This window comes from Dendropsophus ebraccatus, chromosome 6, assembly GCF_027789765.1.
Source record: "Dendropsophus ebraccatus isolate aDenEbr1 chromosome 6, aDenEbr1.pat, whole genome shotgun sequence".
In the NCBI taxonomy this organism is placed as follows: domain Eukaryota; kingdom Metazoa; phylum Chordata; class Amphibia; order Anura; family Hylidae; genus Dendropsophus; species Dendropsophus ebraccatus.
The window spans coordinates 68241194-68313282 of NC_091459.1; the positions used below are offsets into that span (position 1 = coordinate 68241194).

Genomic DNA, 72089 nt, shown 5'->3' on the forward strand with positions numbered 1-72089 from the left:
ACATGGAGTCTATAACACGGGCGGAGACGCACGCCCGCATCAGTCCGCCGGTGGGTGCCAGCTGCGGAATGCACAAAGGGTTATCCTTTGCCATTCCGCAGTGTGCACGTACCCTAAATCTGTAAGTGTACCCTGAGGTACTCTCACAGAGTTTGTAGAATTTCACTCCATACCGTCATCTCTTATTGGGACGGTACTGGCGGAAAAGACGTGTCTGGGGGGGCAGCGTACGCTATGCTACCCCCAGACACGTCACTGGATGATGAGGATGATGAGGATGAATGGAGGAAAGAAGGACCCCCCCATTCATCCTCACTGGCTGTTTCGGTGTCGGAGGCAATAATAACGTATCCCTCTGACGCCGAAAACACCCTGGGGGCCATCTTTATACGGGGATTGGTATATGGGGTATGTAGTGGTGTAGTGTCAAACTTTATTCAATGTAGTGTGTTGTAATGTAGTGTTTTTTACGTGTGTTTTTTTACAGTAAGTATATAAAAAAAAAAACTACGCCAACAAAGGAGTTGCTGATAAATGCCGCACTTATGTGCGACACTTATAAGCAGACCGTGGCAGTAGAATATAAAAAAAACACCCTACGCCAAAAAGGAGGAGTTGCTGATTAGCAGCGCACTTTCGTGCGATGCTGATCAACACTCAGCGGCGATAGGGTGCGGAAAATAGAAAAAAAAAAATTGAAAAAAAACCCAAAACTTTTTCTACATTCTGAACATCCCTGTAGCTGCTGATAAGTGTATTACACATATCAGCCGCTAGAGGGCAGCAGAGCGCAAAATACGGAAAAAGCCGACACTGGAGCCGAAAATAGCCGAGAGAAGCCGAACGTGACGTCACGGAGGAAGCCGAAGACCCGAACGAACACGAGGTCGCCGCGAACCCGGAAGACGCAGATCAGGAGCCCGGGACAGGTGAGTAATGTACAAATACCTGCTCTGGACCCCTCGGCTACCTAGCCGAGGGGTCCAGGGCAGGTATTTACTATTTTGTGGGACTCTGATCACCGTGCCACCGGCCCGATCGTCGTGAACGGCCGGCCGGTACCGGACAGCCGTTCACGGCGATCGGGCCGGTGGCACGGTGACCACCATTTTTACAGTCCTCGGACAGCACCTACCGCCATTTTTTTCTGGGTCATCGGGTCACCGATGACCCGGAAAGGTTCCGATCGCCGCTATTGGCTGATCTGAATTGATCAGCCTATAGCGGCGATCGTAAGCACGGGGGGTGTTAACCACCCCCCCGTGCCGTGAAGCTAAGATGGCCTGCTATGATTTATAGCAGGCCATCTTCCCCGATCGCTGTGTGCGAACACGCAGCGATCGGGGAAACATCGGGCGTAAATTTACGCCCTGATGCGCCAAGTACCAAGGCGCGAGGGCGTAAGTTTACGCCCGATGTCGTTAAGGGGTTAATGGCAAATGATGGCCGTTATTTCATATGTTCATTGTTTCATAGTTTTAAAATATCTTCAACTATTCGCAAATAAATGACAACTATCCACTCAAATTCAACAGTGTGAGAACATAACCTTTCTGTGTTTTCAATCCACTCCTGGTTTTGGTTACAAAATACTGAGCAAAAATACTGTGTGGGAACATACTATAGCCTTAGGTTGGTGCATTTTGGCTCCAAAAATGTAAATTAATGTATCCTTTCCAGGCATGATGGTAACTGTAGTCTTGCAATAGCTGGAGGGCTGCAGGTTTGACATCTGTGATCTACATGTTGCGCCACATTTGCCACTAGGCACTCGTGGCCCGATGCCTAGGGCGGCCCCCTGCGGGGGGGGGGGGGGGGGGGGGTGGCACCTTGAGGGGGTAAAAATTTTTTTTTTACCCCATGGTCTCCAGTGAGTGGGCGGGGCCATGAACGTCAGGGTTAAGCCATGGTCGCCGTGGGAGATGGTGTGGAGCGTTGACGGCTCTTCCTTCACTGATGGAGCAGGCAGCACAGCTCACAGCTTCCCTGCTCCTCCCTGCTCCCTGCAAGTAGCTGCCCTGGAAGAGAGGACAGACCGCCCCCTCCTGCCTGGTCTGAAGGAGACCACCACCATCTGCCATGGCCTAGGTAAGGAAAATGCAGGGGGTTGCAGGTGACAGGGGGTGGGGCCAAAGTTGCAGAGGCGGAGTCTCGCAGGGCTGGGGGCATCCACTAGGCCTAAACAGTATCTGGGTATCTGGGTGGGATCTTTATTATGAAATATACAGTGTCCCCTCTCCCCTGCACCATGGCCTAGCAAGCAGTATTGTGAGGGGGGAGGGGATCCTGTACCCCTTCCCATGTACTTTTCAGGGTCCAGGCACTGAACAGTACATTGGGGGGGGGGGGGGGGGGGGTCTTCAGCAGAAAGCAGCATCTCAGATCTAAGGGAAGGAAGCTGAATGGATAATAACAATTATGGAATGAATTGTTAGTCTCAGCATGGGCAGCAATATATGAAAAGTTATGTTTGAGTAGAATAACCCTTTAAGGACTGCATATTATGTTGACATTTCCACTGTACTATTAGCTAAAACAACACAAAAATATTGAGCTGTTTGGCTAATGGAGCCTAACAAGAAACAGAGGATTCATCTCATTTCGTCTTTCTCACTCGTGACTTGCAAAAAGATGTCAGTGACTAGTGGTCCATCAGTCACTTGGTAGAAAAAGCAAGGAACGGCGGGGGGAACACTTCCCTGATGAATTCATAACTATGAGTCTGCGCTATTGTTTGTTTTTCTCCATTAGACAAAGAGCACAATATATGTTGTACCAGTATTATAGTGAACGAGTCTCTGTAATGTGACAGATCCGCAATAAAGAACTTTATCTGATGAGGCAATGACATGCCTTTTAAATTGATCCTTCACATCATACTGGTTCATATGAACTGCGGAATCAACCTAAATTCTCTTTTCTGCCCAAAAATTTTTGACATGATCTAAAGGCCCTAAACATATCTAATCATTACATGATGGTTCAGTTGTTGAATTATGAATAAATGCTGACAGCTGATGAGTACAAAGGCTCCATGTCAGTGCAGCCCTGCCCACATGATTATCAAGAGTGCTTCACAGTGGGGTCGGAGCTCTGTGACATTGGCAGTGGCAGGAAAGCAAGGAAGGTAAGTATTGTTTTTTTTTAATTTATAGCACCTGCCTGAGCACAAATGGAAAACAACATACTCCGCAGGACCCCCAATTTATTCCTGTACAAAATATGGTAAAATATGCTGTATTACACAAGTGTACTCTTGTCCACATGCTCAAGTTCCCTAGTGGGACCAAAACAATCTAATAAAGACTAGAATTTCCAAATGTATACCAATTGATGGCATCTATCCTACATAGACTCCCATTGTAAAAACATATATAGCAGGGGTACTCAACAACTTTTAGTGAAGGTCCACTTACCGGAGTCTATTGTTAGGTGAAGGTCCGAGCTGAACATCAGTAGGAAACGTGTTTTAATAACTTTTCACAAACGTTGTAGAACTATTTACAAACAGAGTTGATGCTTCTTAGTGGGAGAACTGGCATTTTTTCTCTCTCACCAGTCCTTTGAAATTAGGTACAAAGGGGGTGACTGCCATTCGAACAGATTGATGCAAATGCTCATCTGTGATCTGAGTGCGGTACTTGTTCTTCACCAGATTCATTGTGGAGAATGCAGATTTGCATGTATATGTAGAACCAAACATAGTAAGAACACTGACTGCAATTTTTTGTAGCAGGGGGTATTTAGCTGGGATAACAAGTTTTGTCCAGAATGTAATTGAGTCACAGTCATTAAACTGAGCTTTCAGAGCTGCATCTTCTTGCAGATCAATTATTTCAATCTGTAGAGTAGCTGAACTTGCCCATGTAAAAGAATCATGGGCCTCAGCAGCAAACTGGCCAACATTTTTAACCAGATAAGGATTTTTAATGCACAGCAATATTTCCTGTCCAATTGTGAAATCTTGGAATCTACTTTGAAAATTGTCAATAAGATTCTGCATAAAGCCCCCATGGTTACAGAAAACACTTTCTTTGGTGTTTGCTTCTTGGATATGTTCCTTAAGCTTTGGAAAATGAAGCAAGGTCTCTTGCATATCACAATAGAAAAGCTGTAATTTCCTCTGAAAAGCCCTCACTGCTTCCATCAGGTCGAATATAGTTTGATTTTTGCCCTGCAGTTTTACATTTAAATCATTTAAATGGCCCGTAATATCAGCTAGAAAAGCAACAATTTCCATGCTGTCTTTGTTACGGAGAAATGTCAAATATTCTTTTGCTTTTTCAGTCTTCTGTTCAGCTAAAAATGTCTCCAGCTCATTCCGAATGCTCCAGAAGCGTTCTAAGACTTTTCCCTTACTAAGCCATCGGACATTGTTGTGGACAAGTAGATCACTAAATGCAGCATTGACCTCAGAGAGAAAATCTTTAAGCAGACGATGCTGAAGTGCTGAAGGAGCCCGGAGAAAATTAATCAACTTCATAACATTTTCCATAATATTTGCATATTTTTCCCCCAAATTGGCACACAAGATAGACTGGTGTATAATACAGTGATAGGAGATCAAGCTAGGATTGAGTACTTTGAGGCGGGCCACCAGCCCTTTCTCTTTTCCTATCATAGCAGGAGCTCCATCGGTTGCAACTGAAATCACAGAATCCAAGTTGATGCCCCTGTCTTTCAGGATTTTTGTTATTGCTTCAAAGATATCTTCCCCTCTTGTATGGGTGTGAAGTGCAGTCATGCCAAGCAGATCCTCACAAAAAACATTTTGTGTCTTATCATAAAACCTTACAAATACCATGAGCTGGGCATTATCAGTGGCATCACAGGATTCATCCACAGCTAAGGAAATACAATCTGCCATTTTAACTTTAAGCTGAAGCTGCGAGAGCAGATCTTCCGAAATTATTTCAGTTTGGCGTGCTGCCGTAGAATCAGATAAGGGAATTTGTTTTATTTTCCCCTGAAATTCTTCTCTCTGTTTGCCTTCAAACATGGTGCCTACAACTTCGACCATACATTCCTTAACTACCTCTGCATCCGAAAATGGTTTCTTGTGTTTACCTAAAATCCAAGCAACCCTCAGTGATGCTTCTGTCGTTTTTTCCTGTTGGGATAGAGAGCTGACAAGCCGCTTTGTAGATGCTTCATATGAAGCAGTCAAGGAACTAATTTTTTTTGCCCGTATCTCCGAATTTAGAGGGTAATTCTGTTCAAAACTTCTATGTTTTGTTTCATAATGTCTTTTTACATTACTACTCTTTATCAGGGCCACTGTTTCATTGCATATTAAACACAGTGGCTTTGGCTGAGCTGCATTCGTGAGAATAAAACAGTATTTATCTGTCCATTCAGATTTAAAATCTCGATTTTCTGAATCTACTTTTCTTTTTTTTAAAGCACTAGCCATGGCTTATTACATGTTGCAGGGGCTTGACTTTGCTAGCCAATTATGGACCTCTAGCCTACCAAGCCACAAATAGGGGTGACTGAGCAAAATTGTCCGTCTGACAACACTGTGCTATGCTGCAATTTCCTCTGACCACACTGTGCTATGCTGCAGTTTATTCTGACAACACTGTGCTATTCTGCTGCTCTGCTGATAGATATGGCCTAAAAAAAATAATTGATTATTATTTTTAACTTTAGTTTCTCTCACACAACCAATCTCATCCCCGGCTTGCTTCACTGACACTTCATACTCATCAATCCCAGTATAAAATGGCACCTTCTCGTTATGCCTGTGTAGCTCTCCCAGCCATTGCCTTCCTGTCTGATTGGTGCAGGAGGCAAGAAGTTACAACATCCCTCCTCCTCTGCTGCATTAGCTCCAATGGCTGTAGCCAGGGCCGGCTCCAGGTTTTTATGGGCCCTAGGGCAACAGAGCCTCAGTGGGCCCCCTTGGAGCAAATCATGTGGCGACAGTAAAACAGCAGGTACCACAGAGACCCCAATATTTTATTTAGCTCCTCATGCAAATATTATTCCCATCATACCAGTAGTGACAAAATGCCAGACACTATGACCAATATTAGTTATAAAGTATGAAAAGAGTAATATTTCTATACAAATCACCATCAACTGAAACTGAACAAATCCAGCATACCAAAACCTATATATTGTCAATAATACCAGTAAACAAGAGGGAATATCATCATCATGCATATTACCAGTCCACCCCTGTTATTGTTCAAATAACTGTATACTGAGAACAATGTTACCCATGACATCAGTATACATTTTTAGTATCGAACAAATGCTAGCCCCACTCCAGCTCAGACCAGGAAGCGGCAGCGGGATAGGGGAATGGGGCAGTGCAATCCTGGACCCGGCGCTGGAATCAGGGAGGTTAGGGCCGGCGGCCTCTATATCCACCCCTGCTTGCCATACACAAAAAATAACCCTGGCCCGGAGTACCTCTTTAAGTCTACTGTCATTATTAGGGGGTCTCAGTACAGACTGGGGAGGGCAAGAGCCTCTTCTGAGGGTGCGTTTACACAGAAAGATTTATCTGACAGATTTTGGAAGCCAAAGCCAGGAATGGATTTGAAAAGAGGATAGATCCAAGTCTTTCCTTTATGACCTGATCCCTGTTTATAGTCTGTTCCTGGTTTTGGCTTCACAGATCTGTCAGATAAATCTGTCTGTGTAAATGCACCATTAGGGTCTATTTACACAGTAAGATTATCTGACAAAGATTTAAAGCCAAAGCCAAAAATGGATTTGAAAAGAGGAGAAATCTCAGGCTTTCCTTTGTAACCTGATCTCTGTTTATAGTTTGTTTCTGGCTTTGGCTTCAAATCTTTGGCAGATAATCTGTCAGATAATCTTTCTGTGTAAATGGACCCTAAGATCTCTTAATAATGACAGTAGACATCTGCTTGTTAGTTAAAGTGTCTTTATTTATTTAATTCATTTGACTTTACAGTTTGAAATAAAGAAGATGGGACTACTATGGAGAGAAGGGTTTTTGCTTTTTTTAAATATAATAAAAAGGTTAACAAGGGTTCTCTAGGAAGTTTTATTTCAATAAAGAGCTTTTTAAAGTTGTTGTGTTTTTTTTTCTTACTTATTTTTGGCTTAAAAGTGGTTCATTACTAAACTGGGGTTTAGCGTTAGCCAGTAAAATGGCTAACACTAACCCCCACTTATTACCCTGGTACCCACCGCCACCAGGGGTACCGGGAAGAACCAGATACCGTCAACCCTGGAGTGTCAGAAACTGACGATCCAGGAATAGACGTCAGCAGGCTGGTATTGTTAGGCTGGCAATGACCAAAATAAATGGCCCTTGCCACCCTGATAGTGTCAGACTGCTGCTGCTTGGTTTTGTATCTGTCTGGTTATGGAAAAAGGGGAACCCATGCATTAATTTAATAAATAAATAAATAAATAATAATAAATAAATAAAAATGGGTGGGGTACCCCCTATTTTCTATAACCAGCCAGATACAAAACAAAAGCAGCAGCAGCCTGACACTATCAGGATGGTAAGGGACACTTATTTGGCTGTTGCCAGCTTGATAGTGTCAGGCTGCTGCTTGGTTTTGTATCTGGCTGGTTATGGAAAAAGGGGGGACCCCATGCATTAGTTTAATAAATAAATAATTTAAAAAAATTGCGTGGGGTCCCCCCTATTTTCCATAACCAGCCAGATACAAAACCAAGCAGCAGCAGCCTGACACTATCAGGGTGGCAAGGGCCATTTATTTTGGCCGTTGCCAGCCTAATAATACCAGCCTGCTGCCGCCCAGTCCTGGATTGTCAGTTCCTGACACTCCAGGCCTGACGGTATCTGGCTCTTCCCAGTACCCCTGGTGGCTGTGGGTACCGGGGTAATAAGTGGGGGGTTAGTGTTAGCCATTCTACTGGCTAACGCTAAGCCCCAGCTTAGTAATGGACGCCATCTATTAGATAGCTTTCACTACTAAGCCAAAAATAAGTAAGAAAAAAAACACAACTTTAAAAAGCTCTTTATTGAAATAAAACTCCCCAGAGAACCCTTGTTAACCTTTTTATTATATATAAAAAAGCAATAGTCTTCTTTCCGAAGTAGTCCCGTCTTCTTCTTTAACCTGTAAAGTAGATAAATAAATAATGACACTTTCACTTACTGTTAGTATTAAGGGGTCTCAGCAGAGGCTCTTGCCCTTCCCAGCCTGTACTGAGGCCCCCTAATACTAACAGCAGACAATTACATACCCCCCTTCTCTCCCCCCTCAAGAATACTCACCAGCAGGGAGCTCTGTCCTGGCTGCTTGCTGAAGGCTCGAGTGACAACTGCGCGCGCCGCTGTGGAGGGAGCGAGTGACGTCACGCAGGAGCGCGGCGTCAGCTACGCGACCAGCCAGGGGAGAGGATCCGGAGCCTAGAGGGAGTCTCCGGGGGGGGGGGGCGGGGGAGGGATGCGAGTCTCCGGGGGGGGACTAGTGGATGCTAGTCCCCGGGGGGGGGGGGGGGGGCGGTGGAGGGATGCGAGAGGGGGCGGGATGCTAACAGCGGCCCGATATTAGTGGCCGGGTGCCTGAACGCTGCACCTGCGTTCTGTGCTGGGGCGGACAAGTGCCGAGGGGGCCCTCGACACTTGCCCGAGCCCTGGGGTCCGGACAGCTGGCCTCCGCGGTCCGCTAGTTGAGGACCCCTGATATATAGCATGGTATAATTTTTTACTGCAACCAGAGCACCTATGGGAATGTTTACTGTACATGCCAGGAGAATTACTGCCACATATGACAAATGGGCCCTGCTAAAGGGGTTATCCAGTGCTACAAAAACATGGCCACTTTTCCCCCTACTGTTGTCTCTAGTTCAGGTGCAGTTTGCAATTAAGCTCCATTTATGAAGGTTATTAGTCTTGTGCTGGTCAAAAACAAAGAGACTAAACACTGAGTGAATAGAGTGTCACAGCTCTCTGTGCCTGCCAATTACATGACTGCCTTCTCTGTGAGCGCTTAGATGACCTGGGAAACACTGGACTTCCTGTGTTTAGATTCTTAAAAATAATAGTCAGAGTCAGAACACAGGAAGTGCCATGTTTTCCATGATAACTGGAAAAGAAAATAATGAATGTAAATTACAAACTTGCTTTATATCACATTTACTGTTAATTTTTGAATTTATAACTGCCAGTTACACTCTAAACTTACAGTTGAATTTACTACAAAATTTAGAGATTAAAGGGAATTTGTTAGGTCTGTACCAAATACAGAGCTGCACACATGGGTAGATAGATAATAGGGAAATAAAAGTTATAAAATAGCATTTTTCCTTGGAAGCTGAAGTGGCACAGAGATGATGCTAAGCCACCACATGCACAGCTCCTCTGCATCGCTCCCTCCCTTCCTTGGCTAATTAATGAATACAAAAAACAGCCATGAGCATAGATTCTGAATCACTACAAAGTTTATTTATCACAATTATAATGATGACATGATAAAAAATAATATAAAAATATCACTAAAAAGTATTTAAAAACAACCAGATACAATACATATAAAATAGACAACAACATAGGCTAAATGGGTGGTCAATGTAAAGAGTATGTCCCAATGGTATGTCCTCCCTCAAAGTAAACCTGCTATCCCAGCAATTTTATGGCTCAAGACACACCGGAGGTAATCATAAATCGTATCAACACTCACCCATTTCTCCTATGAGGGTCACAGCTGTTGTTGTCTATTTTATATGTATTGTATCTGGTTGTTTTTAAATACTTTTTAGTGATATTTTTATATTATTTTTTATCATGTCATCATTATAATTGTGATAAATAAACTTTGTAGTGATTCAGAATCTATGCCCATGGCTGTTTTTTGTATTCATCTTTATGGTGGGTTTTTCTGGTAATTGAGTAGAGTGACACCCATAGCTATAACTAATTAGTAAGCTGTACTGTGATTAAGGGTGATTAAGTCCCTCTACCGTGAACCTTTCTGTATATACTTGGCTAATTAATGTTTAGGGCTAGAGTCCTATACAATTAGTTAAGACAGGGAGGGTATAGGAGTAAGGTGGCATTCATGCTTTGGCTCAGCATCGCTTCTGTGGCACTTCAGCTTCCAAGGAAAAACACATTTTTATAACTCTGCAAATGGCCATCAGCAAAGACAAAGGCATCATTTGTTTTATCTCACTATGACCTATCTGCCTGTGTCTGCAGTTCTCTATCTGGTACAGACCTAACAGATTCCCTTCAAATTGCAAAACAAGTTCCTCACTGCACTGCAGAACCAGGAATGCTGCCAACTAAGGAAAGGTGATATTTTTTACCCTCCCTTTCAACAGTGCACTTTGTGTGCATAACAGCTTACCTAACACATTGATATGCCCTGTAAATTCCACCAGAATCTTATCTTGTAGGGTTTTCCTACAATCCTTAGTTTCATTTACAGCTAGAACAGCTACCTATCACCCAATCATTATCCGACCTCAGACTAACTGGCTGAGCAGGCAGTTCTGCATGCCAGACCCAGGAGTGCTTCACAGTAAAACAGGAGCTCTGTGATATTGGCTTTATAGCACCTATCTTAGCTGACTTCATTTCTCCAAAGATGTAAATTTCATATGGCTTTTATATGAAGATTGGATAATATTTAGAAGTTGCACACTCTGATAAGTTTTGTAAAAGTAAACAAAAAAAAGATTTTTAATGTTAATTACTTTTTATTTTGAAAACTAGAAATCACAAACTTAAAATAATATTAGGCTATGTTCACACTACGTATTTTTTTGAACAAGAATGGCCGTTGGAAATAAAACAACGTCCATTCTTGTCATAAAATGGTGAGCGTACTGTACTGTCTCCTGGCTGCTATTTAGCCCTGATTTAAGCAAAATTGTGGTGAAAATGCAATGATTTTGTGCAAATTATAGCTAAACAGCAGCCAGGAGACAGTACAGTATGGGAAATACCTCTGATCAACTAAAAATCCTCCCCTGTCTCCCTACAGGGCAGGACACTTCTAGGCTGCTTTATCCAATGTGATCCTTATCTCTCTCTGGCGCCCCCCCTGGTCTCTGCACCCGGGCAGCTGCCCAGCCCCCCCCTCGCTACGCCCCTGGTTTATGCCTCGTTTTTTCTCCAGGTCCGATTGGCAGTGCCGGCTCTGATCCTCTCTGCCATATAGCATCATTTACTTGTGTTACTGCATCATTTTTGTGAATACGCTGCACTACTGCAATGAGGCTCAAACATGTGTGAACATAGCCCTAATTTTACTGCAGACCTTTGCACAATCAGTGAAATCAGTGCAGCAGCTTCTTCTGGCTGGTCAGAGATGGTGAATCACTCAGGGGACTGGGGGATCCAGCCAAGCCTCCTGGGACATCACGCCCTGCCCCCTGTCTGCATCATCAGCCTGATCTCAGCAAACACACACAATGTGAGAAGATTTGTCTCCTAAGGGGGGAGAGCAGAAGGAGCAGGAGACAATGTGAATTGGCACAGAGGCCATTTTTCTTTACTTCCTGGATTTCTACCAGCTACCAGTGTGGCAGATTCGTACAGATATGGCAATACATTATATAGACACATCTATATAACATTTAATGTACTTTTAATGGAAAACAAGTTTTCCTTAATGCCCAGGGCCTATTTTTCAAATTTGACCTTTCTCTCTTTATGTAGTAATAACTCTGTGGTGCTTTTAACTATCACTGTTATTCTGAGATAGTTTTTTGGTGACATATTCCTCTTTATGTTAGTGGTATACTTTTGTTGATACACTCAGTAGTTAAAAAAGAAAAAAAACATTTGCGCAAAAATGTACGTTTCTTTGTATTCAAAATCTCTTTTTCTGAGAAAAAAAAGTCATGCCACATAAACTAATTATTACTGCAACATCTACAACATGTCTGCTTTATGGTGACATCATTTGGTGAACGTCATTTTACTTTTTAGGATGTTAGAGGGCTTCGAAATTTTGCTGCGATTTTTCACATTTTCAGGAAAATTTCAATTTCTAATTTATTTAGGGACCAGTTCAGTTCTTAAGTGGATTTGTGGGGCCTGTATTCTAGTTACCCCCATAAATCCCTACACTTTAAAAACTGCACCCCTCAAAATATTCAAAGTAGCATTTCATAAGTTTATTAACTTTTTTGGGCAGGTTTTCAATTTTAATCCATTTTTCCTCTAATACAGCAAATACTAACTGAGAAATTGAACTCAATATTTATTCTCCTTATTCCAATGTTTCTAGTAATCCCCTATATGTGGCCGCAGTGCATCACCTGACTCAACCACAGGCCGCAGACATGACAGAGCCATTGTACCATGTCACCGAGGCCTTGCGGTGCCAACACATTTTAGCAAGACAAATTGACATTTCCATCTGTACCATTCTGGGAGACATGTGACACCCTGATCGATTTTTATTTAATTTTTTATGAGGTGATACGAATAAAAAACGCAATTTAGCAGCTGTTTTTCATCATTTTTTTGTACACCGCTCACTATACGCTATTTTCATTTTATATAGCTTTTATTATAGTTTATGGCATTTATACTATAAAAACTGTGTATGTCTTGCATATTGTAAGAGTGGTAATGTTTACATTTTTTTTGCCAGTGGAGTTATGTAAGGGCTTCTTTTTTATTGCGACGTTTTCCGTGGTACATCTTTTGTGTACATGTGATGTTTTGATTCCTTTTTCTATATGTTTTAGGGGGTGTGATTACCAAAAATTAGAAATTTTGGTTAGCTTTATATCTCTTTTTTTTTTTGGTGTTAATCGGGCGGAATAAATAATTCGGCTCCGGCAGGGAGGCGCACAGCAGTGGCACCGCTTGTGCCGCAGCCTCCTCCCAGCACCCGATTGGCGGGAGGCAGCAGATCTCTCCATAGACTGCCCGGTGGGGTGTGTGCCTCCTCTCTGGCCATTGGTGGTGGGAGAAGGCAATATGCGGCAGCCTCCTCCCACCGCCGGATCGCAGCTAGGGACAGCTTTTCATGACGCCCCTGGATGTCATTTTAGGGTAAGGGGGTTAATAGGTAGTATAGTGAATCATGCAATCCCTTCTTTTGTTCATTTGGTGACTACTTTTCTGTGATGCTGGACAGTTCTCAAGAAGAATTGTTTTTGATATTTGTCCTTGACCGATTTGTTGAACTTTTTTATCAGAGCAATTGCTCTTTCTGCGTTATCATTGACAACCTGAGCAGCGTTCACATGGCTTCTTAGAGAACCACTGCAGTATTCTGTCACGTTGTGGATTCTAAACAATTGAAAGAACCTCTTTGTTTTATTAGTAACGAAACAGCTCAGGTCTTGTTTTCCTTCAAAAACTTGGTTTTTACCCTCTAATCATTTAATTCTCTTTTTCTTTGCTGGTTTTCTTTCTAAATTATTATTCATATTTTCCTTTACAGACTCAGTAATACGTTTGCCCAAAAAAGCCAATCCTCTGTTTGTTTCTGTCAGATACCAAAGGTGTCTCTTAGCAACTGTGAGGGCACTTTTTTTGACATCTGAGTACATGCTCAGAAGCTGTAGCATATCCAAATTATTCTTTGGAGCCCATCGACTTACAATTGCCACATGCCAAAAGTGAACATATATGAGGCTGACAAAATGTTTAACCCGTTTCATTCCTTTCAATTCACGTTTAGGAATATTCAACTATTTAGTAAAGAGGACAATTTTAATTGCGTATATTGCCTTTGCCATCCACCTTGCTTGATGCAGAGCCCCTGGGATCCTGAAACTAAAGTTGTTTTTAGACCAACCTCCTAGGTACAGGAGTGATAGTTGTAATAATTCTTTGTAGTCTTCTCTTGGATGACTTCCATCCATTAGGACATTTTGGATGTAGTTAAAGGGGTTGTCCGGCGATAAAAAATTATTCACAGAATAACACACATTACAAAGTTATACAACTTTGTAATGTATGTTATGTCTGTGAATGGCCCCCTTCCCTGCCGCGTCATCAGTTATGCTCAGCCAATCGCGGCTGAGCTTTGGATGACGCTGCAGAGGGTGGCCGGCACTCGGGAAGATCCGCCGGCCTCCCGAAGAAGACGTCACTGCTGACGATCGGAGACCGTGGACGACACGAGATGCGGTGAGTATAATGCACCACACTTCCGGCTCTAGCGTGGGTGGGGGGAAACACGGGGAAGGGGGCCATTCACAGACATAACATACATTACAAAGTTGTATAACTTTGTAATGTGTGTTATTCTGTGAATAATTTTTTATCGCCGGACAACCCCTTTAATCCTTTTCACTCATTGTTCTTCTAAAAAGCCTTGAATGGGACTTTCTTCATCCAGCATTGTCATATATGACGTCTTATCAAATAAAGCCTGAATGTCAGGACCACTTGATAAAAATTATTAATATGTTCAACCTCTAAATATTATTATTATATTATTATATATTATATTATTATATATTATAACAAAAATATCTTTTACATCAGAGAGTGTAAGCAATGCTTGCAAAATTTCATTTCACTTAGTACTAGAAATGAGCGAACCGGGTTCGGGTTCGAGTCGATCCAAACCCTAACGATCAGCATTTGATTAGCAGGGGCTGCTGAACTTGAATAAAGCTCTAAGGTTGTCTGGAAAACATGGATACAGCCAATGACTATATCCATGTTTTCCACATAGCCTTAGGGTTTATCCAACTTCATCAGCCACCGCTTATCAAATGCCGAAAGTTCGCGTTCGGATCGACTCGAGCATGCTCGAGGTTCGCTCATCTCTACTTAGTACACTTAAAAAAATAACATTCTCCCCATAATTGCCCATTTAACCCTTTGAGGACCAAGCCCAAAATGACCCAGTGAACCGCACCAATTTTCATTTTTGCGTTTTGTTTTTTCTTTCTCCCCTTCTAAGAGCTCTAGCACTTTCATTTTTCTATCTACAGGACTATGTGAGGCCATGTTTTTTTCAGGACTAGGTGTACTTTGTAATGGCGCCTTTCATTCTACCATAACATGTATGAGGAGACCCCCAAAATATCATTTATGAAGATATAAATTGGTAAAATTGTAAAAAATAATGCAATATAGTAACTTTTGGGGGTTCCTGTGTCTGCGTAATGCACTATACGGTAAAAGCGACGTGATACCATTATTCTATAGGTCAGTTCAAACACAACCATATGCAGGTTTACACAGATTCTCTAATGTTGTATATTGTTTTAATGAAATTAATTATTAATAAAGTGGTCCTATTGTGACTCTTATTACGGTTTTAGTTTTTCACCTACAGTGCTGTATGGGGTGTAATTTTTTGTGCCATGATCTCTACTTTTTATTAATACCATATTTGTGAAGCTTGGACGTTTTGATCACTTTTTATTATATATATATATAATAGACGATTGTTATATTTTAATAGTTTGGACAATTGCGCACGCTATGATATATAATATGTTCATTTATTTATTTATATGTGTTTTATTTATAACTTAACTTTCATTGGGGGAGGGGCTCTGGGGTATTTTTTTAAAAAAACTTTTTTTTTTTTTTTTTTTTACACAATTTAAGTCCCCCGGGGGGACTTTTACATGCCATCATAAGATTGCATACACTGATCATTGCTATGCCATAGGCATAGCATTGATCAGTGTAATAGGCGCTCTGATTGAGCTTGCCTGTAGTAGACTTAATTTGCAGAGCGCCGATCGGACCGCACGGATGAAGGTAAGAGACCTCCGGCGGTCCGTGAAAGCAATCAGGACCCCCGCAGTCGTACTGCGGGGGGCCGGATCGGTAGGTGACAGGAGATGCTCTTGTCATTTACGCGATCGCAGCCTGTCATTAAAGGTGAGGGCCCGGTTGCTCACTGCAGCGGTCCGGAGCACGCTTAATTTCAGGATAAACACCCAGGACGTACAGTTACGTCCAGGGTCGTCTGGTGACAGACTTCCAGGGCATAACTGTACGCCCAGGGTCGTCTAGGGGTTAATCCTCGAAATTAAAATACACTGTAAGGGTGCCTTCACACATACCGACTTGCAGCAAAAAACTCGCTGCGAGTTTCTGCTACGAGCCGAGGTCCTGGAAGGCCCCTATCACTACATACAAGCAGTGGTCTGAAAGACCGCTGCGTGTATGTAATTCAGCCGCCCCCTTAACCACTTCGGCTCCCGCACCAGTCCCGCGCTGTCTCCATACATTACCTGAATCTGGCTGCACGGGGTCCCGGGGTCCTGCTCTGCCGCCCAGCCAACCAGTGTGTTGCCCAGCCGCAGCCCAGCTGCGAGTCGGTATGTGTGAAGGCACCCTAAAACAGAAGTGTGATATTGTCCACGTTTAAATTTGTTAAAAAAAAAAAGAAAAATGTAATCGAAATTAGTACAAAAGGTTAAAAAAATCCCTCCCCTTTCCAAAAGGTAATTTTATAAAAATAAATGAAATAATATACATAACTAGATTTGCATTTCCAGGGAAATACATATTGCTTGAAAAGAGCACCCCTTTACCAGTGACTTCCTTTTAACTTTAATCCTGGGTGCCATCCCTTTAAGAGCGACTGGGGTCCCATCCCTTTAAGAGCAACTTGGCTCCCGTCCCTTTAAGAGTGACATGGGTCCCTTTAGTAGCGACCTGGGTCGCTTTAAGAGCGACGTGGGTCTCTTCGCTCTTAATGGGACCCAGTTCGCTCTTAAAGGGACCCAGGGATATTTCGCTCTTAAAGAGCCCCAGGTCGCTCTTAAAGGGCCCCAGCTCACTCTTAAAGGGACCCATTTCGCTCTTAAAGGGACCCAGGTCGCTTTTAAAGGGACCTATTTCGCTCTTAAAGGGACCCAGGTTGCTCTTAAAGGGACCCAGGTCGCTTTTAAAGGGACCCAGGTCGCACATAAAGGGACCCATTTCACTCTTACAGGGACCCAGATCGCTCTTAAAGGGACCCAGGTCGCTCTTAAAGGGACCTATTTTGCTCTTAAAGGGACCCAGGTTGCTCTTAAAGGGACCAATTTCACGCTAAAAGGGACCTAGGTAACTCTTAAAGGGACTAATTTCTCTCTTAAAGGGACCGTTTTCACGCTTAAAGGGACCAATTTCGCTCTTAAAGGGACCAATTTCGCTCTTAAAGGGACCCAGGTCACTCTTAAAGGGACCCAGGTCGCTCTTAAAGGGACCCATTTCGCTCTTAAAGGGACATATTTCGCTCTTGAAGGGACATATTTTGCTCTTAAAGGGACCCAGGTAGCTCTTAAAGGGACCCAGGTCGCTCTTAAAAGGACCCATTTCACTCTTAAAGGGACCCAGGTCACTCTTAAAGGGACCCAGATCGCTCTTAAAGGGACCCAGGTCGCTTTTAAAGGGACATATTTTGCTCTTAAAGGGACCCAGGTTGCTCTTAAAGGGACCCATTTCGCTCTTAAAGGGACCCATTTAGCTCTTAAAGGGACCAATTTCACTCTTAAAGGGACCAATTTCACGCTTAAAGGGACCCAGGTCGCTCTGAAAAGGACCCATTTTGCTCTTAAAGGGACATATTTCGCTCTTAAAGGGACATATTTCGCTCTTAAAGGGACCAATTTCACTCTTAATGGGACCAATTTCACTCTTAAAGGGACCAATTTCACGCTTAAAGGGACCCAGGTCGCTCTTAAAGGGACCCAGGTCGCTCTTAAAGGGACCCAGGTCGCTTTTAAAGGGACCGATTTCGCTTTTAAAGCGACCCATTTTTTCTGCAGGACCATGCGGACGAACCCACAACCCCCTATATCAAATGGGAAGCACTTAAGTGTGTCCTTCGTGGGGTGTTAATGAGAAAGGGGGCGCAACTGAAGAGAGATAAAGCACACAAACTGTCGCGGGCCCTTCGGGAGGTCTCCCGGCTCGAGCTGGCCCATAAGCGTGCACTTTCGGTCCCGATTCTCAGGGAATTGCAGGCGGCCAGGCTCGAGGTCAAACGACTTCTTGAAGCCTCGTGGGGCAGGGCGCTTCAAGTATGTAAAAGCAGGTTTTACGAGTACGGAAATAAGAGTGGGCGAATGCTAGCCAGGTCCCTGAGGGCGCGTATGGCCCAATCCCACATTTCATCAGTTAAAACAAACACTAACACCACTGCCCGAACCACCCCAGACATCTTAGCCCAGTTTCGGTCGTTTTACGCGGAACTGTACCACCTCCCGCCCCCGACCTCCACTACCCCCCCACCCTCGCCATTCCCCAACCTTTCCAGCGAAATCATAGCCTCACTAGAAGAACCTTTTTCCTCCCTGGAATTAGCCTCAGTGATACAGGACCTTCCAGGAGGGAAAAGCCCAGGGCCGGACGGATACACCGCTAAATTTTACAAGGATCTCCAGTCAAATCTAGCCCCGCTTCTATTGTCCGCATTTAACTCTATTTCCCCAGAATCTCCTTTCCCTACACATTCCACACTAGCCCATATAGTAGTCCTCCCCAAGCCCGGCAAGGACCCCCAACTGTGCGGCAGCTACCGCCCCATCTCCCTACTGAATGTTGATCTAAAAATCTACTCCAAACTTCTGGCCAATCGTCTCAACACTCTGATTCCAACTCTGATCCATCTGGACCAGGTAGGGTTTGTGCCGGGGAGGGAAGCCAGGGACAATACTATCAAGACCATTGACATCATACATCATGCACGTATGCATAAGATCCCTCTGATGCTCTTATCTTTAAATGCCGAAAAGGCTTTTGATAGGGTTTCCTGGTCCTCCCTGGCACAAACTCTCCACAGCATCGGCCTGGGTCCGGTTTTTCGCTCCAAAATTACGGCGCTTTATCAGTCTCCCATGGCCCAACTAAAAATCAATGGAACTCTCTTAGACCCGTTCTCTATACACAATGGCACCCGCCAGGGTTGCCCCCTATCCCCATTACTATATGTCCTGGTCATGGAGCACTTGATGGCCTCTATTAGGGCGGACCCGAACATCCATGGCATAACGGTGGGCGGCGTAGAATACAAATGCTCGGCGTTTGCCGACGACCTGCTGATTTATGTTAGGGACCCTTTGATTTCTCTTCCCTCCCTTATGGCCCAGTGGTCGGAGTTCGGAGCGTGGTCCAATTTTAAGCTAAATCTGTCCAAATCAGAGGCCCTCAATGTCTTCCTGCTCCTCCGGCTAGCCTTATCCTTGCAGTCCTCTTTCCCTTTTGTCTGGCCCGATGTAGGTATCACATACCTAGGTGTTAAAATCCCCCCGGATCTTACCCTTCTTTTCTCTGCCAACTTTTCCCCCCTCCTTTCACAGTTCCGTAAGGATCTGGAAAATTGGAACCGCCCAGAGTTTTCCTGGTTTGGCAGAATCAGCATTGTTAAGATGAATTTATTACCTCGGCTTCTCTATCTCTTGCAGACAGTGCCGATCCTTATCTCCTCAACATTCTTTCACCAGATTCAGAGGTGCTGGGGCGCCTTTGTTTGGGCCTCCAGGTGCTCCCGTCTTAACAAGCTGACGCTCACCAGACCTAAACTCTTGGGGGGCACTGGTGTTCCAGATTGCCGTCTATATTATATGGCCTGCGTTCACGCTAGGATCTTGGACATGATCCACAACGAGAGGTCGAAGCTGTGGGTCCGCCTGGCTCAGGCGCTCTCTTCTAAAGCTTTAGCTGTGCTCCCCTGGATATGGGCCCCGTCCCTAGCCGACACCCATATTATGTCCTTTTCCACCCCTCACACTCTAGCCAGCCTCCACACAGGTAGTTCGGGCATCTCATTAATCAACCCAACAGGCCCCTTACTGCCTATCACTGACCACCCGGAATTCCCTCCAGGGGACTCGTCTGCCCCCTTCTTAGGGTTTTCCAAATGCACCCCATTGCGTTTTCACCAGGTCCTTTCTAAGGGCTCTCTCAAACCCCTCTCATCCATTCTTCCCGAGAACTATCGAGCGACGGGATTCTCCTTTGCTTATATGCAACTCACTCATTTTTATTCCTCCGTTGCTAGGGGTAAACGCCTCTCCTGGCCCCTCACAGACTTTGAACGCTTATGCACGTCCCCCTCCTCCCCTACACACTCCATCTCTGCTATTTATGGACAGCTGATTGCGAATAGGTTGGAGGAACTCCCCCCCTTCTGCAGGAAGTGGGAAGCAGAACTTGGTAAACAGTTTACCGAGGAACAATGGGCCCGATGTTTCTTCCTTACTCATAAAACGTCCATTGCCACGAGAGCACAAGAAACTTGCTATAAAATCTTGTCTCGCTGGTATAGGGTCCCCGTGACCTTAGACAAGTGGTTCCCCACCGTATCGGACATGTGTTGGAGATGCAGTGGCGCACCCGGAACCATGGTTCATATCTGGTGGGGCTGTACCCGCCTCCAGCCTTTCGGGAGTACGGTAGTAGCCCTTATCTCTGAGATTACGCGCGCCCGCATTCCCAACACTCCGGAATCGGTCTTGTTATTTATGTTCCCTATGGCCCGACTAAAATACAAGCGATCCCTCATCCGACATTTGTTACAAGCAGCTAAGTCCGTAATACCCAGGCACTGGAGATCTACGGATGTCCCGTCTCTGGAGGAATGGTTCAAAGAGGTTTCTCACATTCACCGAATGGAGGAACTTCTGGCGACATCCCCGAAGGAAATCTCCTCTTACACCTCTACATGGTTCCCCTGCCTAGACTTTCTGGCCTCGCCCCGATATAGGACGGTCCACCTCTCACAGCCTGGTACCCAGGACCCCCTCCCTTGTTAGATTCATGCGGCCTGCCGGGCGTCCGGACTCAGTGATCTTTGCTCTTTGGCTTTTGCCGACTGTACAGGTATGGATTGTATGGTCGCTACGTGTTTTACATCATGACTTTACCTGTGTTTTTCTCTATTCCTTTGCCATCTTCCCTCACTCCCCCTTCCCTCCTCTGCTTGTCTCCCCCAGTCTGTCTCTTCCTTGTTATCGTGCCCAGGAATTCTAAGTTGATACTTGCACTGTGACAGGGAATCGCCAGGTGCCTCGCTCAGTCTTCCTATTGGTTGCGAACTTACTCCTAGTGCACTTGACATACACCCTCAGGGGTCCTACTATTATAATATCACTTACGGTAGTTATCATGTGCATGTCGGCAGCACGGCTTGTTGCGCCTGGCTGCTCAGGTTCATAGTTTATCTTTGCTCCTTACGTCTTTAGGCTGGTTTCACACGCTGTAACTGTGCGGCTGTATTTTTTATGCGGCTGTAAATGTGCGGGTGAAACTACGGCCGTGGGAAAAAATAGACATGCGGCTCAAAACATACGGTCATTTACTTGGAAATCTGGTTCAACTAAAAATAACAAATAAAATGTTAAGAAAGTGATGGAAACACCTCTGGATGCATCTGGGAAAGCAGGGAACACAGTTTACATGACTCGCTATTACCGGGGTTTGCGATCCTCTGCACTATAGCCGATGTCTCTCATGGTTAATATATTGAATTAATAAAACACATTTTCTGTCTAATAAAGTCCCTTTTATTGTTCAATAATTAAATGTAAACGATTCCATCATTTTGCAATTAAATATACTGTTAAAATAAATATATATATAAATAAATGTATATTTATATATATATTTATTTTTTGACAGTATATTTAATTGCACAATGATGGATTCGTTAGAATTAAATTATTGAACAAAGAAACTGTATTTATTTAAACGAAAATGTGTTTTATTCATTAAATATTAATTAGTACAGGAAGCACTATAAGCCGGTAATTCATATGCCGGCAATAGAGCATTCTGTACTAATCATCACTTTACTTTAATGAAAACATCAAATGTTTCTTCTAATTATGTTATGACAATAACATTATTAGAAGAAACATTTAGAATTATATGTGCGCTCAGCTGATTGGCTGATCGGCTGAGCGCACATATAATGAGCCGGTCCGCAGTACAGTGACTTCATTGTGCTGCGGACCAGCGAAGAGGACACATCGGGGTGAGTATAGAGCTCTCCCCACCCCCTCCCCGGCACTGCACCCCTCCCAGCAAGGAAGGGGGGTCACTTAACCCCTTCCTTGCTGGGATGGGTGCAGTCTGACATCAGTCTGGCCCCCCGGGGGTTAAGGGGGATGCAGTACATCCTCCCTTAACCCCTTGGGGGTCAGACTGTAAGCAGCGATCTGTAAAGATGCTGCATACTGTAAGGAGCACAACACCGCTCACAATGATGGGTGTTGTGCTCCTGTTTGTGTGTTTTGTGTGTTTCTCCCTTTTTGTTTTTCAGATATCGGTATCCTGGGGATTACGTCGGATTCCATGGACTACGTCGATGACCAGCGGTTGTTCTTTGAATTTTTTTTAATAAAATGGTCAATGAGGGTTGTGGGGGTGTTTTTATTTGAATAAAAAAATTTGTAAACTTGTGTCTTGTCTTTATTTCTTTACTTTATAGACTTAGTAGTGGAAGCCGTCTAATAGACGGAATCCATTACTAAGTTGGGGCCTAGTGTTAGCCGGTATAAAATGGCTAACACTAACCCCCCATTATTACCCCAGTACCCAATGCCACCAGGGGTACTGGGAAGAGCCGGGTGCCAGTGGTCCCGGAGCGTCAATATTGGCGCTCCTGGACCGGGCGGCAGCAGGCTGGTAAGATTTAGGCTGGGGAGGGCCTAAACCAATGGCTCTTCCCACCCTGGTGTTACCAGGCTGCTGTCGTTTGGTTTTTAACCCGGCTGGTTATAAAAATAGGGGGGACCCTATGCGGTTTTTTTTTAAATAAATAAATAATTAAAAAAAAACGCATAGGGTCCCCCCTATTTTTATAACCAGCCGGGTTAAAAACCAAACGACAGCAGCCTGGTAACACCAGGGTGGGAAGAGCCATTGGTTTAGGCCCTCCCCAGCCTAAATCTTACCAGCCTGCTGCCGCCCGGTCCAGGAGCGCCAATTTTGACGCTCCAGGACCACTGGCACCCGGCTCTTCCCAGTACCCCTGGTGGCATTGGGTACTGGGGTAATAATAGGGGGTTAGTGTTAGCCATTTTATACCGGCTAACACTAGGCCCCAACTTAGTAATGGATTCCGTCTATTAGACGGCTTCCACTACTAAGTCTATAAAGTAAAGAAATAAAGACAAGACACAAGTTTACAAATTTTTTTATTCAAATAAAAACACCCCCACAACCCTCATTGACCATTTTATTAAAAAAAAATTCAAAGAACAACCGCTGGTCATCGACGTAGTCCATGGAATCCGACGTAATCCACAGGATACCGATATCTGAAAAACAAAAAGGGAGAAACACACAAAACACACAAACAGGAGCACAACACCCATCATTGTGAGCGGTGTTGTGCTCCTTACAGTATGCAGCATCTTTACAGATCGCTGCTTACAGTCTGACCCCCAAGGGGTTAAGGGAGGATGTACTGCATCCCCCTTAACCCCCGGGGGGCCAGACTGATGTCAGACTGCACCCATCCCAGCAAGGAAGGGGTTAACTGACCCCCCCTTCCTTGCTGGGAGGGGTGCAGTGCTGGGGAGGGGGTGTGGAGAGCTCTATACTCACCCCGATGTGTCCTCTTCGCTGGTCCGCAGCACAATGAAGTGACTGTACTGCGGACCGGCTCATTATATGTGCGCTCAGCCGAACAGCCAATCAGCTGAGCGCACATATAATTCTAAATGTTTCTTCTAATAATGTTATTGTCATAACATAATTAGAAGAAACATTTGATGTTTTCATTAAAGTAAAGTGATGATTAGTACAGAAAGCTCTATTACCGGGAATATGAATTACCGGCTTATAGTGCTTCCTGTACTAATTAATATTTAATGAATAAAACACATTTTCTTGGAAATAAATTCAGTTTCGTTTGTCAATAATTTAATTCTAACGAATCCATCATTGTGCAATTAAATATAATGTCAAAAAATAAATATATAGATAAATATACATTTATTTATATATCTATTTTTTTTAACAGTATATTTAATTGCAAAATGATGGATTCGTTAGAAATAAATTATTGATCAACGAAAGTGTCTTGATTACAAATAAAATGTCTTTGATTAATTTAATATAGTAACTATTAGAGGCATCGGCATTCGGCATCATTCCCGGCTATTTTTGAAGTACTTTGTACGGACCGCCTGTCAATCCTCGGCCGCATATTCAGCCGCAAATAATGGTCTTGTTCATTTTTTACGGGTCCGTTTACGATAGGGCCGTAGATTCATACATAGTGTGCACTGTGCAGCCGCATATCCTATACTTCACAGCATACACACGAACCCTCAAATATACGGGCGCACTATTACATCCGTACATACGGCCGCACTATTACTACGTGTGAAACAAGGGTTAATGTGCTCCATGTTTTGATTCTCTCCCTGTTCCCCTGTATTTTGTAAAAAAAAAAAATCTTTAATAAATATTTGAATTTGAAAAAAAAAGCGACCCATTTTGCTCTTAAAGGGACATATTTCGCTCTTAAAGGGACCCAGGTTGCTCTTAAAGGGACCCATTTCGCTCTTAAAGGGACCAATTTCACTCTTAAAGGGACCAATTTCACGCTTAAAGGGACCCAGGTCGCTCTTAAAAGGACCCATTTTGCTCTTAAATGGACATATTTCACTCTTAAAGGGGCCAATTTCACTCTTAAAGGGACCAATTTCACGCTTAAAGGGACCCCGATCGCTCTTAAAGGGACCCATTTCGCTCTTAAAGGGACCCAGGTCGCTCTTAAAAGGACCCATTTTGCTCTTAAATGGACATATTTCACTCTTAAAGGGGCCAATTTCACTCTTAAAGGGACCAATTTCACGCTTAAAGGGACCCCGATCGCTCTTAAAGGGACCCATTTCGCTCTTAAAGGGACATATTTCGCTCTTAAACGGACCCATGTTGCTCTTAAAGGGACCCATTTTGCTCCTAAAGGGACCCATTTTGCTCTTAAAGGGACCAATTTCACGCTTAAAGGGACCCATTTCGCTCTTAAAGGGACCCAGATCGCTCTTAAAGGGACCCAGGTCGCCTTTAAAGGGACCAATTTCGCTCTTAAAGGGACCCATTTTGCTCTTAAAGGGACATATTTCGCTCTTAAAGGGACCCAGGTTGCTCTTAAAGGGACATATTTCGCTCTTAAAGGGACCCATTTCGCTCTTAAAGGGACCCATTTCACTCTTAAAGGGACCCAGGTCGCTCTTAAAAGGACCTATTTTGCTCTTAAAGGGACATATTTTGCACTTAAAGGGACATATTTTCCTCTTAAAGGGACCAATTTTACGCTTAACGAGACCCATTTCGCTCTTAAAGGGACCCAGATCGCTCTTAAAGGGACCCAGATCGCTTACGGTAGTTATCATGTGCATGTCGGCAGCACGGCTTGTTGCGCCTGGCTGCTCAGGTTCATAGTTTATCTTTGCTCCTTACGTCTTTAATGTGCTCCATGTTTTGATTCTCTCCCTGTTCCCCTGTATTTTGTAAAAAAAAAAATCTTTAATAAATATTTGAATTTGAAAAAAAAAAGCGACCCATTTTGCTCTTAAAGGGACATATTTCGCTCTTAAAGGGACCCAGGTTGCTCTTAAAGGGACCCATTTCGCTCTTAAAGGGACCAATTTCACTCTTAAAGGGACCAATTTCACGCTTAAAGGGACCCAGGTCGCTCTTAAAAGGACCCATTTTGCTCTTAAATGGACATATTTCACTCTTAAAGGGGCCAATTTCACTCTTAAAGGGACCAATTTCACGCTTAAAGGGACCCCGATCGCTCTTAAAGGGACCCATTTCGCTCTTAAAGGGACCCAGGTCGCTCTTAAAAGGACCCATTTTGCTCTTAAATGGACATATTTCACTCTTAAAGGGGCCAATTTCACTCTTAAAGGGACCAATTTCACGCTTAAAGGGACCCCGATCGCTCTTAAAGGGACCCATTTCGCTCTTAAAGGGACCCAGGTCGCTCTTAAAGGGACCAATTTCGCTCTTAAAGGGACCCATTTTGCTCTTAAAGGGACATATTTCGCTCTTAAAGGGCCCCAGGTTGCTCTTAAAGGGACCCATTTCGAGCTTAAAGGGACCCATTTCGCTCTTAAAGGGACCCAGGTCGCTCTTAAAGGGACACATTTCGCTCTTAAAGGGACCAATTTCACTCTTAAAGGGACCAATTTCACGCTTAAAAGGACCAATTTCGCTCTTAAAGGGACCCAGGTCGCTCTTAAAGGGTCCAATTTTACTCTTAAAGGGATCCATTTTTCTCTTAAAGGGACATATTTTGCTCTTAAAGGGACCCAGGTCGCTCTTAAAGGGACTAATTTCACGCTTAAAGGGACCCATTTCGCTCTTAAAGGGACCCAGATCGCTCTTAAAGGGACCCAGGTCGCTCTTAAAGGGACCTAGGTCGCTCTTAAACGGACCAATTTCACTCTTAAAGGGACCTATTTCTCTCTTAAAGGGACCCAGGTCGCTCTTAAAAGGACACATTTTGCTCTTAAACGGACATATTTCGCTCTTAAAGGGACCCAGGTCGCTCTTAAAGGGACCTAGGTCGCTCTTAAAGGGACCCATTTCGCTCTTAAAGGGACCCAGGTCGCTCTTGAAGGGACATATTTCGCTCTTAAATGGACCCATGTCACTCTTAAAGGGACCCAGGTCGCTCTTAAAAGGACCCGGGTCGCTCTTAAAGGGACCCAGGTCGCTCTAGCAACCTTGGTCTCTTTAAGAGCGACATGGGTCCCATACCTTTTGGAGTGACTTGGGTCCCTTTAAGAGCAACATGCGTCCCGTCCGTTTAAGAGCAACTTGGGTCCCGTCCCTTTAAGAGCGACTTTGATCCCTTTAAGAGCTACATGGGACCCTTTAAGAGCGACTTGGGTCCCGTCCCTTTAAGAGCGAATTGGGTACCGTCCCTTTAAGAGCGACTTGGGTCCCTTTAAGAACAACTTGGGTCCCTTTAATAGCGACATGGCTCCCGTCTCTTTAAGAGCGACTCGGGTCCCTTTAAGAGCGACTTGCGTTTTTTTAAGGGCGACCTGGGTCCCTTTAAGAGCGATCTGGGTACTTATAATGGTAAAGATCATTGCTCGGTTACCATGACAATCTTACTCATGTCAGTGAGACAAAATCGTTAAGGACCTTTCATGTATTACATCTTCTATTGGCCAATAGTGGACATGTGACTGTGGATGGTGTGAGACATTGCCTGACGAGACCGTAGAGTTCCTATTGGCTGCTATATCTCAGCTATTTGCATATGTGCTGTGATTGGCTGTTAGCGGTTAGAGTGTGGCCATTATTTGCAATGGGCATTATTCTCTATGGGAAATTTGAGGTCTTTAAACGTAAATTTCTTAAAAACGACAAATCTGATTGAAACGAAAAATAGATAGCACACCACAAACCTCCGAGGGCTTCGAAACGCAGTTTTAACGGAGTCTGTGTGTAAAGCGGTTCGGGCTGTATTACGCGCAGAAAAATAGCTGGAAAAAGAAGAAACGGAAGAAGAAGAAGAATACGGATTACAATATAGTGCTTTTCAAGCACTATAATAATTGTTATAGTAAACTGACAGGTTAGACTCTCTGTATATTCCCACTGGGCTCAGCAAATGATGACCATTTGTTATCTTAACTGAAACAATTCTAAGCACCTTATAGACTATGACCAGTGAAGACAGGATATTCCATGTTTCTATAGCACATACATAATACATAAATATATACCTGCAAGAAGTACACACATATAGTAATACTTTACAGGTATAGCCAAAACAATAAAGTTCTGGCCTATAAAACATTCATTATTTATCCAGCATGTTCAACCTAGTAAGAAAATAAAGGTCCTTTCTTATTACTTCCCCTCCTATAAAACGGAATAAAGGTGGGGCCTAGATCACATCATATTTAAAAAGGTATGCTGACGCACAGCCTGACATGTCCCTGCTAAAGCCCTTCGGGCCTTTTGGCCTGCTAAAGGTCCCTTTGGGTGGAACGGGCCTAATGTAGTCTTATTGCGACTGTGTTCTGTCCATGTGTATGTTGTCTGTGTTGGACCACATACAAGTATGTTCAACCATATTTTTGAGTTTCAAATAAACAGTGTTTACATCTATTTTTAAAATTTGCCAATGTACAGCCTGATGCATACATCAAAATGTGATGCTAATGGGGACTTTGTTAGAAAGTCCTATGTACTCCAACATGTTACCATTAAAACAGCAGCTGTCCAGGGAACAGAAGACAAGAGAAAGGTTCTGCTCCCTGGTGCTTACTTCCTTTCAGAATTAATCCTTCTGAGACATGGAGAGGGCGAACGAATATCTCAATCACAGTGATACCACGCCTATAAAAAGGAAAAAAAAGTGAGGCCTGATTCACATCATATTTCACAGCATCTGTTTGGCTGCACATTGGCAATCTTTTAAAAAGGGATGCTGATGTACATCCTGACATGTCCCTGAAGGGCCCTTTGAGTTAAAGGGGCCCAATGTAGCCTGCATGTGATGTACAATAGCTGCACAATGTCACAATGGGAGCCGAAGGTTTCAGCTCTCTTCGGCTCCCCAGACAACCTCAAAAAACAATCCATTATACAGCTTTGTTAAAGAAGAAAATAAAAAAGTTTATGGTTCTCAGAATGTAAAAACAAAAAACAAAATTAGGGTATATTAACACGAACGGGCTCGCAGCGAGATTCTCGCTGCGAGCCCGGCAGGTCCTGGCAGTTCCCATACACTACATACTTGCTGCGGTCTAAACGACCGCAGCGAGTATGTAATTCTGCCGCCCTTAACCCCTTCTGCTCCCGCCCGACTCCCCCGCTGTAAGCATACAGTACCTGTCCTTGCTGCACGGGTCCGGCGTCCTGCTCTTCCGTCCGGCCAATTAGTGTGTTGCCCAGCCGCAGCCACTGATTGGCCGGACGGGAGAGCAGGACGCCGGACCCGTGCAGCAAGGACAGGTAATGTATGCTTACAGCGGGGGAGTCGGGCGGGAGCAGAAGGGGTTAAGGGCGGCAGAATGACATACTCGCTGCGGTCGTTTAGATTTGATATTGCTGTAAGCATAAAGACCTGTAAAATAAAATTAACATGTCAGTTATAGCATGATTAGGGGTATGGCATACTACGGGGGTGTATGTAACCTTTCCCAAGACTCCAACCCTCCCCCCGCTCCCCACTTACCTAAAATAAAGACACGACACCTGCTTAACCTTGGAGATTAACGGCCACAGCAGCCTTTTATTGAAAATTAAATAACAATAAATATATAACAATCCTATATATAAACAACCCCCCTAAACATAACCAGCATATAACCCAGTATACTTAAACAGGGAGGTCATGGATGGCCCATCAGCAGTGTAAAACCTTAGATCCCCCGTCGCACCGCGCCGACTCGGGGCTGGCAAATCTGCCCAAACTGCTTCCACCGATTCTTAAGGAATCTCCGAGCACACCGCTTATGTGGTAATCCACTAACCAGGTCCCCGACCTCCTTACGATATAAAGGAGAGGGGGTTATCACCTTTAACTAAAAACTTCCAACACCTCCTCACACAGTGCCATCCACAACCACCCCTCCCCCAGCTGCCGCGACAAACAGTAGTACAAACAGCCAACCACCCCACCGGCCTAAAAAAACAGGGCGGGCGGGTGGGCGCTTCCAGGTCCGGACACTAGGAGCGAGTGAGTAAGCCCCTCCCCCCTTCCCTTATATCTGACCCCCCAAAACACGCCTACCCACTCCTCAAACTATCCCCTGATTGGCCTAACCCAGTGTCCCTGGCTACCTGCTCCCTGTCCCGTGCTCTCCACGTGGCTCTCCTCAGCCTAAAAACCTTTAACCCCCTGCTGCCCACCCCTTCATGTATGGGCTGCTGCTATGCTAGCTTTCGCCCTCCCTCACAGAGAATGAAGTAAAAACCAATCCCAGAACTGGTAAAATTGCTATTTTCCCATCCCAAATGTTATATAAAAGTTTTGCAGTGTCCCAGTACAGGTGGTTCCAAAAAGTTTTATTACACCTGTGCAGAGTATCTCTGTCAGGTATCGCACAAAGGGGATGAAGGAGATGTTGTTATGTATTTACCCCACTGGGTGTCACTTTCTTTATTATTGTATGTTATGTATTAAGCACAGCTAAAAGTGTAATGGTATAGGCTGGGTTCACACTACGTTTTTGCAATCCGTTTTTTTCATCCGTTTTTTGCAAAAAACTGTTTAAAAGCTGATGAAAGTAACTGATGCATTTCTGTGCAGCCATTTTCATCCATTTTTCCATTGACTTCCATTATAAAAAAGGATCAAAACGGATCCGTTTTTTTAACGTACTTTTAAAACGTAGGCAACCTCATTTTTGTGTTCATTAAAAAAAACCAGATCCCTCTTCACTAGTTTAAGGGCAGTAACCACAGCTAGGCACTGAGCCCAGTAGGACAAATAGTGGAAGGCTGGCGTATCCTACTATCTGTACACGGCTCTTCTGAGAAGTCTTGGAAAGTCTGCTACACCCAGTTGTAAAGGCCTGGGGCTCTTACTACCCAACCTGGCACTTGGTGAACTGGTTAGGGCAGAAGACACATAGTCACATAGCACACTATCTAAACGTGAGTACGAGTATTCTTCTTGCACTTCTTTTACTAAAACTCATCCCGGCAGAGTACACTTCTACTTGGACAAGGCCCCTAAGACGCATCCCTATTCTCTTCTCTGTAACACCTACTTCTAACTACCTATCACCTGCACCTGCTCTTAGTTATACTATCACTGTATTGTGTTGCACTGAAGATTCAAGTAAAGTGCTGGACTTGTTCCTATTTTTGTCGAACCTGCACCTACACTTCCTATCCTCTGTCAAGTGCAGTGCCTGTTTATCAGGGGTGGGTTCTAACACCATTCCTGGCCACTGTGAGAAGTACACAAGTGACCCAACACCCACCTAGTAGCCACAACATTGCATAGCTAGCCCCAGCACAAGGCAGTTTTACAATACATTATACATTTTATATGTACTGCAATAAGATTTAACTCATCACGCAAAGAAAACCAACAAACTTTGATATACTGTAAATACATCAACAAAAAATTAAGTTGTATCTGACAGAAGGCATGAACAAGCAAAAATAATTGCTGTGTCCTCAAGTCTTAAAATAGCTTCTTAAGAGATGAAAAACCTGTTGCTTATTTTTGATGTATCAATTGCAGGATTTTGGCAGCATCTATATGGCATCGCCTAACCATTTCCTATCTGTATTAAAGATATAGTCTACTGGAAATCTGTTTCCATTTAAGCATGAAGAATATTAATTGTATGCCTATTTTGTTCCTGGATGCTTCTTGAAGTGAAAGCTGTTCCCACAAAGCGACATCTGTTTCGGATTCCTGTGCCAGTATGCCAAGTTTAAAACTGCTCGGAAATAAAGTAGCAGATAAACAACTTTTCCTTATATTAATTTTCCCTATTAGACCAGCAGATTATCTGACAGATTTTTTTTGAACCAAAGCCAGGAATAGATTATTAACAGAGAACAGGTAACAAAGGAAAGACTGAGATTTCTCCTCTTTTTAAATCCATTCCTGGCTTTGGCTTAAAAAAAATCTGTCAGATAATCTGTTGGTGTAATAGGGCCCTTAAACAGTGTTTTCCAGTTATCGAGAAACCCTGCAGTCCCTTATGGTGATCAGGAGTCCACTAGAAATCAGTGAGTTACAGCAAGGAAGTCATTGATTTCAGCCCCTCAAAGTTGCTTTGCAAAGCAATAAATTAAGGAATGAGCGAACCGAAACGAACCAGATTCGTTACGAACTTTATAAAAAGTTCGTGACGAAGTTCGTTAAAACCGCAACTGTATTGTTTTTACAGAATGGAAGAGGATATAAGGAATTATTACTCCTATAATCCCTTTTATTATGTGGATATCAAGGTGTGTGACGTCACTACAGGAACAGGAAGTGCCTGAGCGTCCATGCTCTCTCATTGTGTGTCTAGACTGCAGAGAGAGAGGAGCTCCGTGCTAGTTAGGGAGGGAAAGAACATAGATAGATAGGCAAACAAGTAGATATTTACAGGGAGGTAGAGAGAGGGAGAGATAGGCAGAGATAGGAAGTAAAAAACTTGTGATATCCAGAAAATAGTCAAACACTGATATATCACAAAATATCTTTATTACATGCTCGAAATAGTATAAAGCACAGGATAGTGGTTGAGGGGGGAGGGCAGAGGCTGTGTGACCACTAATCACAATCATTAATGCCAACAACAACCTTAGTATAAGAGGGAATGCAGGCAGGACGCCCACAATTTATTCTAACGTCAAGCCAGATGTTCGTCTCCCTGCCCAGGCTCAACAGGGCCCTCTTGGCCTCTTGGTGGTGGAGTCATGGTGCGTGCCTCTGTCAGATGAGGTTCTTCATTCTCTTCATCCGATGAGGCCTCTGCTGTTTGTTGAGCTTCTTCATCTCTGCTGACAAATGAACAGTGGACAAAATCTGTTATTACAAACATGTTAGCAACATTGTAACAATTCTCAAGAACCAATATGCATCCAATGCAGGATTTTACTTAGGCTTCTTGTGTCCTTTTTTATCCAGTATGTCCAATGTGTTAGCCTTACCTTTGCGCATAATCTAGACCAGGGGTACTCAACAACTTTTAGTGAAGGTCCACTTACCGGGGTCTATTGTCAGGTGAAGGTCCGAGCTGAACATCAGTAGGAAACGTGTTTTGTTACTTTGTCACAAACGTTCAACTATTTATATACAGAATTGCTGCTTATTAGCGGGAAAATTGGCATTTTTTTCTCTCTCACCAGGCCTTTGATATTAGGTACAAAGGGGGTGACTGCCCTGGTAGTATATAGCCCCCCTGTTGCTCCCCCAGTAGTGTATAGCCCCCCCTGTGCACTCTCCTTCAGTAGTATATAGCCCCCTGTTGCTCCCCCAGTAGTATATAGCCCCCCTGTGCGCTCTCCCCCTGTAGTATATAGCCCCCTGTGAGCTCCCCCCAGTAGTATATAGCCTCCCCGTGCGCTCTCCCCCTGTAGAATATAGCCCCCTGTGAGCTCCCCCCAGTAGTATATAGCCCCCCTGTGTGCTCTCCCCCTGTAGTATATAGCCCCCTGTGCACTGTCCCCCAGTAGTATATAGCCCCCTGTGAGCTCCCCCCCAGTAGTATATAGCCCCCCTGTGCTCTCCCCCTGTAGTATATAGCCCCCTGTGAGCTCCCCCCAGTAGTATATAGCCCCCGTGAGCTCCCCCCAAGTAGTATATAGCCCCCCCTGTGAGCTCCCCCCTGTAGTATATAGCCCCCTGTGAGCTCCCCCTGTAGTATATAGCCCCCCCATGCGCTGTCCCCCTGTAGTATATAGCCCCCTGTGAGCTCCCCCCAGTAATATATAGCGCCCCTGTGCTCTCCCCCCAGTAGTATATAGCCCCCTTGTGCTTTCCCCCTGTAGTATATAGCCCCTGTGAGGTCCCCCCTGTAGTATATAACCCCCTGTGCGCTCCCCCCAGTAGTATATAGCCCCCTCAGTAGTATATAGCCCCCTGTGAGGTCCCCCCTGTAGTATATAGCCCCCTGTGCGCTCCCCCCAGTAGTATATAGCCCCCTCAGTTGTATATAGCCCCCTGTGAGGTCCCAGCCTGTAGTATATAGTCCACCTGTGCGCTCTCCCCTTGTAGATGCCCCCCCAGACAGAAAAAAAACCCCCAAAAACAACTCACCTAGCACCTCGTTCCCCGCTGCGGCTGTCTTCGTCTCTTCCCGTCGGTCCTGCCCACGGCTGATACGCGCTCTGTAGGGATGTCCCGGGGATTCCCCAGCAGAGCGCGCATCAGTGACCTCAGCGTACGCCGCCGGCCTGCACTTCCAGGAAGGACAGGCCGGCAGCGTACACTGAGGTCTGTGGTGCGCGCTCTGCTGAGGAATCCCCGGGACATCCCCAGAGAGCGCGTATCAGCCGGGGGCCGGACCGACACTGCCCCCAGCCCCACAGGCATACTGACATCTAAGGACAGTACGCCTATGGGGCGGGAGGCAGTGCGGTGGGGAGCGGGACGGACCAGATCCGGGGCGGTTAGGAGGTCTGACCAGGAGTCCGGACAGCTGGCCTCCGCGGTCCGGGTTCGGACCGCGGTCCGCCAGTTGAGGACCCCTGATCTAGACTATTGATCAACATTCTCACACTGCTCCCCAAAAATGATGCTCAGGGAAAATAATATGTCTGCAAAGAAATAGTAATTTATTCTCACATCTTGCGCTAATTAGCCCTTGGCTCCCTAAAAATCTCACTTGAGAAATGAGTGGGACATTGTTAGGTCATATGTAATCTGTCAGGGAGTCCTGGGGTCCGGGAAGATGGCAGTCCCTTCTCTCGACCCGCAACCCCTGTCCCTACCTGCTTGCCCCCCTAGGCTAAACCCTAGGGCAGCAACTGGGCGACAGTCCCTAGCCTAACTAGGGATACGGGGAGGTAACAGAACACACAGACAGGTATATACAAACAGGTCAGGCAGTCCGAGTCGGCAACAGGAGGTCACGTCAAAATCCAAATCAGCAAACAAAGGGTTAACAGAATCCGGTCCAAGGTCAAGCACAAGAGGTAACGCAGTACAGAGGATGAGGCAGAGGCCAAGTCCAAGTCCAAATGCCAAATAGCAAGCAGAACAATAAGATACGCTGGTGTAGCTGGAGACCAAACATACACTGGCAACTACAAGGTGTAAATCACCAGCTTAAATGCTACCAGAGCTCCCGCCCCAGCCCCTGACAGGAGCAAGCCTCAGGAGAATGCAGCACTTGAAGGCTTAACCCCACAAGCACCAGAGAGGAGTCAGGAGAAAGGCATGAGACTGGGTGTCGGCTCCCTGGCAGCAGAGCAAGAAGTGTCAACAGGTCAGAAAGAAATCGGGCGTCGGCTGATTCTTCCAGCCGAGTTCACACACACAGACTGAACTCTAACATAATCATTGGGGCACATTTGTCGCCATTTATCCTGTCCGTGCTTTGTAGCTAAATCGAACTCCAGTTAGGTCTTACATCATCGACTTATTAAACAATTTTTAGTATCCAGTTAGGGCACGCTGCATTTATAAAGAATATTTAGTGTACAGCAGGGGGAGCATTATTGTTAGTAACTTTATTATTATCCAGTTCCAGAAATATATAGGACCTCCTGCAGGAAGCTCGATGTATATAATCTCTGTCTACGTAACACATGTCTATATGTCTGCACACATAACAGACTGAACTAATACTGACATCATCTGATCCTAGCATGGACAGATGCAATTAAGACACACACTTAGTGGCGCCGTCTGCTGGCATTCAAAATGAAACGCAGCATTGGGGCAAAACGCAAAGAGCCGAGTTCTTCTAGTGAGGCCCCACGCCTCATCAGCTGCCGTCGCTCCCTGATGAATCTGTCCCTCACACTGGACCACCTGGTCTCCACATGTTTGGCTGAAAGCAAAAAACGTACAGACATTAGTAATATATGAGCGTCAGGTGACCATAACAGTAGAGTTTCTTGTTTGACATAGTGGGTAAATAACTTACCAATGATCTACTTCTGTAATCTACTATGCTTGTCCCAACCTGGGTACACAATCCGGGCAACCTCCCTCCATGCGGCACTCCGCCTTAGCCAGCTTGTGTACCCAGGCGCAGGGCCGTCCCATAGCAGTGGCCGAACATGGACCTTAATAAAAAGATAAATAAATAATATAAACCTCTTGCAAACAAAGCTCGCTTGGTAAGGTAATAGCTAGTCGAGGCTTTTTCCTTGATAGAGGCAATGTTGCTGACTAAATATGACGTCACTTATGTGGGTGGGTTATGGAGCTTCCCGTGCTGCTAACTCCCTCCCTCCTCCCTCTCCCTCCATGATGTCTGCTGCCGGCCCATATCATATACACAGTACACAACTACTCCCATCATGTGGTCATAGTGTAAGCCTCAAATATTTCAAACATAACGTAATAGTGAATTCGACACCACAATCCGGAGGGGGGATGGGAGAGGGGGGAGTGAGTTAGCTGCACGGGCAGCTCGCTAACACAAACCATAAGTCACACCCTCGTTTCTCAGCAACATGTGATCAAACAAAGAAAATTCCTGGAAGAGATATTACACAAACATAGCAAATCAAACATAATTAGCGGCACATTGGCTACAATTGGAAATACATTGCATTATGTTTCACACAGACACATAGCCTAAGGGTACAAACACACACACCGTATACGCAGCCTATTTACTGCTGCAATACGCAGCAAATACGCAACAAATACGCAGCAGATTAGATCTAAATAACTGAACACAGCATCAAATCTGCACCACCAAATGTGCTGCGTATCTGCTGCGTATTTGCTGCGTATCTGCTGTGTATATGGTGTGTGTGTTTGTACCCTAACAAATATAAATGTATAGAGCGATTTAGAGCTAACCCTTATGGGCAAGCCATAGGAATTACACACATTTGTCGGGACGTGAACTACTATCAGCAATGTATGGTGACCAAAGTAGTCACACAGGGCAATAGGTGGGGGCAAAAATCCATAATAAACATTTAGCTTCGTCATAAATAAAGATCATTCATGACTAACTTGTAATTGAGAAATTAGGAAGGAAAGAGCCTTTAACAACACATATATAAAATGAAGCAATGTAAAGTACCGGGACAGAATGTAAGCATTATTGAGAACAGATATCTGATATATTCGAAGACCAGACCTGTACATTTAATTTTGACACTAACTCTAAAAAATACATCAAGTGACTGTCACACACATCGCTTCTCAGACTCACAATGATAAGCCAAAAAGCGGTAAGCTGTTAGAACTTCACCTATGTTAACATTTATTAACTCATTAATGGCAAGGCATTATCAAATACTTACTTGTAAGATTAGTCCATAAACGTCGATGAGTGATTTATCGATAACCATATCTGCCTCCATCGATTTGCCTTCACAGTTCTAAATAAGCTAATTGAGTGAATTGCTTTCACTCTTCAGATGTGAAAATACAGAAAATGGCGAAACAACCTTGGCATATACACACAGGAACAAAAAACGATACATTTGTTATTTTGTTTCTCAAAACAATCACGTGACCCCCTAAATGCAATTGTATCATGGCCAGTGAACCTGCTTCATAGGAGTAAGTAGATATAGTTTGTCAGAACTTTGTAAGCCGAGGAACAAAAATAGAAATATAATCATCACTAGCAGTAGTGGATTATAATAGGGGCGTTTTGGGCGGCAGCCGGGACCCTGAGCTCCTGGGGGGCCCATGACCACCCAAAAAGACTTACACTTTCAATGGTGTACTGTCTCCTGGCTACACTTCTGCCATGATTTGCAAAAAATCCGTTTTTTTATGGCAATTTTGCACAAATCAGGACATCATGACATTATCTATTTTGTACTATGAACGCCAGGCTAGTGCTTCCATAGTTACAGTGGGGTGGGGGGGCCTAGGCTTGGTGAACAGCCCGGGGCCTATGGTAAAGTTAATCCGCCCCTGATAGTAGTCTGTTTTTAATTATACTGGCCTGTAATCGATCAACTGCTGCCTCCTCCTCAAGTAGCCTCTCCTCAATAATACTGGACTGGAATCAATCAACTGCTGCCTCCTCCTGCTGCTCAACTTGTCTCTTCTCAACAATACTAGCCTGGGTGCAATCAAGTGCTGCCGCATCCTCCTTGTAAACTTTTTTTCCAATATTTTTTTTCACTATTTTGGCACTTTTATTTACTATATTTTATTAATTTTATTCCTATTATTATTATTATTATTTTTTTTTTTCTCATTATTTTTGGAAAAATTTTTCCCCACTTTTTTCATTGTAATAGCAACTGCAACTAAACAAACTATACCCTATCACACTCCCACTATTGTAGCTGCAATTATTTAGCCGTTGGAGCAAGGTTCGTTTTCGGTTCGGTTCGGACCGATCCAAAATTCACGAAAGTTCGCCGGACCGAACCGAACTTTTCAAAAGTTAGCTCATCCCTACAATAAATATAAGCAGTCAAATTATTGCACCTCCGTTATCCATGGCCATGAACAGTTCCTCTGTCTCCACCTCTATGATCAAGGATACCTTTCAATCTGCTTCACTAAAGAATTGACCTGACTAGGCCACATGACAGACCTCCAGGGTTACCAGACCCTCCACTACAGCAACCAAATTGCCCCGCCTGAGAACAGGAATCTTCTTCCCCATGGCTTTGTTCCTAATGGGGAGAATGTTCAGGTTTACATCTCACTGACAACTAGGCAGTAATGACTGCCTTCCTTTGTTTAGTCCACATAGTCAAGGCAGAAGTTACCACCCAGTTCACAGTCTAAGGGTCGTATAAGACGAAGCAATTTTTCGTTTTCTCCGATTGACGATAAATGACTGCCAGCAGTTGCTTTTTTCTCCGATTAACGATAAAAGACTGTAAGCAATTGCTTTTTTTCTCAGATTAACGATAAATGACTACAAGCATTTGCTTTTTTCTCCGATGAACGATAAATGACTACAAACAAGCTCTTTTATGAACAAACTGAAATCATTCTCCATGGAACCATAGTCATTAGCTACGATACCAGTACTGATTGTTATTTAGATTTTTTGTAAACTCTAGTATATGAAAGATCATAATTACGAATGAAGTGTACATACAATGAAAGATTTGCGAATGATTAGCTAGCAATTAACAATGATTTTATGGTCAGCTCAAAAGATGTGATCAACAACTTACAAACAAGTTTTTGTTAGTTATTTGAGTCAACACCAAAAATATTGCTAACCGATCAAAATAGGTACCTTAAGAAATTGCTCAAAAAATGTGTCACTAAATTAAACAATCCCCAAAAGCAAAAACACTTGAGCCACACAAATTATTTTAGAAAATTATTTCACAAAGTTTATTAGAAAACCGGAAAAAATCCATAAATAATATACATCATGACTGCTGTTTAAAAAAGGGAAGCAAGACAAACAACACAGCATAAGGGGAGAGAGACTGCACGGTCTGCACATGGAAAAGGTTAAGTCAGTTATACTCTGTGACCAACGATTTTCATATAGATCAAAGTACTATGTGCATAGTGCTAGGATAAAAAATATCGGAGGCAAAGTGTGTATGATTTATGTTCAATTCCAGACCTCATGATCAAGACAAAAAAAGGGGAAAAGAACATGTATGCAGGTGTGTAGATGGCCAGACCAGAGAGAAGTATCCAGTAAAGTGCAGGTGCAAAAGTATACAGGAAACGACTAGTAATGGGCAAGCATACACCACACAGCATAGATTTGCAAGGCTGGAAACAAACACACCGTACAGCAGAGCCGTGCAGCTCTCTTACCCACCAGAACACCCCAACGCACGTTTTGGTCACACCCTTCGTCAGGAGGTCCTTAACCTGACTTAACCTTTTCCATGTGCAAACCGTGCAGTCTCTCTCCCCTTATCCTGTGTTGTTTGTCTTGCTTCCCTTTTTTAAACAGCAATCATGATGTATATTATATATGGATTTTTTCCTGCTCTCTAATCAACTTTGTGAAATAATTTTCTAAAATAATTTGTGTGGCTCAAGAGCTTTTGCTTTTGGGGGTTGTTAGTTGCCTGCATACACATGGAAAGATTATCGCTTAAATTCGAACAATATAACGATTAATATATCTATGCTGTCAGTTTCCAGATCACACAGCAGTGCATACTACTTAGTGTGCTACTGCTGTTATCCAGCATCCTCTATGCTGGCTTTCCTGTCTAGCTACTGTGTCTTCGGAGTGCTGCATATTACAGAATGATTGACAGCAGGAGGAGGCAGGGAACAGAATGCCAGATCACAGCAGCAGCGTACTAGATAAGTATGCAATGTTGTGTGATCTGGACAGCATGGATATATGTTCATCCGTGCTGTCAGTTTCCATGGCTGCAGGAACGATACAAGGATCGTTTGTGCAGCCCGGCCTCTCAATTTCTTATGCCATGTAAAGGCACTGCAAATGAGCACCAATCTCATTGTGTAATGTAAAAGGACCTTTACTGATGCATATAGAGAGTGAACTCTAGACTGTCTGGTCCTGTCCCACTAAAGAGCTATTGTAGCATAAATTACAGAAAAGTTAATGCTGGCTAGAATAGCAAGGATTTGGAACACCCAGTAGATTGCATATTGCTGTGAAGCTACAGAGCTGACAGAGTATCCATGCTGATCCCTGTCCAGCAGCAAGCATTTTACTGTATCATTCTGAGGTATATGTCAGGGGAATTTCCAAATGTATACTGTACCTAAAACTTATATCTACCACTTAAAGGGTTATTCTGGTCAGGTAAAATACATGTTAGATAAGGCCCCCTACTGGGGACTAACCATTCGTTCCATACTTGTTGTTATCTTTTCAGTGTCCTTTCCTTAATTCTGAGCCTGCTGCTTTCTGCTGAAGAAACAGAAAACTGTGTGACCTTCCTCTTTAGGCTGGGGGATGGGGGGTGGGGTCCCAGGGGAGGGCACCATTCAGAGCATCCAGTACAGAGTAAAGTACCTGTGTCTCCTGCTCAACTACTGACTACAAACTACCAGGCAAATGTGGTTCAAACTACCAACACTGGGGCCCCAGCAGGGGGGAAGCGACCAGCAACCTCTTCTGCAGCGACCAGGACCTGCGTGTGCCTGAGGACTACTGCACCCAACATCTCTTAGGTAACCTGCTGTATATAAGATGTAATATACACTACTGCTCCTAACATCTCCTGGACAACCTGCTGTATGTAACATGTAATATACACTACTGCACCTAACATCTCCTGGTTAACCTGCTGTATGTAACATGTAATATACATTACTGCACCCAGCATCTCCTGGTTAACCTGCTCCTCTATGTAACATGTAATATACACTACTTCACCCAACATCTTCTGGATAAACTGCTGTAAATACCATGTAATATACACTACTACACCCAACATCTCTTGGATAATTTGCTGTATATAACATGTAATATACACTATTGCCCAAGTTGACCCCTTGCATCAGGGCCCATGAGACTTTAGCTACGCCCCTGTAAGCCGCAATTAGAGCCCTCTTACTGCAGCTTATCTCTTCCTGAACAAATGTGTTGGCCATGATTTTCCATTATAGCTGACCCCTTTCACCAATGTCATCAACTGTCGGTGGGGGTCCAGAATGGCCCCTTGGGCGCTAGACTAACAAGCGAGTATGTCAACTACGGATTCAGCCGACAATGGTCCTTTATTCTCCCGGAGGGGGGATGATTCAACATGTATTATACCTGACCGGAATACCCGGAATACTTTTTTTACTGCATAAAGAACTGCTATGGGAGATATCCTGGCACATAGAACACAGTGTAAAAAAAGCCTAAAGAGGTAAACTGGCAGTTGATTTCACTATAATATTTTTTTTATTCTATTCATATTTTATAAGATAGTGCTAAATCTAAATATTATACTAATAATTAAATTTTTCATGTTACAATTACACATTTCACTGATAAATTGTAAACCAATTTCCTGACTGCATTGCAGAACCAGGAATGCTGCCAACTATCGGAAGGTGATATTTTCTGTTGGTCCTTTCAATGGTGCATTACAGCTTTACTAACACATTGGGATGCCCTGTAAATTCCACTCACATCTTATCTTGTTGTAGGGTTTCCCTATGCTCCCCAGAAGGTTTCATTTACAGATAGCTTGGTCACCTATCTCTCAGATTCATTGTCAGGTTATCTGTTCTCACAGTTCCTCATAGAGAAGAAAGACCTATGCAGGCATGAAATACTATACTTAGTTCACTGGGTATCTTATTGCTTTTGTGTAATTCCACTTTGGAGTCCTCTTTTTCCATGTGTATAAATAACAGGTTAGCTTATCTAAAACACCATCCTTACAGAAATACTCAGCTTATGAACAGAATATGATAAATGGGATAATTTTTATTACATTCCCTCAAACCCCCAGCCCCATAGTCATCTACAAGATATAGATCCAAATACAGTATTAGAATTTTGTAAAATACAGCCTATGTATTCTACATGACAATTTAGATAACATGATAACTTTAGTTACAGAAAATAAGTTTCTACAAATATAAGAACTTATGAAACTAAATGTGCTTTTTGAACATTCTCTGGTTCCTAATAAATTACAGAGTATATACTATACATAGTAATGTAGTATCAGTACATCCTCTTTAAGTTTTGCACATGAATAGAATGGCGCCAGTGCCGCAGTCTTTTTTTAAACTGCGGCCCAGTTCCCGTGCACGGCGCTGGTCTATTACTGGACATAGATTCCAATGGAGTCGCGTCGTACAGGGAAAGGGGGGGGGGGGGGTTGGCCAGGCCACCTCCAGTGCTTCGGCCCGGGCTGATGTCCAGTTATAGACCGCCTCTGTGTTCGGGAACCGGGCCACAGTTAAGGAAAAGGACCACAGCACCGCCTTCCCCGCACCAGCGCTGTCTCTTCTTGTGCAAAACTTAAAGCGAATGTACTGATGGTACATTCGCTTTAAAGTTTTAAAAGAAAACTTTTGACATGTCAGAGGCTAGGACGTGATCCCTCCAGCAGGCGCAATAATATGACATCATCATGCGCTGGAGGATTCCTCCAGGGGCTGACAGGATGGAGAAGAAAGCCAGGATTAGGTGAGTGTATACATAAATATATATATATAATATATATATATATTGTGTTGGGGCAATGCAGGAGGACATTATTTCTATATGGGGGCACAGCACAGGAGACATTATTGCTATTGGCACACAGCAGGGGAACATTATTACTATGGAAGCACAGCAGGGGGACATTATTGCTATATGGAGGGCATAGCACAAGAGACATTATCACTATGGAGGCACAGCAGGGGGACATTATTACTATGGGGACACAGCACGGGGCACTATTACTCGGGGGCACAGCACAGGGGCATTATTACTATATAAAAGGCACAGCAGGACAGGGAACATTATTACTATATGGGGGCACAGCACAGGAGACATTATTGCTATGGGCACACAGCAGGGGGAACATTGTTACTATGAGGGCACAGCGGGGGGACATTATTACTATATGGAGGGCACAGCACAGGCGACATTTTTACTATATGGAGGGCACAGCACAGGGGACATTATCACTATGGTGCACAGCAGGGGGACATTTTTACGATGGGGACATAGCACAGGGGGCATTATTACTATGGGGGCACAGCATGGGCATTATTACTGTGTGAAAGGGCACAGCAGGAAAAAGAACATTATTACTAGGGGGAACAGAACAGGGGCCCAACTACTATATGGATGCACAAAGATGGCCTAACTACTATATCAGGGCACATATGATGTCTATACTGTATGAGTGAGAGCCCTAAAATATTTGTCGGGCAGATTCTTTGGAGACAAGTTGTGTCCGGGAAAAGTCATCATGATGGCTGGGCAAGATGGAGAAGAAATCGAAAAGTTGTCCTTGAAAGATGGGCTGCTAGCCTGCTACTCATGGGCCAGTGCTGTGAGCTTGACCCCCAGGCAAAGATTTGCCAGCCCACCCCTGACCCTGAGCAATCATAACTTTGGACTTTTGGTTTGATTCTTAGGTCACTTTCGTATGACTGTAATGCAGCTGTATTATAGTAATGTAAGTCCAGTATAACAGCTGTAACTCTGGTTGTAATATGAATACTGAAATGTGCCCATAATACAGCCACAAGGTGCGGGCAAAAATCTGCACCTTTTCCTTGGTGTACTCCATGTGTATTATTGATAAATTACCCCTGTGGTCTTTGTTACCCATAACAATCACAGCTCAACTTTCATATATTAACAGGATCTAACAAAATGGGAGCTAAGCTGGAACTGGTTTCTATGAGCAACAAATGGAAGGTAAGGCAACTTATAGAAGGTGGAAGCTCTAACAAGACAATCTAAAATAAACAGCTGAATCACTTGACACAAACACTGTTTAACAGTTAGACAAGTTATCATTATCTTCCCCACTATTTTGAGCAAAAATCTGCACTTTTTCCCCAGTGAACCCCGACCTAATGGGCAAGCAAGGGATATGGCAAGGCAAGGAGGAGGTGTAACCTCTTCTGCTCCCAATTTATCATGATTTATGCCTGCAAGCAGGCAGAAATCATGGCAGAAATTTACACCTGCTCCGGAACAGGCGTAGATTTATGTGCCTGCTGTGCAGCAGCCACAAATCCGCTTCTCCTCCCATCCCTATACCTGTTTTACTGACAGTGAGCTCTGGGGAAAGACACAGAGAATTCACTGAAATGTGTCCAATTGCTTTTACTGTAATAAAATTCTTTTTTGCTATATAGATTTTATGGACTGGATGTACAAAAATATGTGATCCAAGATAAAATACCAATGTATACAATATTACTATTTACCACTGTATTTTTGCTTTGAGGTTTAAAAAAGGTGGTTTACTGAGAACAACAAAAGAAAGAAGCTACATGAAGTAGTTATTATGAGTGTGTATAAATTAGGTTGTAATCCCATATCTTTGCTAACATCACCATCTAGTGGTTTGTTAAAAGAAGTGCATTTAAAAATAATCACTGTTGAGATTACTTTTATATTGATAAAGTCTGGTTCATTAACAAAGCAATTTTTGCAAGCTTTGTTGTAATAATTAATGCAAAAAAAAAAATAAAAATAAATCTGGTGTCTTCAGCCGCTTCCAGTCTTCCTAGCCAGTTACTGACTGAGACGTGACAGTGATCTGTATTACAATTTAGTAAAATACAGTCTGTATGCTACATGACAATTTTATTTATAAAAAAATAAGTTTCTGCAAATATAAGAACAGATAAAACTAATTGTGCTTTACTATTATATAAACATTATCCATTTTCTTGTTCCTAATAAGTTACATAGTATTTAAAGCATTTAAAGGAAACTTGTGACATGTCAGAGGAGGGAGATCACTGCTAAACGGCTCTTTCTCCTGATCTGTGTGAGATCCTGAGCAATCAGAACTTTGGACTTTTGGTATGATTTTAGGTCACTTTCACATGGCTGTAATGCAGCTGTATTACAGTAATGTAAGTCCAGTATAACAGCTGTAATTGTGGTTTTAATATGAATACTGAAATGTGCCCATAATACAGCCACAAGGTTTGGGCAAAGATCTGCACCTTTTATTATTGATAAATTACCTCTAATGTCTTTGTTACCTAAGGTAACAAGGTAAGACAGCCAATAGAAGGTAGAAACCTTGACTAAACAGTCTAACATTCTGTCAAACAGCTGAATAATTGTAAAACATCTGGCACAAATACTGTTTAAGATAAATTTTTTTAGCAAAAATCTGCACCTTTTCCCTGGCATGGGAGGAGGCCTTTCTGGGGATGTATCATGATTTATGCTCTGGAACAGGCGTAGATTTCTGCCTGCCATGCAGCAGCCACAGATCCGCTGGATTCACTCCCTGCTCTGCAATATTAATTACCTGTGTCCACATACATTCCAAATTGACGACACTAGATAGCTGTTAGGGCAAGCAATGACATGCAATTCAGTGCAATTCATATATCTGCCCTTGCCTGCATAAAGTAAAAAAAATGCTCCAATATCAAAGAGGCATTCCTAAGCCCCTGAAGCATGGAGGGCTGTAACACCTCCTTGCTCCTCCTCCCATCCCTATACCTGCTTGACTGTCAGTGCCGTGGCCCAGGTTGCTGGGACCAGTGTTGAACCTGTTGGTGGGCTTTGGTGTTTTGGGGGCTACTTGTCACGGTGGCCAGGAGTGATAACACCCACTCCCGGACACACAGCAACCGGACCTTGGTTAGGACTAATAAGTCGTGCGGAGTGTAGGTGCAGCGATAAAGTCACACTGTAAACAATGTTCATCTTTAGGGTAAATTCACACGGGCGGATTCAATGGCAATGAATTTCAATGAGGATACATACTCGCAGCAGGATTTACATTCCGCTGCTAGGATGTATGTGACAGAGCCATTAACCCCCCACAGGCCGAAGCATACTTTACCTCTTCCCTGCTCCGGCTTGCTTCGGGGCCTCCCGCGTCTTCACCTCCCGATCAGCCAATCAATGCACTGCCCCGCCGCAGCCACTGATTGCCTGAATGGGACGTGTAGACGCAGGAGCCCCCGAAGCAAGCCGGAGCAGGGAAGAGGTAAAGTACTGTATGCTTCAGCCTGTGTGTGTGTGTGGGGGGGTTAATGGTGGTGTCACATACATACTAGCAGCGGGATGAGTATGTATCCTCATTTAAAGTCATTGCTAAAGGATCTGCAGTGGGTTTTGCTGCGAATTCGCAGCATAAAATCCGCTGCGGATCCGCCCGTGTGAATTTGCCCTTAGAAAAGATTTCTTTAGTGCAAGAGAAGTAACAAAACAGTGCTCAAGCAAAAACCAATAACAGCAAACACAAACTGATAAAAAAATTAGTTGATAGAAGAGGATCCCATTAGCAGGCACTGGATAGGAGGGCCCTTTGCCTAATCAGTGAGTACTCTGCTGGGATGTGGTAAAGTGTCTAATAGTATCTTGAGAAAGTCCTTGTACTCACGTGTAGATGAATCTCAACTATTTCATCTGACCGCCCATTGCCCCTCAGTGTTGAGTTTCCGTCCTAATGGGAAAGTACGAGTTCCGGGTCTCTGTCACTGGGTGGAGCTAGCTAGTAGTATCCTTCCTACTCAGCCAAGCGTAAGTCAGGAGAGAGCGGCTAACTTGCACTGTGCTCTACTGTGCTACAAGTATATCCACACTTCTGTCTGCATGCAACTCTCTGTATATATGTATATCATCGGTCTATTGTAATCTTAGTGCATGAGGCTGTCACACTACCACAGCAAAGCAAATATTTCAAACAAAAAAACGCTGAATTTATATAGCAAACAAATTTTTATTAATTAAATATAAAAACATGATATAAAAAGAGAACCAAACATTAACAAGAACGGTGGTTATCGCGATGGCAGTGACAAAAAATTCTTATTACAATCACGCATGCTGCGAATCCCTGGCAAAGAAATATATAGATGGGCAGACAGTAAATCAGTTAAAAATCCATTGAGCAAAACATCATATATTCTAATAACCAATAAAGTGCTAGTGCATACCAGACATCATGACTTCTATATTAGCTAACTTTGCGCTAAAGTAATGCCCTATAGTAACTAACCCCATGATTTCCTAGAGATACAGTAGTATACCTTTTAAAAGATTTTATAGTATATAACCTCCGGGACACCACCACCCCCACGTGCATTTCGTTGCCTTCGTCTGGGGATGATGATGTCCCATCTGGTGCTGGTTTATATAGATCAATCTCACCAATCACTCGCAGGTAGTTACTATTAATCCCCTGTGGCTAATCGGCGCATGTTCCGTCCTTCATCCCCACTCACTGGGTGTATTGCGGCCAGGCCGGAAGCGACGTCAGGACGCCGGTCACATGACCGGACGTCTACGATCACATGACCACATGACGTCATGACGGCATCGTCCGCCAATTAGGCCGCTCCACAGCCAGGAGGGAGTGATTTCTGGGCATGTGCACAGTCACGGAACTGGATTATTGCGAGAAGTAGTTGATGGATGCTGGGCCAGTGCGATTCTTAACCCCTCAATAACAGATTGTAATGGTGTGCAAACAATGCAAGAATAAAGTGCATTCAATGGAAAGTGCAATGTTGTGCAAAATTGCTAAATAAATATAAAATGTGAAAAAGAATAAAACTGTATGAATGTGACATGTGTACTAAAATATAATTATTGTGACTAAAGAAATAAATGTGTGAATGTAAAAATATAAACTAAAGTGTAAATGTGGTAAATTAAATTAATGATGTGTATGACGAGATAAATGATTATAAAGTGTAATTGAGTGTATGAATGTGATAACATATAAAGGTAATGCTGCTAATTTGAATAGTGAAAAAAAGATGTAATTCAGAAGAAAAAGTGCAAAAAATCATGTATATTGCTATCAAAACAATAAGTCAAGTAAGTGTAATCAATCAGTGCAGTGATGCTGTATCTCTAGGAAATAGTGGGGTCGGTTACTATTGGGCATTACTTAAGCGCAAAGTCAGCTAATATAGAAGTCATGATGTTTGGTATGCACTAGCACTTTATTGGTTATTAGAATATATGATGTTTTGCTCAATAGATTTTTAACTGATTTACTGTCTGCCCATCTATATATTTCTTTGCCAGGGATTCGCAGAATACGTGATTGTAATAGGAATTTTTTGTCACTGCCTCCGGGATAGCCACCGTTCTTGTTAATGTTTGGTTCTCTTCTTAAATCATGTTTTTAAATGTAATCAATAAAGATTTTTTTTTTTTTTAATTCTTTATTTCTCCAACAATCGTCAAAGTATTGCGGACACCCGCCAGAAATACATATAACAGCAAAATAAAGTTATGAACTTACATATTGCGTGCTCAGGAGACAAGAACAACAAGTCTTCAACATATACAGCATGACACAATATGTGGGAATGACAAAATCTGGAGAGGGGCGCACTGCCCGTCCGACCTTTTCACCTTATTCAAGATAATAGTAAGAAGATCAAGTAAAATAGTAGAAAGTAGAGAAGAAAAGACAACATGAGGGGGGGGGGAGGTGTAGACGGGGGAGGGGGGTAGTAGAGGGGGGCTAGGAGGGGGGTAGTAAAGGGGGGGAGGGTGCATGTACCTGCAGCGCCACCAAAGTACAACTCCTTGACTCCCAAGACAAGAGTACACAGGGAGGGGCAGTGTCGGTTCTCAGCAACTCTTTATATGCATCTGATTCCTGAAAGGTCAACCAAGGTGACCAGGTAGTGTAAAATCTCTTGTTAGTGGAATGTATTTCGAAGGTGAGGTCCTCCATATGCATCAGATCATTCACTTTATTAATCCATAAAGGGATTGTAGGAGGTAAACGCTGTTTCCAACATAGTGGAATGCACAATCTTGTCGCCATCACCAGGAAACTCAGTAGCGAACGTCTGTATGCCTCCTGGCTAATCTCGCTGTGATGAAGAAGGAAAAGGGCTGGGCCCATCTGAATTGTAAGGCCCGTGACTTGCTTAGTCACTCTTATCACCTCTGACCAAAAGTGGTGAAGTAGCGTACATTCCCAGAACACATGCAGAAATGTCCCCTCTTCCCGCTCACATCTCCAGCAGACAGGGTCTACCTGGGGTATGAGTTCGTGTAATTTGGTTGGGACTCTGTACCAGCGGGAAAGGTTCTTGTAGCCGGCCTCTTGGAATTTGGAGCTGATGGAGGACTTATGTGTCAGATAAAAGATCCTACTCCTCTGCGCATCTGTGAGGGAGATCCCTAAGTCCGATTCCCATTTTAATATGAATGCGGGTAGCGGCTCCACAGGTTCGGCGAGGAGGAGTTTGTATGTCAAGGAAAGAGTGTGTCTCACTGGTCCCTTCTCTATACATATATACATACATATCCATTCTCTAAACACCCTATCGGTGAAACTGGGGCTAAAGTCAGGATGACCCAGAACAGCGGTCAATCTAGATAGGAGCGGGACATAGTACTGTCTTATCACCTTATACGAGCATGCCGCCAACGTCGGCCCTATAGTGGAATGGTATTTAACCTCACTGAGTCGGTCCCCTGACAGCCACGCGATCCCACTCAGAGGTGTGTTCGTGTACGTTTGTTCGATTGCAACCCAGGGTTTCCTGTTACTATTTCTGCACCAGTCCATAATGTGCGAGAGGTGTGAGGCCAGGTAGTATTTCCTAACGTCCGGTAGTCCCACCCCCCCACACTCCTTAGGGCGGGTAAGGAAGGATTTTCTAATTCGAGCCGGTTTATCTCCCCATACGAAACGTGTTTGTATAGATGACAAGGAGCGGAAAAATGCAGCAGGGAGACGGATAGGGAGGCACTGCAAGAGGAACAGAATTCTAGGCAGCACATTCATTTTAAGCGTAGCACAGCGGCCAAACCAAGTATGGAGGCCCTTAGTCCACCGAGCGCAATCAGACTTGATAGTGTTCAATAAAGGGAGATAGTTTTTTTGGTATAGGGTACTAAGGTCTGCTGCGAGATAAACTCCTAATTTAATAGTGCTGGGGGCCCACGAAAAACTGAAAGAAGAGCGCAGTTACGTTTCCACTCCAACGGGTAGAGCAATATTCAAAGCCTCCGATTTTGAAAAATTTATTTTAAAATTAGAAAGCCTGGCATATTTCGAGAATTCTGCCATTAAATTGGGGAGGGCTATGGTGGGGTTTGTTATGAAGAATAACAAATCGTCAGCATAAGCTGCTATCTTATAGTGTGACCTATGAACTTGCATTCCTGAGATGTTTTGGTTTGCTCTGACATAGCACAGGAAAGGCTCCAGGGTGAGAATGAAGATAAGGGGGGATAGGGGGCATCCCTGCCTCGTGCCATTATGAATTCGGAAACTCTCAGATAGAATGCCGTTAGTTCTGACTTGTGCACTCGGGGTGGAGTAGAGCAAAGAGACCCAAGCCAGAAAGGACGAGCCAATGCCAAGAAACTTCAGGGTTTCCACCATGAAGGTCCAATTAACCCGATCGAACGACTTTTCGGCATCTGTGGAGAGTAGCATGAGAGAAGACTGGAGATGAGCCTTGTGGATCAGGTTAATGGCCTTCATGGTGTTATCCCGCGCCTCCCTGCCAGGCATAAAGCCTGCTTGATCGGGATGTATTATGGCCTCCAATAGGGAGGAGAGGCGTGTGGCTAAGATTTTGGCAAACAATTTAAGGTCAACGTTTACCAAGGAAATTGGCCTTTAGTTTGCACAATATGAACTGTCCTTACGCGGCTTGGGCACCACCGCTATGTAAGCCCGCGTGGCATCAAGTGGCAGAGAGGCCCCCTGAGAGAGTGAATTGAAAGCTGAGAGAAAGTGTGGGGAAAGAATTTCCTGGAACGACCTGTAGTATGCCAGACCAAACCCATCCGGGCCAGGCGCCTTCCCCGGTTGTGTGTGTTTGATCGCAGCTGCGAGTTCCCCCTCCGAGATAGGTGCCTCCAAGGCCTCCGCATCTGCGGCAGATAAGGACGGCATGCCCGAGTTAGATATGTAGGAGCGTATTTTGTCCCGAAATGTGACATCCAATGTGGCCGGATTATTATTGTCCACTGAGTATAATTTAGAGTAAAACCTCTTAAATGCTTCCGCTATAGCGGACGAGGTAACAACGCGTTCGGTGGGGCCAGTCTGAATATGGGAGATATAAGATTGTTGATGCTCTGCGCGGAGAGCTCTCGCCATTGCCCGACCGCACTTATTACCATATTCGTAGAAGTGGCGTCTGCATTTGGCCAGCTTAGCTTTGGAAGTTTTAACTAAGTGTGTCCTAAGAAGGTCTCGCGCTTGTAACATTGACACTCGGTTGTCTTCCGAGGGACTCTGTTTGTGGAGGACCTCCAACTGCTCTACCGACCCAAGCAGTTTCAGGGTCTTGGAAGCATGTTCTTTTTTAAGCCTCGAGCCGTGTTTTATGACCACGCCTCTAGCTACGCACTTGTGGGCCTCCCACAGAGTCCCTGGAGACACCTCCTCCGAGGCGTTTATGGCAAAATAGTCAGTCAGCGATCTTTTCAGGTCCGCCTGTACCACTACGTCAGTGAGTTTAGCTTCCACTGCCATTGGCGGGGCATAGGGCAGGGCAGACAGAGTGTGACAGTGACCATGGCGTGGTCCGAGAAGGTAATTGAACCGATTCGGTCTTTATGCTTAAGAAAAAAATAATCAAGTCTGGAGTACATGTCCCTGACAGGAGAATAAAAAGTAAAGTCTTTGTCACGTGGGTGTAACGTGCGCCATGTGTCTATGCATTGGTGTTCGTGCAAAAGAGCGTTGATTTTGGTCACCACTGTGGGGGGCAAATGTAAATGGCCTGAGGAAGTGTCTACCTTCGGGTCCAGCGCTACGTTGAGGTCACCCCCCCAGCACCACCACCCCCTCCGCAAAGTCCTCCACCTGCTCCAAAAATCGTCTCAGAGTGACGGTCTGTCCTGTGTTGGGCAAGTACGCTACCACCAGAGTGTGCTTAGAGGAGGCAATCTTGCCTTTTACCATTAAGAGCCTACCTTTATCATCACAACGAGAATCCACGAATTCCCATGGGAGAGAGCGGGACAACAGGATGCTAACGCCTCTCGCTTTGGAGTCGTCTGTAAAGCTATGTTAGGCGAAAGGAAACCATCTATTGGAGAGAGCATACAAAGCATTAGCCTTCATGTGACTCTCCTGGAGAAAAGCGATTTGTACACGCTGCGCTTTTAGAAAGCTGAGCAAAATTTACCTTTTACCTGGGTCCCCGAGACCCTTCACATTTAAGGTGCCCAAGAGGAAGTCAGTTTGGGTCGAGGTGGCCATGACTAGGCAACGCTAACAGATACACACCTGTAAGGGGGAAGCAAGGGGGACAGGGGATGGGGGACGGGGTGGAACCACAACGAGAAAAAGAGAGGAAGAAGGGCAAGACAGGGAAAGAGTGGATGGGAGTGAAAGAAAGAAAGCAACGATAGGGAGAGGAGCAGGAGTTAGAGCAAGTAAGAGAGAGAAAGCACCTAAGTGCCTGTGGAGCAAATCGGTCCACTAAGAGAAAGGTAGAGAGGTAGAAGGCCATGGGGGAGAGGATCCCCGCCACAGCAGCACGAACCAATGAAACATCTACTGACATTAATTACTGGTAACAGACCCCATTATAATCGGGAAAGGTGGGGAATAGGAAAGGGAGGGGGGAGAGGGAGGGAACAGGGGTCAACAGCGCACCCTAACAGGGCAAACATTTCGTGTGAGTACCAAACAGTGTGTGGGTGGGAACTGGGTATTTATGCGCATAGCTGCCCTGGAGCGGAGCAGGGAAACTGTAAGGGCAACCCCACAAAGAGTCGGATCAGGACTAAGAGAATGACATATTCAACGCTACGACCGGAGCCCTGGCACTTTAACGAATAAGGCACTACCTAAATAGTATGAAAACCTGGACTATAGGATAGGAAGGGCTGTCAACATATTACAATATAAACTGGAACAGGCATAAAAGACAACAAATGTTCCCAGGGTAGCCAGTAAAGCATTATAAGCAGAACAAGGGACTCAGAGGCCCTTCACTCGCCCCTTCTTGGCTTCTCCGGGAAAGAGCTGTGATAAGTCCGCTCCTGAGAAGGGACGGTGCTCACGGTCAACATCAGCCGGCCTAATGCGTGGAGCAGATCTCCTCCTTCTGGGCACTGTAGAGGGTTGATCTTGATGGCCCAAAGCAAGCCAGTCCGGGAGGAAGATAGAAGGGATGTTCAGGAAGAGGAACAACTCCGGGAGGTCATCCAGATGGCGGAGGAGAAAGGTGATAGTCCTTTTTTTTGATTACGTGAAAAGGGTGCCCCCATCTGTAAGATGCTCCCACTTCTCGGATTTTAGAGAGTAAACTCTGAAGTAGTCTGCGCATATACCGGGTACGTGCAGAGACGTCGGGGTACAGATGTATTTCCCTCCCTTCGAAGCTGATCTGTGCTCTGTCCCGCACTGCTTGCAGAATTGCCTCCTTATCCGTGTAGTAATGGAGACGACATAGTACATCTCTAGGCGCCGCATTAGTACTCTGGAACATTCTAGAAACTCTGTGCACCCTATCAATTTGGAATGTAGCATCCGGCGGCCTGTTAGTGATCATGTTAAAGAGGACAGTCACTCTAGAAACAAGGTTGTCAGCAGGAGCCTCCTCAGTTAACCCCTTAATCCGAACATTATTTCTTCTCCCTCTATTTTCCTGGTCATCCAGGTGTAAGGCCAGCACCTGTACATGGCGACGCGCTGCAGTCGCTTCCTGCTCCAGTGCTGCCACCCTGGACTCCAGAGCGGTGTTAGCTGACTCTGTGGCCGTTGTCCTGGCTTCCAAATGAGTAATGTCCCCCTTAAGAGAGTCTATGGCCTGCTTTTGTGCGGATTCAATACGCTGCACGATGTGTATTATATCATCTTTAGTCGGCAGCGCCTGTATGAGATCCCTCAGGCTGTGCAGCTCTCCCTGCAGGGACTGTGAGGGAGCGGCATGTGAGGAGCCCAGGAGGCCACCACGTGTCATGGCGGCAGCGCCATCAGGGCCTGTCGGCATGGGGAAAGGGTCCCAAACATGTGAGGGTGAGGGAGATGGGCTGGGGAGTCGGGTGCCGGAGGACAGTTTCTCTCCCTGTGTCAGCAGCGGCGAGGGAGGAGGGGAGGCAGAGTTCGCCCTGTCATCCTGACGCATCGGCGCCAGTGGCGGTCTTTGGCACCAAGCACCCCAAGCGATCGCTTGGGGCCCCCAACATCCAGGGGGGCCCCCACGCCCCGCTCTTGTGCTCAAGACCGCTGGACAGGGCCGTTGCCCCGCTCGCTGATGCCATTTGAACTGTAACTATGAGCACTCGTAATGAGCGCTCATAGTTACATGCAGCAGCATTGACAGGGCGGGAGACATTGGCCCTATTCCTGTCAGTCACTCTTGTGGCCGCAGGAAGGGTTTTCCCTGCGGTCACAAGTGGCAGCTTTGTCCTTGTGGTGCCGGTGCTCCAGTGACATCACTGGAGCATCGGCGCCAGGACAAGGGGAGTGCAGCTTCTTGTAATCGCAGGGAAAACCCTTCCTGCGGCCACAAGAGTGAAGAGAAGAGGAGACGCCCAGACCCAGGTGAGTATAAGTGTTTTATTGTGTTATATACTATATGGGAGGGGGAGCACACAGGGATCTGTTTAACTGGGGGAGCGCACATCAGGGGTCTATATAAATGGGGGGAGCACACAGGAGGGCTATAGACTACTGGGGCTTCACAGAGGGGTCTATATACTACTTAGGGCAGCACACAGGGGGTCTATATACTACTTGGGGCAGCAGAATGGGGTCTATATACAACTTGGAGAGCACACAGGAGGTCTATATCCAAGTGGGGGAGCACACAGGGGGGCTATATACTACTGGGGGAGCACACAGGGGTCTATATACTACTGGTGTGGAACACAGGGGGTCTATATACTACTGGAGGAACATACAGGGGGTCTATATACTACTTGTGAGGCACACAGGTGGTCTATATATAACTGGGGGATCACACAGGGGTCTGTATACTACCGGGGCAGCACACAAGGGGTCTATATAATACTGGTGGGGCACACAGGGGGTCTATATACTACTGGGGGAACCATACAGGGGGTTTATATACTACTGGAGGAGCACACGGGGGTCTATATCCAAGTGGGGGAGCACACAGGAGGTCTATATCCAAGTGGGGGAGCACACAGGGGGGCTAAATACGCCTGAGGGAGCACACAGGGGGTCTATATACTAGTGGGGGAGCACACAGGGGGTATATACAACTGGGGCAGCACACAGGGGGTCTATATACAACTGGGGCAGCACACAGGAGGTCTAGATACTTCTGGGGGAGCACACGGGGGGCTATATATAACTGGGGGAACACACTGGGGTCTATATACTACTGGGGCAGCACACAATGGGTCTATATAATACTGGTGGGGCACACAGGGGGTCTATATACTACTGGGGAAACCACACAGGGGGTTTATATACTACTGACTGGAGGAGCACACAGGGGTCTATATCCAAGTGAGGGAGCACACAGGAGGTCTATATCCAAGTGGGGGAGCACACAGGGGGGCTAAATACCCCTGAGGGAGCACACAGGGGGCCTATATACTAGTGGTGGAGCACAAAGGGGGTGTATACAACTGGGGGCAGCAAACAGGGGGTCTATATACAACTGGGGCAGCACACTGGGGGAACACACAGGGGTCTATATACTACTGGGGGAAGCAAACAAGGTATATACTACTGGGGGCAGGACACAAGGGGTATAAACTATTGGGGGCAGCACACAAGGAGTATATATTACTGGCGGTAGCGCACAAGGGGTATATACTACTGGGGGCAACACACAGCATTTGTTTTGGACCGCGTGTCAAGGAGAAGGCCCCAGACATAACTTCGCTTGGGGCCCCAGAAATGCCAAGACCGCCCCTGGTCGGCGCCATTTCAGGAGTGGGAGAGCGGCCTGTACCTGAGCCGGGAGAGCTCCGGGGGTCTTATAAGGAGGTCTTTTGCGGGGTCCGGGCATCCCAGGGAGATGAATTGGGGTCTGCTGTGCGGTGGTTCAGCGATGCTATGGACGGAGCTTCTCACATGTGCTACCTCACTCAGCCATAGCCAAGCCCAATAAAGATTTGTTTGCTATATAAATTCTACTGTGCCACAGCCTTAGTGTTCCTCTCCTTTCTACAGGTGGTTGACTTTGCAGAGTTTAGAAAAATCCACCGCGTAGGCAAGGGGTGAGACTCCCTTGTCTCCGGCTTCCCTGCGGGGAAATCTAGCAACCCATTAAGCTTGAGTCACTAGCTCTGTGGAATAGGTCTGCTCTCCTCTCTGGCTGTAACTAGACTAAGGGTAGCTCCACATGTACTGGATCCACATGCCAGTATGTAACCCGGTCCCTTTACCCCTCCCCCCCCCCGCTTCCCGCAGCTCGCAGCCCCCGGCCTGCAGCATACATTACCTGCTCGGTGCCGCAGCTGTGTGTGCGGCTCCTGGCTCCCCTCGCTTCCCATCAGCCAATCACTGATCACGCAGCACTGAATGGCTGATGGGGAGCTAAAGGGGCCGGGGGCGAGCGGTGGGCGGCGGAATGCGGGTGGTTAGAGGGGCTACTTCCCACTACCAGGATCCACAGTGTATTTCGCAGCAAACTCGCAGCGTGAAATCCGCTGCGGATCCGGTACGTGTGAAGTTACCCTAACAGTACTTCTAGGAAATGGTGAGTCAGAGAGAGGTGTGTGTAGCTAAACCTTGTTTTAACTGCAGCTGTGCTGTGGACGAGTGGTTGTCTGTCATTACTGTCATAACTTTGACACTGAATAGAAACACTTTTACCTACTGTAGGTGTAAGAAAAGAAGAAAATACCTAGTGAGACACTACATCAGCTCTAGGGTAAGACACAGATGATTCACTGGAATGTATCCATCCAATTGCTTTTACTATATTAAAATTCTGTTTTGCTATATACATTTTATGGACTGGATGAACAAAAATATGTCATCCAAAATAAAACACCATGTATGCAATACTACAATTTCCCACTGTATTTCTGCTTTAAGGATTTAATGAAGTAGTGTGTATAATTTAGGTTGTAATCCCATATATTTGCTAAGATCACCATCTAGTGGTTTTTAAAAGAAGTGCATTTAAATATAGTCACTGTTGAGCTTACTTTTATATTGAAAGTCTTTCTTTGGGATAGACCATCAATATTAGATTTGTGGAAGTTTGACTCTTAACTCCCCCTGACCATCAATTAAAGTGTACCTGACATTAGTAAAAAACCTTTGACATGTCATAGAGACATTAGAAGAAAAGGATTTCTACAGCATCCAAAGTAGAAGCAAGTGTGTTTATTCACACATCAGGGTACAGAAAAAATGCGACGTTTCGACCTGTTGGTCTTTATCAAGCATGCTTGATAAAAACCAACAGGTTGAAACGTCACATTTTTTCCGTACCCGGGTGCAGTGTCGGACTGGAGTGCCTTGGGCCCACAAGGGGAAATTATTCTTGGGGCCCACCCTTCAGCCACCGCACTTATCTATGGTAACATTAATAAGGGTCCATTAACACGGCAGGATATGGGGCAGTATGGGGCTGCAAACGATTGCTAATCAGCAGGGCAGGAATATATAGAGATGTGCAGCCGACAGCAATGATTTTTACAGCCGCACAAAAGATCAAAATCAGCCGACTATCGGGCATTTGCTTGTCAGCTGATCTTTGACACTTTTACATGGGGCTTCCTAGGAGCGCTTGTTACCTATAATTGGCCTGTGTAATTGGGCTATAAGACAATTTCCTTTGTATGATAACGCTGTATACTTAGATACAAAAGTCATACAGCTACCAATGACACCAGTATATAAAGAGCAAATATCCCCACACATTACCGCCATACTATTACTGACCAGATCCTGTATACTGAGACTGATTTTACCAATAATACCATTATATAGGAGGGAAATATTATCACCATACATATTACCGCCACAATTACCGCCATACTGTTACTGACCAAATCCTGTATACTGAGAGTGATATTACCAATAATACCAGTATATCAGAGGTAAATATTATCACCATACATATTACCGCCATACTGTTACTGACCAAATCCTGTATACCAATAATACCAGTATACAAGGGGAAAATATTACCGCCACACCACAACCAATACCATCACTATATTGTTACTGACCAAATCTAGTATACTAAGACCAATAAAACACAGTACCGGATTACAAGCAACAAATACCACCACATACTGACTAATACCGCCACATACTGACTAACGCCACCACTGCTACTGACTAATACCACCACATACTGACTAACACCACCACATACTGACTAACACCACCACTGCTACTGACTAATACCACCACATACTGACTAACACCACCACATACTGACTAACACCACCGCTGCTACTGAATAAAATTCCCTGTACACAGATCACCATCACCTCATCCAGTCATATAGAGGTAGACGCAGCTCTACACAGGTTCTATACACCATATACATTACAGTGCAAATATATCAGGTGACTCACAGGGGGCGTCTTTTCTGATTGGAGTTCTTTCCTTTTCATCTTCTTCTCCATCCGTCCTGGGCCATTATGAGAACTTCTATGAGCCACGAATCCACAGAATCTGCCAGAGAAACATATTAGGCTCCTCACTATGTCACCATCCTCATCTCTCTACAAACTGCACATCTGTATTGGCCCCTGTACGCCCTCACTCTATATATATATATCTATATATATCCCTTACAGTATATGGTCCCCCCTGTGTTGTCCCCCTTATAAATGGCACCCCATATTGTCCATCCCCCATATAGGTACCCCCCTTATGCTGTCCATCCCCATATATATAGCCCCCTCATGTTGTCCATCTCCCCCCATAGCCCCCTCATGTTGTCCATCCCCCCATAGCCCCCTCATGTTGTCCATCTCCCCCCATAGCCCCCCCTCATGTTGTCCATCTTTTCCTCCCCTCATGTTGTCCATCTCTTCCCCCCCGCATGTTGTCCATCTCCCCCCCATGTTGTCCATCTCCCCCCCTCATGTTGTCCATCCCCCCTCATGTTGTCCATCCCCCCCCTCATGTTGTCCATCCCCCCCTCATGTTGTCCATCCCCCCCTCATGTTGTCCATCTCTCCCCCCCATGTTGTCCATCTCCCCCCTCATGTTGTCCATCTCTCCCCCCCATGTTGTCCATCTCCCCCCCATGTTGGCCATCTCTCCCCATGTTGTCCATCTCCCCCCTCATGTTGTCCATCTCCCCCCTCATGTTGTCCATCTCCCCCCTCATGTTGTCCATCCCCCCCATGTTGTCCATCTCCCCCCCTCATTTTGTCCATCTCCCCCCCTCATGTTGTCCATCTCCCCCCTTATGTTGTCCATCTCCCCCCCTCATGTTGTCCATCTCTCCCCCCCTCATGTTGTCCATCTCTCCCCCCATGTTGTCCCTCTCCCCCCCATGTTGTCCATCTCCCCTCCTCATGTTGTCCATCTCCCCCCCTCATGTTGTCCATCTCCCCCCCCTCATGTTGTCCATCTCCCCCCCCCTCATGTTGTCCATCTCCCCCCCTCATGTTGTCCATCTCCCCCCTCATGTTGTCCATCCCCCCCCCCTCATGTTGTCCATCCCCCCCCCCCTCATGTTGTCCATCTCTCCCCCCCCATGTTGTCCATCTCTCCCCCCCTCATGTTGTCCATCTCTCCCCCCCTCATGTTGTCCATCTCTCCCCCCTCATGTTGTCCATCTTTCCCCCCCTCATGTTGTCCATCTCTCCCCCCCTCATGTTGTCCATCTCCCCCGCCTCATGTTGTCCATCTCCCCCACCTCATGTTGTCCATCCCCCCCCTCATGTTGTCCATCTCTCCCCCCCCTCATGTTGTCCATCTCTCCCCCCCTGATGTTGTCCATCTCTCCCCCCTGATGTTGTCCATCTCTCCCCCCTGATGTTGTCCATCTCTCCCCCCTGATGTTGTCCATCTCTCCCCCACCCCCCTCATGTTGTCCATCTCCCCCCTATGATAAAAAAAAAAAAAAACGAAACACAACTCACCTGTCAACACGCTTCCCCGTCGTTGGTCTCTTCTCCTCTGTTCCCCGACAGATGAGCAGCTCCTGATCCTGGACAGCGCCATCAACACTGAGCTCCGTGCGCGCCGCAGCGGCTGGGACTTCCGGTATGCGCTACGTGAATCGGAAGTCCTAGCAGCCGCACAGAGCTCAGTGGTGATGACGCTGCCGGGACCAGCAGCTGCTCATCTGTCGGGGCGGCGGCGGCAGCACACTTGTGATCGCAAGATGGTGATGGTGTGGGCCAGCTATCCGCGGCTGAGAGGGCCCCCCAGGAGCACGGCGGCCCCCGCTGCGGGGGACCGTGTTCACTGACTGGGGGGCGGGGCCTACTCCTGCTCGGGGCCCACCGGGGGTTTGCCCGGTCCCCCGGTGGCCCAGTCCGACCCTGGCCGGGTGTATGAATAAACAAACTTGCTCCTCCTTTGGATGCTGTGGGAATCCTTGTCTTCTAAAATCTACAGTGCCCACACCAAGGAATGTGGGTCTACCAGCGTGCATCCTGCATCTACACTTTTTGATATGTCATAAGAGATGTCATAGGGACATGTCAAAAGTTTTGATCTGTCGAGTTCTGAGTGTTCAGACCCGTACTAATTGGGAGAACGAGCAAGAGAGAACTGTGGTGCAGAGTGGTCCACTCAAATTCTGTGTTAGAAAAAAGAGTCGGGCTCATAATCTAAGCATACAAAGCCCAAGCCTTTTTTTCTTACACAGAGCTGGGAGCGGACATGCTCAGCGGGGTCCTCTTCCCTCTTGTTCTCCCGATTGGTACAGGTCTAAACACTCAGACCTGGAGCGATCAAAACCATTGACATGTCTTTGACAGGGCAAAAGTTTTTACAAAGGACAGGTACACTTTGATTGATTGACGTGAGCGCAGAACTTATCAGTACATTATTCATGAAAACTGCAAGCTAAAATTAATAATAACTGAGTCACTTCAGAAGAGAGGTGCGGCGCTGTCCCATCTGAGTGGCTGAGTGGGCTGTCACTCTTATCTGTGGAGTGAGAGCCCCCTAAGCGAAAGGCAGATTGGGCACAAATTGGATCTCAAAATACTTGATCCTTCTTTTTTTTCACAGGAGATGCTTCAGGAGGAATAGCTGTCCACCAAATGTTCTGTGGGGCGATGTGTGGCTGTGCATCTGCTAAAGAGTATATTTTTGCCAACAAAGTTTATGCAACACAGAAAAGGGTCTTTCTCTATTGTGAGTGAGTTGGAGACCTGGGAGATTACCACTTTTGCTCTGCAGTGAGAATTGTTTTTCAGCTAGTTGAAGCTGGTTGTGGTCAATTTTGAATTTAATTCACAGTGTTGCAGCTAACTTGCTCCCAAGTCGTCACAAACATTATTTTGTGTATATGGTTAGCTTTACACTTAAAGGACAACTCCGGCCAAAACATATTTTTTAATATGTTATTATTTATTTATGGAAAGTTAGACAAATTCCTAATGTACATTAATTATAGGAAATGCACATATAGTGCTATTTCCTTTAAATTAGTAGATCAAGGAGTCTTCAAATTCAAAACTGTGACGTCACGATTCAGGGGTAATTCCTATGGAGTGTGCAGCAGGGGGCGAACTAAATGTAAAAGCCTATAAAACTGTATAGTCTATGAAGCTGTATGTAATGGAGTGTTAGGTGGAGTTACACTACACTATGCTTCACTGATTGAATACATTTATGGAATACTTTGGGGAGCAAATGTCCTTGACCTTGAGAGGTGCTGGTGCATCTAACTACCTCCCCCTCCCTCCCTGCTCGGTGCTGTGGGCACATACACACTGTACTACTCCTCCCATCATGTGCTCATAGTATAAGCACATGATGGGGGAGTAGTACCAGGGTTGATCCCCATCACCAGCAACCCCCCAGCCCCACCGCCACTGCTGCCGCCACATTCATATTGTACTACTCCTCCCATCATGTGGTCATAGTATGTGCACATGATGGGGGAGTAGTACCAGTGCCAATCCCCATCACCAGCATCTCCCCCCAGGCCCACCGCCGCACCACCATTCACATTACCAGCATCCCTATTCACAGCCCCTTTGATGCGGCTGCCGCCACTGCTGCTGCACGGTCGTTCAAATCCCCTGCCGGGCCAACTGGCGAGCTTGCCGCCGCCCCAGCCTCCTGCCGACTCGTTCCTTGATATCACAGGTAACGAGTCGGCAGGAGGCTGGGGCGGCGGCGAGCTTGTCAGTACGACCGGTAGGGGATGTGAACGACTGTGCAGCAGCAGCAGCGTCGAGGGGGGAGGGCTGGGAAGGGGGATGCTGGTGATGTGAATGGCGGTGCAGCGGTGGCGGCGGTGAACCTGGGGGGGAGGCAGGTGATGGGAATCGGTACTACTCCCCCATCACATGCTCATACTATGAGCACATGATGGGAGGAGTAGTACAGTGTGAATGTGGTGGCTGCAGTGGGGCTGGGGGGGTGCTAGTGAAAGAGGGGGACCATCTATAAGAGGGGGGAAAAGAGGGGGACCATCTATAAGAGGGGGGGGGGAAGAGGGGGACCATCTATAAGAGGGGGGGGGGGAGAGGGGGACCATCTATAAGAGGGGGGGGAAGAGGGGGACCATCTATAAGGGGGGGAAATAGAGGGACCATCTATAAGAGGGGGAAAGAGGGGGACCATCTATAAGAGGGGGGGGGAAGAGGGGGGACATCTATAAGAGGGGGAGGAAGAGGGGGACCATCTATGGGGGGGAAAGAGGGGGGCCATCTATAAAAGGGGGGGGAAGAGGGGGACCATCTATAAGAGGGGGGGAAGAAGGGGACCATCTATAAGAGGGGGGAAGAGGGGGACCATCTATAAGAGGGGGGGAGGGGACATCCATAAGAGGGGGGAAAGAGGGGGACCATCTATAAGAGGGGGGGAAGAGGGGGACCATCTATAAGAGGGGGGGAGAGGGGGACCATCTATAAGAGGGGGGGGAAGAGGGGGACCATCTATAAAAGGGGGGGAAGAGGGGGACCATCTATAAGAGGGGGGAAGAGGGGGACCATCTATGGGGGGGAAGAGGGGGGCCATCTATAAGAGGGGGGAAAGAGGGGGGCCATCTATAAGAGGGGGGGAAGAGGGGGACCATCTATAAGAGGGGGGGAAGAGGTGGACTATCTATAAGGGGGGGAGAGGGGTACCATCTATAAGGGGGGAAGAGGGGGACCATCTATAAGGAGGGAAGAGGGTGACCATCTATAAGGGGGGAAGAGGGTGACCATCTATAAGGGGGGAAGAGGGTGACCATCTATAAGGGGGGAAGAGGGGGACCATCTCCTATAGGATTAGCACCCTCCTCTCCTGACATCCTCTGTGCTGCTGTGACCCTCCCCTATTAGATCAGCGCCCTCCTCTTCTGACATCCTCTGTGCTGCTCGGACCTCTCCTATAGATCAGCACCCTCTTCTCCTGACATCCTCTGTGCTGCTCGGACCTCTCCTATAGATCAGCACCCTCCTCTCCTGACATCCTCTGTGCTGCTCGGACCTCTCCTATAGGATTAGCACCCTCCTCTTCTGACATCCTCTGTGCTGCTGGGACCTCACCTATAAGATCAGCACCCTCCACTCCTGACATCCTCTGTGCTGCTGTGACCCTGCGACCTCCCCTATAAGATCAGCTCCCTCCTCTCCTGAAACCAGGTGGCAGTATGTTTATTGGGGGCAGTGGAGGTGGGGTGGACAATGCTTACTGGGAGCAGCAAGGGACCAAACATTATGTTTATTGGGGCCAGCAGGGAGGGGAGGCAGGCATTGTTTATTGGGGACAGTGTGTGTGTGTGTGTGTGGGGGGGCAGTAGCGGAGTATAATGTGGGCAGATTGACCTGGGGGGGCCCAGGTTGGGTGGACAGCCCGGGGCCCAGGGTACATTTAATCCGCCACTGCATCACACCCATTATATTAGTGTGACAATGTAAGTGTATAATTATCATTGATATCTCTAATAGAAATTGTTGTCTCTCTGTGAACAGTCCATTTTGCATCATCATGTAGAAAGCTCTCTTGACTGAGATGGTGATCCCATTAAAAGCACAGAAACACACTGGCTTTCCAGAGGGTCACTATGAGATCTCATGGCTTAACCAGAGACAGTGTACAGATGTATTCCTGTGCAAAGAATGTGCTTGAGCCCCCCCCCCCCTAAACTAACTACCCCTCAACCTTCCTTTGCCATATAAATTGTTACAGTGCAGTTATATCAGGTGACTCTATGGGTATATGCACACAAAGTAATTCTCAAGGAAAACTCTGTGCGGAATCCAACGCTCGCTCCCCCGTGCTCCCACCTGAATTCCGACTGTCACATAGGCTCCACTATAGGCTTTGGCAGATTCCAATGTCTTGTCATTTTTTTGGGCAGAGAGCGGAATGTGCCAGAGCATATAATGGAGCTGGCGGAGAGGGAGGCGGGAGCGTGCGGGGATGAGTGGCGTATTCTGCACAGAGTATTCGGCGAGAATTACTTCATGTGCATATATCATTATGAGGTGTTTTCTCTGAATAAATCACAAGTCATGTTTTTCTAATTGGACTTGTTTACTGTTTTTTCTTCCCCATCTGGCCCGGCCATTACTTGTCTCTGCAGAGTCTGATGTACAAACATTGTATGCTTCCTATCTTCCTTACCTCTATACAAACTTCCCATCTGAACTGCCCCAAACAGTAATAGTGCCCTCTTTGTGACCCGTATAATAGGTTACTTCTACCAGTGTACTTTTGAATTAAAAGAAATAATGTACTTGGCAGCATGAAATCGGCAGCTTTGTACTTGGTACCAAGCTACAGACATTGACAAATAGGTCACAGTGGAATAAAAGAAATAATGGCTATTTCCACAGTTATAAAATGTTACAATATGACACCTGTAATGTAATGCATCTCTCACTTTTCACATTTTGCAGTTTTTCAGCTGCCCTTGTGTACTTACATTTGTTTATGAGCATTTTCTATCATTATCAGACTGTAACTTTTTAATAAAACAAATACATGTCACTACAAACTTAATTGTTCCAGTAAAGTAATTCATTGGTATTTTTAATAGATGGACTGCGACCTTTCTGCTGACAAAGAGGTAAATATCACAATTTCCTATAGTTAGAAACTAGAACATGCTTGGTCCTACAGAGTTTAACATTTAAAAACAAATGATTTGAATGGAAAATTTGCTTGTCAGTTTTACATCAGTGCTAAATATTACATATATGTCAAGTGACAGTGAATTGTTCTTTCAAATACCAGAGCAATAATATTTTTCTTCGGAAAAAATATAAGGGATTATATATAGTAAATTAATAAACCATTTCACCTTTTAGGCTATGTTCACACTACGTAAAAGTACAGCCGTTGTTGCCATCGGCAACAACGGCCGTACTTTGTGCGGTGTGGACATAGCCTTACCGTCTGAGGGATCCCAGCCGGAGTGTATACACATCGTATATGCTTCGGCAAAGATCCCGTACGGGGCCGCAAATAACTGACATGTCAGTTTTCTGCAGCTGCAATTCAATGAATTGCGGCTGTAGGGAACCCTGTCAGTGCACACAATGAAGTTAGCGGCTACGGCAGCTTGCTTCATTGTGTGCTGTGGGAGGTTCTGATGCGGGCGCGCACTGATGTACCCGCATCAGAACAATACGGCCGGGTCACGGAACGGCCGGTCTCTTCACGTAGTGTGAACATAGCCTTAGAATTACACATTCTTTAACAGTCTTTCCTCATAGTCTGTAAGCTTTTCCGAGCAGGGCCCTCACTCCTCATGTATGGTTTGATAATTACATGTGTGACTCTATAATGTCTGGTTTTTGTCTATGTATGTACCACCAGATTTGTTAAGTGCTGCGGAATCTGTTAGCGCCATATAAATAACAATTATTATTATTCTAAGCATAATTATTTCCCTTCTTTTTGGTGGCACAGGTGGGGTTTTAATGTGGTACTTATTTTTTCACCTATTAAAGGGGTTTTATCACTTAAATATTTGCCCAAACCTGACATTGTGTTAAAGTAAAGAAAAAAAAGCTACACTACAAAAGTAAAATAAAAATAGAATAAAAATAATGTACATAAAAATTGCGGCAAAACTTGAGATGCAGTTATGTCACAGACAGATAAGTAAATGATTATAGACTGAATCTTGCCGCAAAAGGATGTAAAAGTGCTTCCCTGCTGCTCAATAAAAAGGCTCTCACAGGCTACTTCTGGGTAGTGTTCCTATTGGTGAGATATTGTTGATTGCCAAACATGCCTCTACAATGCACAAAGACATCCTGCCCACTTGTTACACTTTGACAGTGGGCATTAAACAAAGAAGCAGGATGGTGGTTTTGACAAATTTTCCACCTTCTAGACAGTTCTGAACAAGCTGCGAGGTCATGCACACACAGCAAACAGGCTCTGAATGACCCAGAGAGAACACAGTAGAGAGGATTATCTTTATTTTGGTGGCACATCTTCTTTACACTTCATTATATCTCTGTCTGCACAATTTCCAAAGATAGGTGTGTAAGAAAATTTGGTCAAGGCACCCACTGTGTGTCCTGCCATTGACAACCAGACATCATCATCATGGTTTAAAGTGGAACCTAGAGATGACACTTGAGAAAGAAACCAGTTCAGTTTGGAAACGCGTTGTGTCGCCATGAATGTTTTTATTCACAATAAATTTTAAAATACTACTCTGCCCTTTTTTTGGACCTGCGCCCTACGTACCTGGGTTGGAGGGAGGTCGGTTTGCTTCATGGTATCCATCTTGTATGGAAATTCCTGGGAGTGGCAGCGATCCTAACACATGCGATTTTGAGTGTTGTGCCTCATCTTGCACAACACTACCAGGTGAGAGTTTTTAGTTTACTTCTCTCACCAACCATCTATACTCCTGATCTGTGCTATGGAGCGCTGTTCTAATTTCTTTTTTAAAGTGGAACCTAGACTGCTTCAAATTAGCAAACACACAAAAACACAGAAAAATGCAACAGCTCACCGCAACAGCAAGATACAGACCCACCATAGACATGAAAATGAAAAGCAGCCCCCCCAACTGCCCAAAAAATTCCCACAAAAATAATGAGTCTCTTGGTTACTATTTGCAAACAGCGTAAACTGCCTCACCATAATAAGGTGGACTCATATCGAGGCAGACCCTACACTGTATGTACACTAAGGCCTCTCCATGGCGTATAATACGCCTATGCTCTGGGCATGCAAGATCCGTCTAATACCTGCAAAAATAATTGCATCACCTGAGTGAGACAGGTGGAGTGCACGACCAAATAGAAGCAGCCACTCTCCCAACTGGAAAACAGAAAAAAAAAAGGAAAAAATTGGTCAGCTCTCCTAGAACACTGTTCACACTAGGCAGGAGCACGTTGCCATGGCTGAAATTGCAAACACACAAAAACACAGAAAATTGCAACAGCTCACCGCAACAGCAAGATACAGACCCACCATAGACATGAAAATTAAAAGCAGCCCCCCCAACTGCCCAAAAAATTCCCACAAAAATAATGAGTCTCTTGGTTACTATTTGCAAACAGCGTAAACTGCCTCACCACGATAAGGTGGACTCATATCGAGACAGACCCTACACTGTATGTACACTAAGGCCTCTCCATGGCGTATAATACGCCTATGCTCTGGGCATGCAAGATCCGTCTAATACCTGCAAAAATAATTGCATCACCTGAGTGAGACAGGTGGAGTGCACGACCAAATAGAAGCAGCCACTCCCCCAACTGGAAAACAGAAAAAAAAAAGGAAAAAATTGGTCAGCTCTCCTAGAACACTGTTCACACTAGGCAGGAGCACGTTGCCATGGCTGAAATTGCAAACACACAAAAACACAGAAAAATGCAACAGCTCACCGCAACAGCAAGATACAGACCCACCATAGACATGAAAATTAAAAGCAGCCCCCCCAACTGCCCAAAAAATTCCCACAAAAATAATGAGTCTCTTGGTTACTATTTGCAAACAGCGTAAACTGCCTCACCACGATAAGGTGGACTCATATCGAGGCAGACCCTACACTGTATGTACACTATGGCCTCTCCATGGCGTATAATACGCCTATGTTCTGGGCATGCAAGATCCGTCTAATACCTGCAAAATAATTGCATCACCTGGGTGAGACAGGTGGAGTGCACGACCAAATAGAGGCAGCCACTCCCCCAACTGGAAAACAGAAAAAAAAGGAAAAAATTGGTCAGCTCTCCTTTTCCTTTTTTTTTTCTGCTTCAAATTAGAACTGTATTGTCTTTAGCAATAAATCCTGGTTACCCTTGGGATTAGGCAATGGTCAGATTTCAGAAAGGAGGCCTTGTGGTGGGATCCTTTGCTGGGGAGCAGCACACTGCCCCAACTACTGGTGTGATTATCTGGGGAGCCATCACATATGACATTCTGTCACCCCTAGTAGTAAAGTAGTAATATGAGGGACCATAACAGATACGCAGTGTGTACTGGACATCCTGCCTCTCATGCTAAGACTTCCTACGGGCATTTTTCAGCCAATCAAGCATTTATGTGACCGGCTGGGATGCCAGCTTCTGCGACGGGTATGTAGGATCTCCAGGCTCAGCTGCGACTTCTGTGGGAAGATATGCTGCAGGATATCCCACAGCAGGTTACTAAAGCCACCTTTCAGTTGTGCAGTTTTCCCCAATAAACATATTATTTCAGTCTAGTATTATAATTACGGATAAACAAAGTGAATCCAGCACAGCTGGATTTGCAATGAAGTTTGCAAAATTTAGCTTTGTTAACACAGAAAATTTTTGGAAGCTTTATATTAAAATTTGTTAAAGATTGCGATCACACATCTAAAAAAATAAATAAATAAAAAGTAAAAAGTTATGCTCACCTGTCCATACTCCCCACTGTCTTCCTCTGTGTTTCTGGTGTCTCCAGCCGCCCTTCAGCCCCTTCAACCAATTACTGACTGAGACAGGAGAGCGCCACGGCCAGTGATTGGCTGAGCGGGCTGTCACTCTTGTCTAGAAAGTGACAGCCTGGTCAGCCAATCACTGTCCCATTTCAGTTAGTCACTGATTCGCTGAGCAGGCTATCAGTCCAGAGACTAGGATTTATTCATTATTTTATATACCATACAAAATGCACTTTTTGGCAAGAAAAAAAATCTTTCTTCGCCTTCATCTTATAGTTCACAGTCATGGTGGTGCTGCAGAACTAGGCCCCCTACTTGTGTTGACCCTGACACTGAAAAACCTCTGCTTGTCACAGAGTGACAGAGAATCAGCAGAGCTTATGTCACATTCATTTATCAAGTTCATCTTCAGGCTCAGCTGCAACTTCTGTGGGAAAATATGCTGCAGGATACCCCACAGCAGGTTACTAGACCCACCGTTCAGTTGTGCAGTTTTCCCTAATAAAGTATCCTGTTGGTCTAGTATGGTAATTAGAGATGAGCGAATTCTGGATTTTTTTGAAAAGTTCGGTTCGACCGAATTTAGGATTTCTTCAGATTTCATAGTTTAAAGCATCTATATGATACGGGGGTAGTGTATTTGGTTGAATGTTCACCATTTACAGGTCTATGCAGGAAATTCACCATTACAGGGTCTATGCAGGAAAAAGGTAACAAATGCAGTGAAGGAGCAGCAGTAGTCATTGGAGGCCAGGCAATAGTCATTTAAGGCCAGTACAGGGGCAGCAGTAGTCATTGTAGGCCAGTGGAGGTCCAGCAACAGTCATTTGAGGCCAGGCAGGAGCAACAGTAGTCAACATGGAGGCCAGTACAGGAGCAATAGTAGCCAACATGGAGGCCTGGCAGGAGCAGCAGTAACCAACATGGAGGCCTGGCAGGAGCAGCAGTAGCCAACATGGAGGCCAGGCAAGAGTAACAGTAGTCAACATAGAGGCCAGACAGGAGCAGCAGTAGCCAACATGGAGGCCAGGCAGGAGCAACAGTAGTCAACATGGAGGCCAGGCAAGAGCAACAGTAGTGTCAGGACTTGAACCCATAACCTCCAGTATTCCAGGCAGCAGCTCTCCTCACTGAGCTACTAGTAATTCTGGACAGCTCCTTTCCTGAATCTGTTGGACAGTTTCTTATTCCTTGAGAACCTTGCCTTGATTGCCTAATTAGCTTAATCCTTGGACTTCCTATTTAAATCAAGCCTTGCCCCTTCCTCCTTGCCAGATTATTGTGCTTCCCAGCCTATAGTCCAGCATTTTCTCCTGAGCTCCTTTCTGTGTACTGAACTTGGGCTGTTATTTGACTATGCCTCTGCCTTAACCTACAACTTCTGCTATTCTCCTGTGTACCGAACTTGGACTGTTATTTGACTACGCCTTTGCCTTAACCTACAACTTTTGCTATTCTCCTGTGTACCGAACTTGGACTGTTTGACCACGCTTGCTGCTGTAACCACAGTCATCTGGATTGTCAGCCACTGGACTCCCACCTTGCTTTCTAGACTTTGATAATTCCACTATACCAGGTGAGCAATCATATTAATATCATTACAGAATAATCTGGCCCAAAATGGAGTCCGCTGTCAAAACCTTGAGAGAACATGTTTCTGAACTTCAGGAATTTGGCGCCACCTATCAAGAAAAATTTACACAGTTACAAAATCTGGTGCACAATCAACAAGAAAAGATTATAGAATTGAAAAGACAAATTTTAGAGGTACGTGGCTCAGCTGGAGATCCACGTATGCCATTGCCATCAAAGTTTAGTGGTGATCGTCGTCATTTTCGAGGTTTTCTTAATCAATGTCGTATTTATTTTCAAATGCAACCTGCTCCGTTTATTAGTAAAAAGAAAAAAGTGTTATTTATCATCAATCTTCTGACAGATGAAGCTCTTGCATGGGCCGCCCCATATGTGGAAAAAGATAGTGAACTTTTGAACCAACTGGATGATTTTATTGCTGCTATGAGTCAAGTCTTTGATGACCCCAATCGTTGTTCCACAGATGAAGCCAAACTGCATAATCTACGGCAAGGAAAACGTTCAGTTGCTGAATATACTGCAGAATTTCGCCGCTGGGTTGCTGATACAACCTGGAATTCAGCAGCTCAAAAAAGCCAATTTCGGCAAGGACTTTCTGAACAAGTGAAAGATGAACTTGCCAGGGTGGAAACCCCAGCTGATTTAGAAAACTTTGTTCATTTGTGTATTCGGATTGATCAGAGACTGACAGAAAGAAGAAGGGAAAGACTGTGGGGTTTGGAAAATAGACCTGCATATTTTTTCAGTTCAACAACCCAGCAAAGTACTGAATCTATACCTGAACCTATGCAGATTGATGCCATTCGGAAACTTCTTACTACAACAGAAAAGGAGAGGCGATTCACAGAAAATCTTTGCTTATATTGTGGGGAACCAGGACATTATGCTATAAAATGCCCAAACAAGATCCATAGAACAATTGCTGTCACTGACATTAAAGAACAGATCAAACCAGAGAATTTTGATCAATCTAACTCCAGAATAAATTCTATTTCTCCTTTAGCGCTAGGTAAAGACAAGATATTAGTGCCACAGTCTCATTTTATTGTGCCAATCCACATATGCACGGAAATGCATGAGTTTTCATGTTCTGCCATGATAGACTCTGGGGCTGGTGGAAATTTCATGGATGTAACCTTTGCTCATGATAATAACATTGCACTGTTAACAAAGTCTGCACCTATAGACATGGAAACAGTTGATGGATCACCACTCTCATCTGGACCAGTCACTCATGAGACTGTGCAGCTTCAAGTCCTTATCAAGCCAAATCATCATGAAACCATTCATTTTACAGTAATTGCTTCCCCAAAATTTCCAGTGATTTGGGGTATTCCTTGGCTGTCTACTCACAATCCATCTATAGACTGGGAAACCCACACTATACAGTTTCATTCAGAATTTTGTCAGCTAAATTGTTTTCCTAAACCTGTTTCTTCATTGTCTGTCAACCCATCAATCTCTGAACCTTCTACCAAGGACTTGCTACCCCCACAATACAGAGAATTTCAAGATGTTTGTGAT

General features: G+C 45.0%; 1 protein-coding gene across 1 annotated transcript; it reads right to left on the reverse strand.

The window, feature by feature from the left end:
• Positions 1 to 3523: 3523 nt before the first annotated feature.
• Positions 3524 to 5413, reverse strand: LOC138795215 (zinc finger BED domain-containing protein 5-like). Its single transcript, XM_069974211.1, has one exon. The coding sequence runs from the start codon at positions 5411 to 5413 to the stop codon at positions 3524 to 3526; it is 1890 nt and encodes a 629-aa protein (XP_069830312.1).
• Positions 5414 to 72089: the final 66676 nt, after the last annotated feature.

Bases quoted from the DNA above. Each gene is read 5' to 3' on its own strand.
- LOC138795215 (XM_069974211.1), bottom strand. From the start codon at position 5,413: ATGGCTAGTGCTTTAAAAAAAAGAAAAGTAGATTCAGAAAATCGAGAT.